This window comes from Scyliorhinus torazame, chromosome 1, assembly GCF_047496885.1.
Source record: "Scyliorhinus torazame isolate Kashiwa2021f chromosome 1, sScyTor2.1, whole genome shotgun sequence".
Lineage (NCBI taxonomy): Eukaryota > Metazoa > Chordata > Chondrichthyes > Carcharhiniformes > Scyliorhinidae > Scyliorhinus > Scyliorhinus torazame.
Window position 1 is genome coordinate 339,934,495 of NC_092707.1, and position 72,089 is coordinate 340,006,583.

A 72,089-nucleotide genomic window follows, 5' to 3' on the forward strand; every position below is an offset into this window, starting at 1 on the left:
GAAACCGGAGCACCCGGAGGAAACCCACGCACACACGGGGAGGATGTGCAGACTCCGCACAGTGACCCAAGCCGGAATCGAACCTGGGACCCTGGAGCTGTGAAGCAATTGTGCTATCCACAATGCTACCGTGCTGCCCCTCATGGCTGCCATTGGCTTTTTAAAATCGGCCTCCATTACTAGGTCCCACCCCCAGACTGCTCCCGGCATTGCTAAATTGACCACCAACCTTGACTACGGGCCAATTAACCCTTTGTATTTGAAAAAGGTGTTGTGTGGGGTTGAGACCAAGTCCTATAGTTCCAGCGTTATCAACACCTCAGAGTACCTGCCAGTGCAGCTGAGCATTGACCCACTCCTCTACTGCTAAGTACCAGGTACACAACTGTTACATCATGTTAACTATTTTGCTGTGTGCTTTAAAGCACTCAGCTTTAAAGACAGCACATACATCAGCGGAGGAATATATCAAAGTTGTCAAAATGGCACCCATTTATAATATCACCTAATAACAGGTTAGGTGGATTGGCCATGCTAAATTGCCCCTCAGTGTCCAAAAGGTTAGGTGGGGTAAAGGTTTACGGGGTTAGGGTGGAGGTGTGTGTCTAGGTAGGGTTCTCCTTTGGAGGGTCAGTGCAGACCGTGGTGATTTTATGATTCAATAATAGTTGTAGATTTTGATCCCCAAAGCACTGGTAAAAATTCCAGGTTAGCATGTGTCAAAAATAGGTTTATTCATCAGTGTGAATAAGAAACCCTGATATTACATTGTCCATTATATGAATGAACAGCCACACATTTACAAGATAGTAAAAGCTCTGACTCACAATTAACAGTGCCACAGGAGATTTGGGGTTGGATTCTCCGCACCCCGCCACCGAAATCGCATCCGGCGCCGGGGAGGAGAATCCACTTTTGCTCATGGAATTGGGGCCGGCACCGGTTCCCCGATTCTCTGGGCCCCGAAAAGTGGCGTACCCGGGAAGTAAGCCACGCCGTGTATCCCCTACCTGCGGCCATTGGTGGAGGCCCGACCGGCCAAAGTCCTGACAGCGTGGATCTAATGTGGTCCTGCCGTTCGGAATACTCGCGTGGCGGCTGAGGACTCAGTCCGCGGCCGCCATGGTCGGGGGTGTGCTGATCGGAATGCAGGGGGGGCCTCATACGGGACCGGGCTATTTTTGGGTGAGTAGTCTGGGTCAGGCGTAGGGCCGATCGGGGGCTCTATTTAGGAGGTCCAGCTCCGCGGTCCGAGTCCACCATGGAGCACTGCGCGGCCGCTGGAGGCCACCGCCGTGCGCATGCGCGGCCTCTGACCCGGAAATGCGGGGGCCCATATCATCAGCTAAAGCTGCTAGATTAACAACTGGTCCCTGCTAGCCCCCTGCAAGGCTATGAATATGGGGCCTTTTCACGCCAGTTTTTCTGGCGCTAAAGGCCACAGTTCTTACGACGGCATGGGGACATAGTCCCTGACACGGGGAATCCAGTCCCAGATAATTTTGTATAAACGAAATAATTACCTCCTGCTGGTTTTCTGTTCTCGCAGGTTTCCATCACTGGTCTAATGCACTTTAAAAGTATATATGAACCCTGTCATTCATAGACCACTGAACACCTACACCTTGAAGGCACAAAAATGATAATTGAAAAATCAATTAAAAAAAAAAATAAAGCAACCCACTTTTATAATATATTCTTGTTTCTGTGCACCCCGTCATCCTGGGGTGATCCCGTAAGACACCGGGGATCATGTACAGTCCCAGGGTAGCGGGTACACATGTGCATGATGCTGAGTCAGTGGTTGCACACGATCTGAACATGCAGGGAGTGGAGCCCCGTGTTGTAAATATAGAGTACTTCCTGTTGCCCCGGTGCTCGCAGGATGACATGCATGGACTTGGGACTTCAGTCACTTCCCTGATGCATCTATGGGCTGATGATTGTGAGATGCCGTACAGGTCTCCGCTCGACTCTGGAATGAGCTGGTGGCGTTAAAGTTTAGTGTGCAGTGACCTTCACGGCCCCCGATAGCCTCCTGCTCCTCCACTGGGTGCTGTGTCGATGAGGATGTGGTCCAGGTGCCGCACTGTCTCTCAGCTGAGATGCAGTCTTCTGCGGCACATGCTGTCTGTCAGCTCATGGAATGACGAACAACGCCTGTACACCTTGAGCCGTTATTGACTTCCTCTTCTGAGTCACTCCTCAGCCTGATGGACAACCGGGTCATCAGGGAGTGCGGAGGCTCCCTGAACATGTGCTGCCTCCAGCCTGGGTTGGCAAAGCTGCCGTCTCTAGCATCTGCCCGCCTCGGCTGCCACAGGCAATGCGAGGTCAGCCTCTGCAGGATCAACACCAGCAAACATTGTTTTATCTGGAAGGAATTAGAGAAGGATAGAGACTGATGATCAGTTAGGGCTTCCATCCCAGACCCTCATATTCGCCAAGCATCCCCCACCCTTACAATGACTGTCCCGCCTTCTCTCAGAGTGCCATCCAGCGGGCCAGTTATGCTGGCAAACCTTGCTCTGCACACTCACCCCCAGCCACATCAGGAGTCCCTAGACCCCAGACCTCTGCCAGGAACATTAGCAAGGCCATACTCAGCTGCCCTCCACTCATCCACACACTTATCCTTTGGCCACGAGAGAATTCTCAGTGGTTTAGCCCTGGCTTTTGTATATGATTGTTGGCTCCTGACTCTATGGTGCTGACGCTACTAGACTTCAGTTACACTGTTCAGGCATCAAAGTTTGCTAGACATGCAGTGCGCTAGTCATCCTCTGAGGCATGGCATATGTACCCTCGAGGAGGCACATGAGAGTTCAGGAGAGTGAAGTGCTCTCCGAACTAACAAGGCTAATTTCTTATTTGAACTATCCTTCAGTTGTGAAACTAGAGGCTGCTCACCGTCAAAGGGAGTGAAATTGACTTTCAGGAGAGAAGCTGCAGCAGGTCTCTGTCCTGGGAGTGTTTGGTAGGACAGACAGTAGCTGTAGTCGCCCCTGTTATGGGTCTCCACAATATTTTAAGATGGTTTGAAGGTCTCACAGACACAAATCCCCCCCCCCTAACACACCTCTCCCCACCCCATGGCCCAGCGACGAACCCCGGCCTGGAATGCTTCAGCCCCCCCGACCAAGCCCAACACCACTGCAGCATTCCCCACCCCCAAGCATTGGGGCAGCAGCTCTGGTGCCCTTGAGTTGCATGCTGGAAAATGGAATTGGTTACTCACTTCCCCTTGGTAGTCATTGCGCAGCTTAATGTTTTTAAAAAGGAGTACTAAACAACGCCCACGTGACTACTCGCTAGGGAATCCGGTAATTCCCGGGAGGCCGCTGCATTCGATTTCAATCTCATGAATGAGATTAAAATGAATACAAATTACTGGAACTCGCCATCGGGAACGGGCCAGGTGAATCACAAAATGGTTTGCGCCCGTCAAGAATCTTGATTTTGCCCTCTCCCGCTATTCACCTGGCATGCCCTGATCCGTGCTAGGCACAATGTGGTCACTGAATCGGCCCCTTGTCTCTGAGTAAGCAGGTTATGGGTTTAAACCCCACTCCACACACTTGAGCACATTACCTCGGCTGACATTTTAGTGCAGTCCTGAGGGAGTGCTGCGCTGTCAGGGGGTGTCTTTCAGGTGAAACAATAAACCAAGGGCCTGTCGGAGTTGTCAGGTTGAGTTCACCGTGGTGTCCTAACCATTATTTAGCCCTCAAGCAACATCATTTAAAAATAAATAGATGATCTGATCCTTATCGTGTGCTCTTTATGGAATCTTGCTGTGTGCAAACTGGCTGTCTCTTTTCCTTCACTGCAACCGTGACTCCACTTTAAAAAGTATTTCTTCGGCTGTGAAGCGGCTTGGCACATTCTGCGGTCATGCAAGGTGTTAAATAAATCCAAATCTTTCTTTCTTTCCATTAGGACTGTGCATAAGTTAATGATGCCAAAATGACATTAAGTGCATGTGCTCATGTGATGCTGCCCAATTACAATAAAAAAAAATACAAATTTAACATAAAGAGGACATCTCCTGCTCATGCAACTTTGACCTGTATATATCTGTACTGCAATCTGAGGTTTGGTCAAAGTCAAAGTATGCCCGAATTGTTTCCAGTTTAATATACATCCATATTCGGTCTTTATGTGCAGAGAGAATTTACACTTTTAGAAACGCATTCCCAATGAGACTTTAACTACACTGAGCTGATGTGTATTATTAAAATTCACACCCGCATCTGTTGTACAGACAAACATTTTGATTCGTTTGTGCTACAAACAGTTCACATGTATAGATATAGGGAGCAATCTGGAAGTCTGACTTATACTAGCTAATTTAATGTTGACCATTTATAACGAGACCCTGTAGAAAATGCTGATGTATATGTAAAAGAAAGCACCAATTATTTTTACACGTTGAAATGTAATGAAATTGCATATTTCCTGATATCTTGGCTCCAATCATTTTTATTCTTTCTTCATTTATGTAAATAGGCTAAACCGGCACTCACAAAAGTTCTTTTGTATATCCGTCTCCCATATTGTGATTTCACCTCGAGTGAAGAAATTGTGCAGGTTTATTCAGTGGCTGGGATGCTTGGGACAAAATCTCCATCAAGATATATGAAGGTTCACAGAGGAAATTTGTATGCAAAGCGAAAGCAGCTGGTTCCACCCTCCAGGTAAGAGTGGCCAAGTTTTCACCTTCACATTCACTCGCAGCTCTTCTCCCCAAATGATCAACCTAAGGAGCCGAAGAAAATAGGAGGCAGGAGCGGTGCAGTGGTGCATGCCTGCTCAGCTTATTAAAACTGGGAGAGGAGGCAATATTTCACCCCAAGAAATAAAAAAAAAAGATGGACAAGTGAGGGAAGCTAATCCATCTGATGAAATTAGCAGGCAGAGTATGTAGCTGTTTGAAATGATAAACGAGGTTGAAATAGCTACACAGGGTAACATCCACTGGGATAATTACTCCTAGCTCTCGGGCTAAAATCTGTCTTGAAGAACTTGCAGCTTTGATGACTCAATTTCAATGGGCACGCTTATGAAATACATAGTAAAAGCTATTAAAATTAAAATTGTTCTTGGGTGGTATCTGCCGCTTGCTGCTGACCTTATCAGCGCTCTCTTAATAAGGTGCAAACTATTTTGGCTCTCTCACTGGCCCATGGACTTGAGTTGCCCACCCAAATAGCTTATAGGTTTGTGGATTGTGTTACAGCTTTAGGGGATTTTGAATAGAGGTACTGAGACAAAAAAGCAAGTGAGCAGGAAAGAAAGAAATAAAAGACAGAGAGAGGGAGAGACACGCGTGCACAAAATATAATTAACTCCATTCCTGTACACTGAAATGGAAAACTTTGTACCCCCACTCACAAAGTAGCAGTGTTCCCTTGTCAATTATTGCTATAAGACAGCTTTGGTTCTGAGGCACAAACGTCAAGTGAAATGGAAACAACCTGCCTAGATTAATGTCACTAGATCATTAAGGAGCTACACGAATAGCCCAGGATTGCCAGAAAGCATTTTATTTCAGAACTGCAGGTTCTCCTAGTGCTTTGAAATTGATAATTACCCACCAGTAAGAATGAATGGGTAATAACTCTTTATCTGCCTGAGTTAGAGAACCACCAGCATCTCCTAGTTTCAAAGACACAAAAATGGCTTTATAGTTTAACCTTTATGATCCTATTTCCATTTTCTCATTATGCTTTGTACAGAAAGTTTAATTTCAGCCAGAGTATTTTAAAACTAACAGCTTTCTACCGTCATTTACTGGTGATAAACAGTCATTTGGTAAATGTCTGAGTAATAGTGCAATTTTGCAGCATTAACCCAAGTCCACATGGAACCTTTGCTTTCACTTTTAATTAATTTGTTTAAAAAAACGGCAAGGTGCACCTTATATATAAATAAAACCATTTGCTGGTGGGTACTTTTCCCCCTTAGCTATGCTGCATCTTTAATGCCCCAGTTAGAATATAGATGTTATGGTTCGGAGGAATGTAATATTTCAAAAAAACATTCAGACATAAGTGAACATTCAGACTGTGGGAATTAACCCTTAGCATGACCATTACGGTTACAGTATATTATAGTAGAATTTTTAAATTTCTGCAGGGAAAGGCAACAGCATAAGTAAAATGAGGATTAATTTTTAACATTGATTAATGATATTCCAGACTATTCAAAAGAAAGCTAAAATAAAATAGTTAAAAACGGAGGCATCAAACTCAATGGGATTATGAATGCTGTACCCTCAATTGTCTCAAAGGAACATCAATTAATTTCCCCTTGATGGGCAGCACGGTAGCACAGTGGTTAGCATTGTTGCTTCACAGCGCCAGGGACCCGGGTTCGATACCTGGCGTGGGTCACTGTGTGTGCGGAGTCTGCGCGTTCTCCCTGTGTTTGCGTGGGTTTCCTCCTGGCGCTCCAGTTTCCCCCCACAAGTCCCGAAAGATGTGCTTGTTAGGTGAATTACATATTTTGAATTCTCCCTCAAATGTACCCACACAGGCGCCGGAGTGTGGTGACTAGGGGATTTTCACAGTAACTTCATTGCAGTGTTAATGTAAGCCTACTTGTGACACTAATAAAGATTATTATTGTTATTATTTAGATCCGAGCCTTCTCAAGTTGGACAGGTTTTGGAAAAGAACGACCTCTACATTAAGATAGAGATGGAACTTTGGTGGGACTCCACATCATTAGTGTGGCTCCTATGATAACGGTTGCTAGGTAAACTTAACAGAGAGCTGGTGGCCTTTTTTTTAACCAGCAAAGCTTCCCTGAAGGAACCTCGGGCTAACGGAAGGTACGCTTCTAAATTTAGTCCCTCTATATACTCTCCCTCACCATCCAAGAAAGCAGTCTGTTTCAACTGGCTGAGGGCCAAACTGGCAGAGCAGATTTAGGTGGCTATAATCCTGAGTTTTACAATGTATATGCATTCTTGAGCACTTTTATATCGTAACTTATCCGAGGTTTTGTACAAGTTCAACAATCTCTTTGACTTTACATTCAGTATTTCTGAATACAGTTCAATTTATTTTTTACAGCCTTTTTACTATTTGTGGTCTATTGGATTATCCATATGTTCATTTCTCTTACTTGAACCTGCCATCCCATTTATCATAAACCTCCAAGTTGACACCTTACAAAATGATTAAAAAATTTAAAGCACGGAATGAGACAATTTAACCTACTGAGCCTTTGTTACATTTGTGGCCCCATACCTGTGGGCCTGCAAACTTTTAATTTTCAAGTATACATCTACATATGAAGTATATTAAATGTTTTTTGTGAAACTATATAAACCACATCCACTTCATTTCCTTTATCTACTTTTTCATTTCTTCAAAAGAATTGTAGAATGTTAGTGAAGCTTGACTTTGGAAATCCATGCTTTCTTGATCTGTTTAATTCATGTTTCTCCAACCGCTTAGAAATTTTAACCATAATTATACAGGGTGAGATCGCCCAGTCCTGCTGAAGGTGGTTCCCCCGTGGTAGGCTCCCTGGCAGCGGGAGGGACAAGCCACGCAAAATGGGATAGTCATCGATGGGACCGGAAGATCCCGTGGCGAACAATGTCGAGCTGCTTTTGCCACCGGAAAACACGCTGCAGGATGCGCTGGAAAATCTCTCCCAAAGTCTATTAGTTTACCAAAAAGAAAACTGTGACTAACTGCCCTACTTTCCTCATTCTTTTTGACAAATGGTGTTACATTTTCCATCCTCTGGGCACAACTTTAATTTCCACAGAATTTTGGAAAGTTATAGTCAAAAGAGCCCTCCATCCCTTCCCGAATTTCTCTCAGGATTTTTGAATATTGCTGATGATATCCTACTGACTTGTTCACCATAAGTTTGAGGAACTTTCTTAGCATAATTTTTCTGAGTATTAATTTTCACCAACAGTTCCCCACTTCTGTCCAAACTGAGATATCATTGTTAATCAGTATATCTATCATGCCCTCTACATTACAAGAACATTGTGCAACATTCCAGCACCCAAACAACAGCTTATACTCTTCTAGATTGAAGAAATTCTCCCCATTTTGTAGAACTACTCCAGTTTGTGCTTCTGCAGTCTCCTGTGCTTCCATAAATGATTGGGCGCAATTAAATTCATTGTAGCATTATTCAAGAGCAGCAGACACACACCTAAGGAAGAGGTAGCAAAACCTATGTGCACTAGCAGGAGGGTCTTGATAAGTCGGCAAATGGAAAGAGAATTTGTCACAAGGTGAATTACCCTGAACCTATAATCTAATCTGACCCTCTCATGCAGTACTTCACTGCTGGAGGTCCTGCCCCTTGGATAAAATGTTAAATTGAGACATTGGGTGGCATTTTCCCAAAAAGTGACTAAGTGCCATTTTGGGCAAGGTAGTCGGTGTGAATTGTGCCGGAACAGCCAGTGCAATTCCCATCACAATCTCCCCGTACTTAGTCATTTGGAAGGGAGCATGATTTTCACTGGAATTGAGAGGGGTGAGGCCTAACATACTGGCTTCTCAGAGGTCAGTAAAGGGCACCCCTATCTCAGAATAATGCTGCAGCCACCCCTTTTCTTGCCAGCATCAGGCCCTTCCCCAACAATCACCCACATCAGGCCGCACCACCCCCCCAGTCACCGGTACCAGCCCCCATTCCTCCCCCTGCCATCGTAGGTACCAGGTGATTCCCAGGTGAGCACCCTGCTATGGGGTTGCCAAGTACCCTGGCCCTCATGCCTGACCCCCTTATGCCACACCCTCTTCAGGCCCCAACCATTGGCACTGACCTTTGGCACTGCCTCCTAGCACCCTGGCACTCCTAGGTTGGCACTGCCGAGTTAGCACTGTCAGTGGGGCAGTGCCCTGCCATGTCCCTGACCACCTGGGTGTAACAATGTCCTCTGAGCCCCCCGACTGGTTCATTATGCCATTTGTGAAGAATAATTCGCACCGGCTTCATGCTGTGCTGGCAGGTGGAAGAATTGCAGGAACTGGGAGAATCTGACTCAAAAGAGATCACATGGGTGCAATTTAATGGCCTTGTCATGCCCGAATTGGTGACACAACAAATAAATTTAATCTCGCAAGAGGCCGCTCGCGAGATTTGCGATGCTCAAAACGTCTTGTGAGATTTAACAGAATCTCAGGTGACGTCGCGATCTGGGCCGGGACTCTCCGACCCCTCGCTGGGTCGGAGAATCGTCGTGGGGGGCAGCGTGCATCCCGCCCCCGCCGGCCGCCGAGTTCTCCGGCACCGGGGGTGGGAATCACGCCGCGCCGGTCAGCACGCCCCCCCCCGATGATTCTCCGGCCTGCAATGGGCCGAAGTCCCACTGCTGTAATGCCGGTCCCGCCTGTGTGAATTAAACCACCTCCCTTATCGGCGGAACCAGGCGGCACGAGTGGGCTCCGGGTTCCTGGGGGGGGCGCGGAGTGATCTGGCCCCGTGGGGGTGCCCGCACAGTGGCCTGGCCCGCGATCGGGGCCCACCAATCCGCGGGTAGGCCTGAGCCGTGGGGGCACTCTTTCCCCTCCTCGTCGGCCATAGCCTCCACAATGGCCGACCTGGAGGTGAGCCCCTCCGCGCATGCGCGGACTTCCGCCGGCCGGCGGCGTCCCTTCGGCCCCGGCTGGCGTGTCGCCAAAACCTTCCACGCCAGCCGGCGGGACGGCAACCACTCCGGAGCGTGCCTAGCCCCTAAAGGTGAGGGCTTGGCCCCGAATCCGCACCTTTGGGGTGGCCCGACGCCTGAGTGGTTCACGCCACTCCATCCTGACGGGACCCCCCGCCCCGCCGGTTGGGGAGAATCCCGCCCCTGGTTCCTGCACTCGCTGGGCAAGATCCAGATTAGCATAGTTAAGTGAGCCATAGTCTAATTTACATTTATTCTCCCAGAACTCGGGAACTAACGGCGGTGACTGGGAGATCTCTCCATGGCACCATTTAGAAACTGTTTTCCACAAATGTGGAACAGGCCAAATGGTGCCTGGGAGGGTCCACCAGGCTATTCGAGACCCCTGGATGGGGTCAAGCTCTAGGCAGGGTGGTAACCTTGCACTCCCTCTGACATCCAGGCACCTCAGCACTGCCAACCTGGCACCTGGCACCAGGTGGCACTGCCAGGCTGGCACTGCTAAGCTGCCCGGGTGGCCGGGTGACAGGTTGCCCGTGCCAGAGATTGGGCCCGGGGTGTCTTGCCGTTAAGAGATGGGGTGAGGGGGAGGAGGACTTGAGTACTCCGTAAGTGGTAAGTTGGGTGCAGTGGGGAGGGGTCCAGAGGCCTGTGGGGTGGTCCTGAGGCTGAGTTCGCCACTGCAGGAAATGATGCAAGTTCGGCCCTGACAGGGCGATCCTCGCCTCGGCCAGAAAAACAGCAAAGGGTCATTAAATATCGGTGTCTTATTAATATAGGCCGATTATGACTGCGTTGCATCTATTGCTGCGGCTGACCAGAGATGGGGCTTTGATAGTATGTAGCTCAATACCCACTGGATCATCGCATTGGACCCTCAGAGTCCTATTGGGACAATGGGATAGCAATGAACATGGAGCAGAAAAATGTTTCAGTTTGGTTTATTAGATGGGAATTGTGCCTCTGAGTAAAATGGTTTGTAGTTCAAACTACTCCAGAACCTGAGCAAATAAGCTGGGCAGAGGCATAGAGAGAGTACCACAGATGAATCATTTGGATACAACTTCAAATCAAAGCTCCACCTGCTTGCTCAATTGCACTTACTCCTCGTACCCTGGTTGACATTCTTCTCTCATCCTACACTACCCATGATGTGGAGACGCCGGCGTTGGACTGGGGTGAGCACAGTAAGAAGTCTTACAACACCAGGTTAAAGTCCAACAGGTTTGTTTCGATGTCACTAGCTTTCGGAGCGCTGCTCCTTCCTCAGGTGAATGAAGAGGTATGTTCCAGAAACATATATATAGACAGATTCAAAGATGCCAGACAATGCTTGGAATGCGAGCATTAGCAGGTGATTAAATCTTTACAGATCCAGAGATGGGGTAACCCCAGGTTAAAGAGGTGTGAATTGTGTCAAGCCAGGACAGTTGGTAGGATTTTACAGGCCAGATGGTGGGGGATGAATGTAATGCAACATGAATCCCAGGTCCCGGTTGAGGCCGCACTCATGTGTGCGGAACTTGGCTGTAAGTTTCTGCTTGGCGATTCTGCGTTGTCGCGCGTCCTAAAGGCCGCCTTGGAGAAAGCTTACCCGGAGATCAGAGGCTGAATGCCCCTGATTCAGCCTCTGATCTCCGGGTAAGCATTCTCCAAAGCGGGGCTGGTTTAGCTCACTGGGCTAAATCGCTGGCTTTTAAAGCAGACCAAGCAGGCCAGCAGCACGGTTCAATTCCCGTACCAGCCTCCCCGAACAGGCGCCGGAATGTGGCGACTAGCGGCTTTTCACAATAACTTCATTGAAGTCTACTTGTGACAATAAACGATTTTCTTTTCATTTCATTCATTCATTCATTTTGTCTGGCATCTTTGAATCTGTCTATATACATGTTTCTGGAACATATCTCTTCATTCACCTGAGGAAGGAGCAGCGCTCCGAAAGCTAGTGACATCGAAACAAACCTGTTGGACTTTAACCTGGTGTTGTAAGACTTCTTACTGTACACTACCCAGAGCAGATAAGTTGTTAATTTACTGCAGTCAAAGTCTCGCTGTGTGCAAATTGGGCGATTGCATTTAACCGTACAACACTGACCACAACATAGGCAAACTGGCGGTTTTAATTGGAATATTTTATGTTTTGATAAGATGCGATTAAATGCATTTTTTTTTTTCAGAGGATAGCAGACGTTTTAAAAACTAATCACGTAATGTCATAGAGATCCAAACTCCAAACCACTTCCTGTTTACATGCCTGTCATTTGTCCAAATTATGCCGTAACTTTTCCAGATCAAGCATCTCAAGCAGCCAAAATTAACCAGAATTAATTATGCAAACATATGCAAAGCTTTTGTCCCCTGGCTTTAGTGTGAATTGCCCTCTCATTAGTCCCTTTTGAACTTTAGCACATGAACAGTGCTATCCCTTGAATTAATCCTTTCATCCATTCTTATATCATATTATATACTTATCAGTTTAGTATCATTTCTATAACCCAGCTTAGGCAAACCTACCTCTTGAAAACACAGTTCTCTTCCTTTCCCTGCCTCTGATTTCATTAATTCAAAAAATAATGTTTGATTTGTGTACTTATTCCAAAATGCCTTAGGAAAACACATCATTTTTGTTAAAAAATGGCCTTACTTAATTTTCTCCTAAGAATCTATTTTTAAAAATGTATTCATGAATGGCTCACCTCCCAATGTTTTACAATCCCAGAGTTACCTTGCATTCCAATTCACCTACCTTGGATGGGTGAATTTTGTCAGTTCTCAGCTGGGCCAGCTCAATGAAGCATTAAGCAGAGATCGAGGATATGTCACCAAATGATGTGATGAGGATGGAGGTAAGCTGGGGGGTGGGGTGGGTGAGGGCGGGAGGAAGGAAGAAGCTGACATAAATCAGTATGACCTGATGGAATTGTGCTTCTTGCTGGCAAATGGTAATACAGTAAGAACGTTTTGAGGCCCGGAGCTCACACCTTCCTGCCTTGCCAGTGTTATTTCCAACGAACAGACAGTTAGTAGTCTAAGGTGGAACCATTACATGGGAGGTAATTGGACATATAAAAATAACAGCACAAAAAGAGTCTCAACTCAAACTCAGTTCAAAGGATTAGTTTGATTTTTACCTTCCTCAATATTATTTACTGCCTCACATATAAACCGTTCAAGAGTTTAAGCTTTAACACTGGGGCTAGACTGCAGGAACAGCATTAAAGAAATTCAAAACTATTTGGCCTTGATTAGAATTTGACCCCTGAAACTCTTACAGTTTATACATATCACATTCTCTCAACAGTAACCTCCATGTCTCTGACTACTTATGATATCTCCAAGTGTACATGATGACGGTCCTACTAAAATTTGATATAGATTCACTAATATACCTTCACTTTCATATTCTATACATCCTGCCTCAAAATTCAGTATTTCATTAGTTTATGAGCTTTTCTATTGAGGTGCTACCAGAATACCCCCTCCATCTAGCCACATCACCTAACTTTCCTCCATTAGAAGTATAACTGTCACTTTAATCCTTTTTACCCAAATCCTACGACCTCAACACTCAATTATTACCCATTCCAACATTTTAGCGACATCCCCTTAAAGCTTTTTTTAGGTCTTCAGAATGATTTCCTGTGTCTCTATTATAATATCATCAGCAAATTTGTACTCGATTCCCCCTAACACTAGTTCGCACCACCACAAGGTGGCTGCTGTCAGTGCTATACTGACCCAAGGCCATGCATCAAGGAGGGGCCCAAGCACAGGTGAATGATGGTGGGGGAGGTAGTCGCGGAGTGAGGGTTGTGAGGGAGTGGGGGTGAGAAGGGGTCAGCAGGAAGGGAAGATGTGTGGCACTCAGCTGCCCTCCACCTCCTGATGCTGGGTCCCTTGATAAGACTTTGAACGAAGGACCCTGTCCCACCACCATAAGCCCGCAAGAATACACATAAGGGTCCAAGGCCTTCCAACTCGATGCTTATTTGAGGTGAAGACGGGAAGGTGGGGGGTCCCAACACCACACCCTCACGTCCAATCAAATACCCCCCACAACCAAACTCACCACTGTGGAGGACACACGATTCTGCCCACCTGTTTCCTCTCTTGTAGCTAGTTTTTCATGCACTTTCCAAAAATTCCCCAAATTTCATTCTGCCTAATCTGTTCCAAAAGTCTCCAATGTGGCACCTTGTCAAAGACTTCTATTTACACCATGGCCGGGATTCTCCCCTACCCGGCAGGGCGGGGGTTCCCAGCGGGATGGAGTGGCATGAACCACTCCGGCGTCGGGCTGTCCCAAAGGTGCGGATTTCTCCGCACCTTTAGGGGCCAAGCCCTCACCTTGAGGGGCTAGGCCCGCGCCGGAGTGGTTGGCGCGCCGCAGGCCGGCGGGAAGGCCTTTGGCGCCACGCCAGTCGGGGTCGAAAGGACTCCGCCGGTCGGCAGAAGTCCGCACATGCGCAGGAGCGTCAGCGGCTGCTGATGTCATCCCCGCCCAAGCGCAGGGGGGGGTGTCACTTCCGCATCGGCCATCGCGGAGGCTATGGCCGAGACGGAAGGAAAAGTGACCCACGGCACAGGCCCGCCCGCGGATCGGTGGGCCCCGATCGCGGGCCAGGCCACCGTGGGGGCACCCTCCGGGGCCAGATCGCCCTGCGCTCCCCCAGAACCTCGGAGCCCGCCCGCTCCGCTAGTCCCGCCGATAAGGTAGGTGGTTTGATTCACGTCGGCGGGACTGGCATGACAGCAGCGGGACTTCGGCCCATTGCGGGAAGGAGAATCGCCGGGGGGGGGGGGCCGCTGACCGGCACGGCGAGATTCCCGCCCCCGCTGAATTTTCAGTGCCGGATAATTCGGCGGTCGGCGGGGGCGGGATTCATGCCGCCCCCCGGCGATTCTCCGACCCGGCGGAGGGTCGAAGAATCCCGCCCCATATCCATTGTATTTCCCCACAAACACATCTATGGCATTATATAAAAGTCAGCAGTTAGAAGAAGAAAGATACGAAAATAGATGAAATCTGAAGACTCCAGATTCAATCAGCAGGATGGCTTTGTGGGAGACAAATATACTGATCGGAATTCTCCAGTCGTCACGATTCACTTTTCCTGCTGGCAGCGCACCCTCGCCTGCAGGGTTCCCGTAGGCGTGAGGTGGTTATAATGGGAAATCCCACTGACATGCGGCAGGAAGATAGAACCCCACTGCCAGCGAACAGCGCGCGGCCGAGAAACACGCAACTGGGGAGCTGGAGAATCTCGACCAACTATAGCTTTTTGAGTATAGTTTTGAAAGGAACAACTGCAATTCTTTAAGGCTCTATGTTTGCAGGTGTTTCCAAACAAATACAGAAGCAGTAGAGGTGGATCAGTGGCTGCGTCCTTAGTGATTCCCCCTACATGAAACTTCTTTAAGTCAATTGCGACACAGGCAACCGCGTACAAGCTGCCCATCTGTACAGAAAGGTGGAGAGGCTCATCCTGTACCAAACAAGTGGCTGCACGTGGTTATGCCAGAACTGCAATGCGTGGAGCTGGATGTTTCCCAGCTTTGTTTAGAATTCATCGTTCGAGTGACAGTGATCAAGCTTGACCCGGAAAGTAGAAGATGTAAAAATACCTGCGACAGCTGCGGAATGTGCATCAAACGTAAAGAAAGTTCCCAGCATTCTTTGTACCAGCTCTGCCTGCACCAGTGGCATAACTAGCCCCCAACTGACACAGCAGTAACCAAGGATTCTGTGTCTGGCACCGTGTCACTTCTGCTTTGCAGCAAGGGGAAAGATGAACAAAATGGCAGTTTTATGAATTATTCATGTCTTTGTGGTTGCACGGCCCTAAGTATATATTTAAAACAAAGTATGTAAATGAAGTGAGTAAATATCTTAATTTCTTGTTTTTTCTACAAAACAAGTCTGGTTAAGTGTACCTATTTGTTGTCTAAATGATGCACACTCATCCAAGACAGAAAGAATGTTCCTTTAAATTTGACATTAATGTATTCCAGGAAAAACATTTTCTTTCCCACATTCTCATCTGTTTTGGAAGTCAGACCACAGTTTTGCAACGATTTGTAAAATAAGTAGTAATTACTCTACAGTAATACATTTTAAACCTATTAAATTTAAGTCATTTTTAGAGGCAATTAAGCGCTCGACAATTCTCAACAACCAGTGTAATTGGAATTTAAAAAGGAGGATTATTAACGAATGTGACAAGTTATAGCTTAAAACATGCATACGTTGCACTTTCCCGGAGCTGCTCACCTACATTGATGGAAGCAGAACAAAGTAAAACTTCCAAAAATATTGCTTTTCAAAGTCTAAAGCCTGAAATGAAAAGGTTGAGAATGCTGCATAATTGTAAATAAGAGTAATAGAATAAATTATGGCATTCTTTGTAATAATTTTTTGTTTTGCCTTTTTTTGTTACTTCCTATCACAAAGCGCCATTTTTTCATCAGTAGCAGAGGGGGGTTAATCTAATGAATATTAAAGAGACCCAAGGGGTTAATCTAACACTATTAATCAGTCAGCCTGCTGTCAGCTGTGAAGACTGCAAATAACTAACAGTCATGGACTATAACACTATCGTTCGCCAACAACGCATTTTTAAAAGGCTTTGCTTGCAATTAAAACCCTGGATTCTAGGATTTTATCAAAAATAACATTTAGGAGAGTTGCATTTTTATATGGAAAGCATTTTTATTTGACCTTCAGATTAATTCTGTGTCAAACAAATGTAAATGTTTGATTGAAGGTAAATCTCCTGGCTATGTTGTCTGAACGAGCGTGTTGATTCTGGGGAAATAAAAACAACACAGAGAGAAATTACAATTGTGTTAGAGCTACGCCTCCCACAGTTCATTGTGAACGGCACACCAAGGTCCTACCAAATCTGCAGCTGTGAAGTCACTCGCACATGGGCATCGTATTTAAGCTAAAGCCGTCATCTTAGCTGGATTTGTTTTTAAGCATTCTTGTTTCTCCACAGAGAACGTGAATACCCGCTTCCAAATCTAATCACATCAAACTGAGTCAAGAGGTGGGGGGGAGAAATCTGCAGTCAAAATTACCAGGAAGATATTGGAAAGAGTTGAAATGTGTTAAAATGACAGACAAGGGCACAGTCAATCAAATGGTTTAACTCCCAGTGGGAGGTAATAATAGATGGATGGAGTGAGTTACAAGTAGCCCAACCATTGAGGGAGTCTAGGTGATGTCATAAAAAGGAGAACAGCTTGACTTGCTCAGAAATATCATCTAAACCTCAAATTGTGTGAGTCTTGCTCAACTGTTGTATTTCTCTGTATGCAAGAAGTAGTTCTTATTTGATTAAATGCACTTTTGCATCAACAAATGCAAGAGGCTAAAATCTGCAGCACACAATAATCAGTCATACAGTGTATAGAGGGTAGTCTAATATAGTTTCACATCAGAATATCAGGAATTCATTCTATTTTCTATCACATAAATGTGGCACATGTGAGATACATTCAACTCAACTGACTCAAGCTCAGGCTGAGCAGAAAGGAAATTTGCCGACAGTAGGTTTAAAATGTCAGTTTAAAAATCAATACATTACTTTTTAAAGTATTAATTTCGCAGAATGTGGGCGTCGCTGGTTAGGCCAGCATTTATTGCCCATCCCTAGTTTCCAGCATTTATTGCCCATCCTGAGTTGCCCTTGAGAAGCTGGTGGTGAGCTGCCTTCTTGAACCATTGCAGTCCTTGAGGTGTAGGCAAGCCCACTATGCTGTTAGGGAAGGAGTTCCAGGATTTTGACCCAGCAACAGTAAAGGAACAGCGATATATTTCCAAGTCAGGATGGTGAGTGGCTTGAGGGGGACATCCAGCTGGTGGTGTTCCCAGGTCTCTGCTGCTCTTATCCTTGATGGTAGTGTTTGTGGGTTTGAAAGGTGCTGCATAAGGGACCATGATGTTTTGTTGCAGTGCATATTGTAGATGGTACATATGACTGCCACTGTTCGTCAGTGGTGGAGGGATTGAATGGTGTTGAGCTGCTTGAGTGTTGTTGGAGCTGCACTCATCCAGGCAAATGGAGAGTATTCCATCGCACTCTGTCTTGTGCCTAACAGGACAGAGCATTATATTTTACATCGGGCAACTGGTTAAAATCACAGAGTCACAGAATTGTTGCAGCATAGTAGGAGGCCATTTGATCCAACGTATCTGTGCTGGTTCTCTGTAGAATTAAGTTACCTGCTGCCACTCCCCTGTCTTCACCCCGCATCCCTGCACGTCTACCTTTTCAGATGACAATCTAATTCCCTCTTGAATACCTCAGTTGAACCTTCCTCCACTCTCAGATAATACATTGCTTAACCACTCACTGCATGAAATGGTTTTTCCTCATGTTGCCATTGCCTTTCTTCCTTCCATATATCTGTGCTCTCTTCAAGCACAAACTAAGTGAATGAAAACATTTTCTCTCTCCATGGGGTAGATTTTACCATTTGAAATCAGGAGCACTGTCATTAAGCTATTAAGCATGCTAACAAGGCAACAGACTTGAATTTTAAATTGCCCATGCTGTTTTACGGTAGGTGCACAGGAAAAACATTCAGAGAGTCACGTCAGGCATAAGAATGCGATGTAAAGGTGGATATAAAAGCTTAACTTGGAACTGTGGCTGCACACAGGGCTAAATCGCTGGCTTTGAAAGCAGACTAAGGCAGGCCAGCAGCACGGTTCAATTCCCGTACCAGCCTCCCCGAACAGGCGCCGGAATGTAGCGACTAGGGGTTTTTCACAGTAACTTCATTTGAAACTTACTTGTGACAATAAGCGATTTTCATTTCATTCAGGAAAAGTCTCTGATGCTTGGGCACCAGCTATTCGCAATATACATCAATGATTTGGATGACGGAACCAGAAGTAAAATTCCCAAGTTTGCCAATGGCATGAAACTTGGTGAGAATGTGAGTGGTGAGGAGGATGTTAAGAAGCTTCAAGGTGATTTAGACAAGTTGAGTGGGTGGGCAAATACATGGCAAATGCAGTAAAACGTGGATAAAATGTGAAGTTATCCACTTTGGATAGAGAAACAGAATGACAGAGTATTATTTAAATGTTATTTTTTAATATATTTAGAGTACCCAATTCTTTTTCTTCCAATTAAGGGGTAATTTAGCATGGCCAGTCCACCTACCCTGCACATTTTTGGATTGTGGGGGTGAGACCCACGCAGACATGGGGAGAATGTGCAAACTCCACATGGACAGTGACCCGGGACAGTGTTCGAACCCAGGTCCTCGGCGCTGTTGCCTTGCTAACCACTGCACCTCCGTGCCGCCCTATGGTATAAATATACAAGTTCAAATTCCATTACAGCAGTTGTGTTATTTAAATTCAGTTAACAAATTAATTGTGGAATAATGTAACAATGACCATGAAACTACAGGAATGTTCTAAAATCTCATCTGATTCTTTCGGGAAGGACTCTGCTGTTCTTAGCCGACCTGGTGCATATGTCAGTGTTAAGACTATTAATGGTTTAGACGTGGGTGCAGAGGGTGGTAGATTGAGAAATATTGATGTACAAAGGGACCTGGGTGTCACTGAAAGCAACATGCAGGTGCAGCCAAATGTTAGGAAGGTAAATGCTATGTTGGTTTTCATTGTAAAAGGACTTGAGTTCAGGAGCAAAGATGCCTCGCTGCAGCTGTACAGGGCCTTTCTGAGACCACAGCTGGAGTATTACATGCAGTTTTGATCTCCTTATCTAAGAAACGATATATCTGCCATCGAGGGTGTGCAGCGAAGGACTGAGAAGAGGAGAAACATCTTCACTCAGAGAGTGGTGAATCTGTGGAATTATAAAGCTAAGAAGGCTGTGGAGGTCCAGCCACTGAATATATTTAAGAAGCAAATAGATTTCTAGACTCTAAAGAGTATGGAGTGAGTGCGGGAGTATGATGTTGAGATAGAGAATCAGCCACGATCATATTAAATGACAGAGCAGGCTCGAAGGGCCAAATGATCCACTCCTGCTCCTATTTTCTATGTTTCTATACTGAAGATGGGAAGGTTTCACAGTGGTTTAACTATGATTTATCATAATTTTGAGCCTGCACGAAAACTATTACTCAGGGAAGGGGGCAACAGAAAACGTTACAATCAGGTTTGTGCTTTCCAACATTGGATCTTTAGATCACCGTCCACCATGGGAAATGTGCATTTTGTGGAAGGCACCTTCTCCAGTAAGGAGGAGAGGACGAGATGGAAAGGACAAAGGCAGCTGGCCAGGGACATGTGTGCCCTGTGACCCAGCAAGCTTTGCAACCTGCTACTGCTGTACAAGGGCTGTAGAGGACAGATAGTAACTGCAAGTAGGCAGAGGTAGATGGTGGCACTACCCTGGGAACCATGCCTACAGGGTGGGGATCACATGCCTCCAGATGTCTGAATTGCAGTGCCTTAAAAGATTGGATCTCTCAAGGAAGTCAGTCACTTCCCTGTGTGACATGCTGTGTGGGGCAATTGTTCCAATTGTGTTGGTGATCCAATGCCTGTGGTGTTGAAAGTAACTGTGGCCTGGAATTAATTTGTTTCTGGGTCATTCCAGGTATCATATGGAGACCTTAGTGGAATTGGGGAACCTGCAGCCCATCGCTGTATAAAGGTTTTTAATGAAGCCATATTCAGGCATGAGTTTGTGTCATTTACCACTGACAATGCCAGGCAAGCAGTCAGAGCTAGAAACTTTGTTTGCCATGACTGGGTTTCTGAAGGTGCAAGGGGTCATCGATTGCACACATGTGGCATTAAAAGCTCCATTTGGACAGCCAGGGACATTTGCCAATAGAAAAGGATACTAGTCATCAACGTGCAGATTGTGTGTGACAATATACAATGGATAATGTGTACAGCATCAGGGAGCAGTCACGACTCATACATACTTAGGCAGTCCCAGGTGCCAAGGATATCTATTGGCCTGGAACATTTGGAAGACTGGCCTCTAAAAAATAAAGGTTACTCTCTAAAGAGGTGGCTAATGGCCCCAAGTGAGAAAACCACGCACTGAAACTGAGAGGAATTATAACGGTAGGCATGCACCCACCAGGGTCAAGGTGAGATTTAGAAGTTTGGACTGATTGGGTGAAACTCTGCAGTATTCTCTTGCTCAAGTATCACTGACAGTAGTGGCTTGCCGTGCCTTGCACAACCTGGCACTCCAGAGAGGGGAAGCCCCAGCAGAAGAAGGCCTGCTGGAGAGAACCGCATTCTCTGAAGAGGATGAGCCATGCCTGCAGCTGTGCAATCCAGTGTGTAGAATGCTTTGGATGCCAGAGAGAGGTGAGATCTCTACTACTGCAAAGAGTTCGCTAGCAATGTATCATTTATTTAACAAGTACATATTGGACAGACTGACGTTTTCTTGATACCTATCGCACATCAGCACCAGGTTCGCTTGTGCATGTACAAATGAGGCCAAATCAGAGGGACCCACAAGAACACAAACTCCCAGAACAGCATGCAGACAAATAAAAATCAGATCACACACATGAAACACCAATTCAGTGAGAGAAAGTGAAAAGAACAATAATGCAATAACAAAATGAATCAACGATTTTAATCAATCTTAAAACTAAACAATCTTCCATGTGAGCCTGTATGTGACTAACGTGGGGCAAAATTCTCCCCCAACGGCAGGATGCCCGCCGACTGGCGCCAAAGATGGTGCCAATCAGACGGGCATCGCGCCGGCCCAAAGGTGCGGAATGCTCCGCATCTTTGGCGGCCTAGCCCCAACATTGAGGGGCTAGGCCGACGCCGGAGGGATTTCCGCCCCGCCAGCTGGCGGAAATGGCGTTTGTTGCCCCGCCAGCTGGCGCGGAAATGCGGCGCATGCGCGGGAGCGTCAGGGGCCGCTGTCAGTTTCCCAGCGCATGCGCGGGAGCGTCAGCGGCCGCTGTCAGTTTCCCGCGCATGCGCAGTGGGGAGAGTCTCTTCCGCCTCCGCCATGGTGGAGGCCGTAGCGGAGGCGGAAGGGAAAGAGTGCCCCCACGGCACAGGCCCGCCCGTGGATCGGTGGGCCCCGATCGTGGGCCAGGCCACCGTGGGGGCGCCCCCCGGGGTCAGATCGCCCCGCGCCCCCCCCCCAGGACCCCGGAGCCCGCCCACGCCGCCTGGTCCCGCCGGTAAATACCAGGTTTGATTTACGTCGGCGGGACAGGCAATTCCTGGTTGGGACTTCGGCCCATCCGGGCCGGAGAATCCAACGGGATGTCCCGCCAACCGGCGCGGCCGGATTCCCGCCCAATCTCCGGGAGCGGAGACTTCGGCGGGGGCGGGGGCGGGATTCACGGCGGCCAACGGCCATTCTCCGACCCGGCGGGGGGTCGGAGAATGACGCCCGTGGTGTTTTCTTACACCATTTCCAGGTACTAAGGTATGCTTCCCACCCTTCTCTGCCAGCTGCACTGCAGACACCTGCTGACATTGATGCCCCTTTGCCTGGGATGACTTTGGCAGGTGTCCGCTGGTCGCCTGAGGATGCGATGGCCCTGGCATAGTGGGAGTCTCCTGCGCAATGGCAGGTGGCTCAAGTGTGGCCATGGCACTGAAGCATTTGTGTCAATGACAGAGAGAATGGAGGAGAGGCTGTCACCGACAACAGCACCCTGAGAACTGCCCCCTGATGATGGCAGCAGTTGCTCAGCAGCCACCATGAGGGCCTCACTGCTTTCCGAAGAGGAACCAGGACCTCATGTGACTCCAGACACCTAGTTTCCCCTCTTGCCCTACCTTTAGGTACTGGGGTTCAGAGATGAGGCAATGGAATGCAGGCCAGAATACATACCCAGTGTCCCATCTGTGAGTTGCTGGGTCTGGCCCTCCACGCCAGTCACCAGTCCTCTGATGGGGGAAACCACACATTCTGAAGAGCAGATGATCACAGCGCTCATGCCCTGGATGGACTCCTGCGCTGGCCGTGCCAGAGCGCTCAACCCCTTTGGGATCTTTACCACATCGCCACATATCTTGCGTTGTAAATCCAGCCTCTGTCACCTGATGGAAAAGTCCAAAGCTCATCATCACCCTGGGGCTCAACATCTAGGTCATCTCCAGCACTTCTCTGCTTATCAGAGGTCTGCTCCATCTCAGTTTCTGACAACTAGTCTTGCTCGCACTAGTGTGTCAATCCTTTAGAGCTGGCTTGTACATACCCACCAAGGGTATGCACCTACGTGGATGCTAGGTGCAGAGCAAGACGTGACAATGCATTCCTCCTTAGAGGTTAATGTTGGTCGCTCAGGGCTTATGAGGGGAACAAACAAAGAAAATTAAGGGCACCATCATCAGTTGAGGTGACTTCAGAGACACACTTCTTAAAAACATGCACCCACAACATTCGTTCAAAAGTCTTCCCAGACTTCCTACCTCAATTCCTACCTGAATTCAATAAACACCTGGAATTAGAAGTCTAAAGATAACCGAGAAAACATTGTTGATTGCCATAAAAACCCATCTGGTTTACTTATGTCCTTTAGGGAGGGAAATCTGTCGTCCTTACCTGGTCTGGCCTACATGTGACTTCAGGCCCACAGTGATGCGGTTGACTCTTAAATTTAATTCAATTTTTAAAATTTTAATTACCCTCAGTGATGAGCAATAAATGCTGGCCCAGCCAGTGACGCCCACATCCCATAAATGAATTAACAACCTCCACCCCATTCTATCAGTTTTCAGTAGAGAGCTATGCGCTCATGGAATCGCACCACCCCAGGATCACCCTCCAACTTTGCCTCACTCAATGGTGTGCCTCCGCTGCTTTGCTGCCAGTTCCAGCACTTCCTCTACTAGAGGGGTGAAAATGACCAAGTTGACTTGACCGCCTTCGGTCCTGGCCCTCTCTCTTGCATTATGCGTCCTCTTCTCTATAAATAAAAAGGACATTGTGATGAAATGAATGAAAATCGCTTATTGTCACAAGTAGGCTTCAAATGAAGTTACTGTGAAAAGCCCCTAGTCACCACATTCCAGCGTCTGTTCGGGGAGGTTGGTACAGGAATTGAACCATGCTGCTGGCCTGCTTTGGTCGGCTTTAAAAGCCAGCGATTTAGCCCAGTGTGCTAAACCAGCCCCTGAATACATTGCGCTAAAATAAAGCTTTCACATGTGTGGCTAACACGTTCTATGTTGATGATCAGCATTACCCAATGCCCCTTTGTTAACTAACAGGTGTCGCTGTTCATAAGCCCTGCCCAGAATCCCTCCATGCAATGCAGAGTGACATGTCTGTTTCATGCCACCTTGTGCACGTGCACTTGGCCAAGACACAGGGCACTCCCACAATTGACACACCCTTCACCTCCAAAATGGTTACACACTCACCCTGGCAGATTATGAGAGGCCGTTGGGCCTTTTATGGCACTGCCGCCATGTCCTGTGGATGACCCCACATCTGTTTTCATCATTGGCAAGGCCAACATTTGTTGCCCATCCTTAATTGCTCTTGCGCCAAATGGCTTGCGAGGCTATTTCAGAGGGCCGTTAAGATTCAACCACAGTTATAAGTCAACCGCCTGCTTCTGCAACCTCTGCCCAGGCTGCTTCAGTCTTTCTGTAGCTCTCCTCTCCCATCAGTTGGCATGAGGACCTCCCACAGATCATTCACAGCCTGGAGAAACATTTACAGGAAGTCATCATCAAACTGTGGGGTGGGCCTTGGACTGGGCACCTCAACAGTTAGTCACTCCATTCTCTCAGTCTCTGTGGAGAGACAGGGTGAGTTAGATAGAATTTGAGTCTTTTTCTAAACATTTACTATTCAGAGGGGGAATGGGATAGGTGTGCTCAAATGTTCTTTCCTCCTTGACAAGGGGTCAGATTAATACACTGCTGACACAATAGTCACCAAAACGTTTTTAAAAGCTCTTACCTGCTGCTGTTCCAATGGTTCAAAGGATTTCACACCCTTCTAGTTCAGATCTTCTGCCTGTAAACCATTAATTATGGTGCAGCTACCAGAAACCCATGCCAGGGCCATGCCTTTAAATGGGTGGCACTGACCGACTTCAAGTTCACAACCTGGCTCCCCCTCTTCCCAAAAGTTCCCTCCAGGAGCCTTGATTGGATGCATTGCCTACCCTCCTTTCATGAATTGGCTGTTTCCCGCCAGGCCACCGCCAATTACCCGCAGTTCGCTTTACCCAGCAACTTTTAAAAAGCGGGGGCAGGAATTAACGAATCACATACTTCCAGCTCAGGCTCCTGTTCCCCGCCGAGAAGCATAAACCTCACCATCGTATATCTTAGAGGCCCTTTTTGAATTAAGTGTAGCTAAAAATTCACTAAAGACATAGAAATCAAAAACAGGCTATGTTCCATGAATCTATGTCTAATTTTGGAACATGCTATTTAAAGGGACATCGACTTCAATGATGCTTTTGACAAAACCTTTCTTATTGTTCATAACTTGGAATGTTATGATGCGATTCATATCAAAATGAATGAATATATAGGGTAAATCTTCCAGTCCTGCTGCCTCAGGAATTGGCGAGGTCGGAGAGGATAATCTGACGGACCATTTCATGGTCCTTTGACATCGGGCGTGAATCTCTGGCCTCAGAGCGGGCACGACCGTAAAACCCCAACTATAATTTGTATGTGACATCATTATGCTGAAAGTAACATCCAACTCCTTTGTTTGGCATCACCAAACAAAATGCAAAGAAAAGATTTACTAAACAACTGGGCCCTTTAATGCTAAAAATTAACAGAATGCATTTATTGCACATTGCTAATATAAATCTGCATAGGGTATATGGGTAATTCTGAAACAAAAACAGCTCCTCTCCACCTAGCTGATGTTCCCTGCCGATTTACTTCCAACTGTGAGCAATTCTTTTGTTTTAACTTATCATGTTGGTTTAGGTACAACCCGACAAAACACCCAGCCTAGACAGTTTGATCAGATCCCTGTTAGTTTAATTCTCTATTCCAAATATTCCATGATCTGAACGTCACAAAGCTGGAAACAAACACTGGCAGAATTTAATAAGCCCTATCCCAACCCCTCAGAAGCAAGCACAGAGGTGATCAGGCGTGAAGGTGTGGGCCGGCTGTAGTGTGAACTCTTGGTTCAACACAAACTCAAGACGAAACACCCGTTCATCTGAGCCATGTTGTAACTGCAGGTCTTTGCCCAGTTGGTAGATCTTTCCAGTTTCTATAACACCAGTGATTACTGTCACCCTGTATACTAGCTTCCCATAGCTGTTGTGATCTTTGTCGTTTTCACGACATCTCGCAATTAAGTTCCAGGCAAGAAGTGTGAACGGCAGCCAGAGGCCACTTGAGGCCTTTAAATAGCCACTTAAGAATCACTTAAGGACCTCATCTCACTGTCGCTGCTATTCAACCAGTATTTTCCTATAGCCAACACTCAGGATAGAACTGCTTCTATTTTGCCACACTAATATGCCTCAACCACAAACTTTGAAGAATACCTACTGCACCAAAGTGTGATTTCTGATCATCATGTTGGTGTATCTAACTAATTCTGCATTTCTAATAGGAGTGGTTGAGTGAACATCTCCCATTTCATTCAACTAAGGCATTTATAGTTAACAGGTATCATCCCTTCAGTCTGGGATGGGTTTGAACCCAGCTCTGAGGCCCCAGTATCATGACTCCAAGATACAATTGAGGTTTTGAAAAACGTAAGCAAAATTGTAAAAAAAAAAAGACAACCCAACAGTGTTATTCAAATGGAATTTTTAGATCAGATAAGTGAACCAAATGATATAAAATGTGCCATTCTGAGTTTAAAGCAGCTCACTTTTCAAAAGCAATAGGGCTTATTTTAATTTACTGTAGGCACATACAACCTGGAAATTATCTGAGTGGTTGTTAATTTTATCTTATGATTTAGATATAGCTTTAGAAAATGCCAGAAGCAAGTTCTCTGACAATGATTATGAGGATGACATTTATATCCCATAATGCCAGAGGCAAAGTATGATACATAGTTTGCCTCTGAAGGTTAAACTCAGATAACCTGCCTGTGGCATTTAATTAGATACTTATTAAATACTCTTTTAGTAATAAAATGATTAAAAATTTTATTACTCCACAAATGAGGCTATTTTAAATGGATTTAATGACTCGGTTACTTTGCTAGCTGGAATCACAGCTCAGGTTGTATTAAAGTGCGATTGAAACATTACTGACAAAACATAGCCAGAAAATGATGGTTTCGGAAGGTATAAGGGTTTAACTATATATGTGTAATTAATTACCTTTTTCTGAAAAATGGCAATGCCTGATTTCAATGGGAATTTTAATACCATTTCAATTAATATTACAGTTAACTGAGATAAAATAAAACGTACGGACCTGTCTAAAATGCCTTATTGCTTATTGATCCATATATTAAATTGTAATTATATGTGTGTGAGTCTCACCAAATTATGTGATTATGATTTCAAATGAAGACACAGCATTCATCTTCCAGCTGAAGTACTTTCTTTGAACAATTTGTCTTCATGTTGAAAGTCTAAAAAAAGCAGAAGAGAGTTAAAATTGCAAGCAAGAAGCAGTGTTAACACACTCCATGCCATGAATTATTTTCAGATGTTTATAATCAATAGGTTACATGACCAGAACAATACCATACCAAATATCTATAAAATGGCATTAATCATTTGCAAGACTCTTCCACCTCCCTATGGCAAAAAGGAAATAACATTGCATTAATCTCACATCCCTCTACAAGACAATTTTTCATTCCTGTATCAATTTAGCTCAGTTTGCAGAACTGGTAATTCTGAGCCACAAGGTTATGTATTTAAGCGCCACTCTTGAAATTAATATATCATCTCAGCTGATATCTCAGTGTAATACTGAGAGGTACTATTTTTGGAATGAGAAGCTCAACAAAAGGCTGAGCTATCTGTTCTCGTAGGTGTAAAAGATTCCGTGTAAAAGATTTGATGATGAAAGAGTAACGTTCTTGGTGTCCTGGTCAATATTCTTCTCTCAGCCAACAATAGTTTAACTTAACAACGCTTCGCTTTTCTGGGATCGTACTGTGAGCAGCTGGACTATCACATCTGTAAATACAGCAATGTTCACTGGACTTTCAAAATTAGTTTGCTTTGAGATAAATGTGGAAAAGTGGTACGTAAATGCAAATTCTTTCTTCTCCTGTGTGACTGCCTAAAGTATTCAATAAGCATGGCAAACTCCAATTGTGACTTCCTGCATACTCCTCCCTCTCTTTACTGTACCATTGTTGGCTAATCCTTTGGTAACAATGTCCCTAGCCTTGGAGGCCTCTCTCTAAACCATTCCATGTCAGCATTTTGCCACTTCTTTCAGATGCGTCATAGAGACCTAATTCTTCCATTGTGTTTTAGGAACTCACCAGCACCTTTTCAAGGGCAGTTAGGGTTGGGTAATGAATTTAGGCTTAGCCAGCAATGCCCACATACTATGAACGATTAAATTTTTTAAAACCTGTAACCCCACCCCATCCTCTATCCCCCATCTCTCTCATTTCACCATTGCCTCTTTCTCTTCATTGTTAAGCCTTTGAGATGTTATTTTTGCATTTAATACCTCCCCTCATGTCAGCAAAACATTTGAATTTTGCTAGTTCAAAGTTGTGCGCCCTTATTCTACTTTTGGAATATCCTGGATTTCCCTTTCCCTTATCCTTATCTATATTGTATAGCTCTGCAAGATCTCGTCAGGGGCTGACGTTTTTCTTTATAATTTAGACCTCTAACATGTAGACCAGCCCCCCCCCCCCCCCCCCCCCCCCCATGTTTCTTCTCTGCATTTCCTTCAGTGCTTGAATGCTGCCTGTATTTCTTGGTGACCAGAACTGATCCCGGTACCGGCTCAAGGTGCAGGCTGATGACAGCATTCCCTGCTCTGATTCGTACCTTCCATCTTTGTAAATTGCTGCTCTGCTTTAGTCCCACATTCGATCTATTAACACTTTTAAATCTCTTTCGGTTTTATCCTTTGATATTTCAACACTGTTCAGAGAGCACATGTTGCTCATTTTTCTTTCCTGTCTTTCTCCATATACTGTACCTTGTCTGCATTAAATGTCATCTACGACTGATCTACCAAGATAATTATTCTGTCTTACTGACTGCAAATTTTGGGACTTGAGATGTTATTTCCTGAAAGAATTTGAGAAGTCCTCAGGCAGAATCTTCGCTAAGTTGTTTATACACATATTTGAGTTTATATTCCATTATTTTACAACTGATGGATGTGAGACTAATAGGGGACGCGATCCAGTGGCCTCATCACACCCGACGGTGTCCCAAGGGCGTTGAACCTCGCGAGAGGCCTGGATCGAGATTCGCGATGCTCAAAACCTCTCGTGCGATTCAACAGAAACTCGTGCTGCGTTGTGATCTGGGTCTCACTTTCGCTGGGTAAGATCCAGGCACGCATGCTTAAATGATGTGCTCTTGCCCAATTCACCCAGGGCCTCAACCGGGCGCCATTTGGTACTGGTTTACAAAGTCATGAACCAGTTGCGATGGCACCTCAGGGGGTCTCGCTAGGGAGTTGAGGGTCCGGGTGGTCGGGGGTAGAGTGATACCTTTGCACATGTTGCTGGCTTGCACTGCTAAGTTGGCACTGCCATGTTGGCACAACTAGGTTGGCACTGCCAGGGGGTGGGGTCTGAAGAGGCAGGGCCCAACAGAGATGGGGCCTGAAGGGGCGGTGCATATAGGGCCACTTATTGTGAGAACCTGATGCTCTGCTGCTGGTGAGCTACATTTGGTGGGGAGGGGAGTACATGCCATCAATGATGAGGGGGGTCCAAATGGCTGTGGTGGGGGTGGGGGGGGGCGACGTGTCTGTAATTTCACTTTGAATTTCACATGAAAAACAACTCTGTGAAGTCAGGCTAGCCAGCGTACTTAGGCCCTGCCCCTCACAATAACAGCTGAAAACATACCCTCCCCCTTCAAAAAAATGACAACGTGTGGAATGATTGCATCAGGAAACTTGCCCCTTCTGACTGAACCCGACACTTTGTCATTTTAGGGGGAAATTCCATCCGTTATCTCTCTTTGGAAAGGCCAACTTATACATCTTCGTTTGGAGGATGTTACCTTTCAAAATGTTTTGGAAAGTAAATAAATTGTATTGAAACACTACTTCCTGTCACTTGCACATCACAGTACCTTGAAGAAAGTAACACAATTCATTCTTACACCAAGTATAAAAGGTTTATGAAGCTCTTTCATGATTTTTGTTTTTAACTTGACACTGTCTCTGCAAAGTAGTTTCTAGGAAGCCACATTTGAAGTCAGGTCAAACCTTGCCATTGATCAAAATAGAACAAAATTCAGTATAACAACAACTTATATTTATATAATGCCTTTAACATAATGAAACATCCCAAGGCGCTTCATAAGAACATTACGAAACAAATTTGGTTGAGGTATGTTTCAGGAAACGTCTTCAGGGAGGAAAGTGAGGTTGCGAGGCAGAGAGGTGAACGGAGGGAATTTCAGAGCTTGGCGCCGAGACCACTGAAGGCACAGCCACCAATGGCGGAGCAACTACAATTGGGAATGCATGAGATGTCAAAATTAGAGGAAGGCAGATATCTCAGAGGATTGTGGAGGTACAGAAGATTATAGCCATGGTGAAGGGCAAAGCCATGGAAGAACCTAAAAGTAAGGATGAGAATTTTAAAACCAAGATGGTGCTTAACCATGAGGCAAGTAGATCAGCGCGCACAGTGGGGATAGGGGAATAGGAGCTGGTGTGAATTAAGACACCGGCAGCAGAGATTTAGATGACCCAAAGTTTATGAAAGGAAGAATGTGGATGAGCAGCCAGGAGGACATTAGAATAGTCAAGGTAAAAGAGACATAGATGATGGCTTCAGCAGTAGATGAGCGAATAAACAAACATGAGTTGACTGAATACATATCTTTAAATCAATCGGACCATACTGATAATCAACAGGAAAGTAGAGCTTAGATATTACCTGCTGCACATTATGTGCAGTTCAAAAACTGAAAAGGAAATTCAAAATTCAATGATTTAATCCCAACAATTTTGTTTCTTGGGTATTGTCATTTTTATTCTGTTTCATCTTACAAGCAGTGCAAATGAATTCAGACGGGAGACTTACTTATTTGAAGATATTTAACCAATGTAGCCCAATGAGATTGCACATCTCATTTACATTGAGCCCTGGGGTGAGCAGTCATTTGAACTCAACTTGGAAGGATTTTCTGGCGAGAATATTGACCAGAACAAAGATGCAGCCTGCGCTTTGTAATTAGAGCCAGGGGATCTTTATCATTCAACCAGGACAGACAGAACCTTGGTTTAAAATCTTATCTGAAGCAGAGTGCCTACAGCAGTGCAGTGTCCTCTTTACACAACACCGATGAATCAGTCTTAGGTGTGAGCTTGAATCCCTTATACAAGCTCGAATCCATAACCCTACAGTTCAGAGACAAGAGCATTATCTCCACTACCTCTGTCTCCTCTGCTACATTGATATATGGCACATCAATTGTTAACAAAAATAGACAAACGGTATTGAAACCAGCAGCACCATACTTCAACTAAGACGGAAAGTACAATCGGGATCAGTGTCAGCTCAGAGAGACATAGTTGTGGAGAAGTTAAGGTCTAAGTTATCGATCCTTTCAACGGAAGTTTGGAAATGTGGCTATGTAGGGTCAATTAATGCCCAAAAGTCGGGCATACAAATATGACAGTCTAATTAATGAAACAATGCTTGTGTCATGTTGCTTTCTGCCATATTTTCCTTCATAAGAATTTGGGCGTGGTAGTTACCAAGAACGTGATATTTTAGCCAGGTCTGATTAGGAGTTAATCATGGCTGGTCATTCTTTAAGCATTTCACATTATCTCATCTCTACGAAAAAAATATTCCTCCATAACACAGTTGATTCCAAAAAACTATTACCTTACCAAAAATAATTCCAGACCAAACATGAACCTTCAAACCACATCACTTTATTTTTCTTTACCGAGAACTTTATGCTGCCCCCATGTAAATTTTCCATTCCCTATGTCGGCCAACAGAATTGCCTTTTTGAGAGAGAGTGGAAATTAATTTCAATTAGTATGAAATTGTGTGCAATTTTGAGATGCAAATTTACACCCACAAGACACTGGATTGAAATGGTCCAAAATTTTCAACTCAAAACTCAGCTTTTATTTGATATTATTCACAAATCTTAGTTAAAAAAAAGGTTGGATACAGCATAAAAATGATTGCAGGGTGTGGGAGGTCAAATCTGACAATATGGAGGTGATGGCACGGGAAACTAAATAGGGATTTATTTGGGCCAATGGGTGAAAAGAGGTGTTAAATGGGTGTAGTGCTAATAAGGCTTACCTGTTTGAAAGACTTCAGTTTTACTCAGGATCCTAAATGCCACACTTGGTTAAATACTGCTTTGATGTCAAGGGCAGTCACACTGGAATTTAGCTTTTTAGTCCCGTTTTTAGACAAGGCTGTAATGAGGCCTCGAGCCCTGCAGAACCCAAATTGGGCTTCAGTAAGCAGATTATTGCTGAGTAAGTGCTGTTTATTAGTACTGTCAGTTAGCCCTGTGATGCACATTGCATCATTTTGCTGATAATGGGAAGTAGACTGATGGAGTGCTAATTAGTCAGATTGGATTTGCCCTGCTTTTTGTGGTACAATTGGCGGGATTCTCCGGCCCGAATGGGCCGAGCGGCCGTAAGAAAAGAACCGAGTCCCGCCGGCGGCGTTCTAACCTGCTCTGAGCCGGTGGGACCTCGACGTTGAAGGGTCGGGTGGCAGCCTGTGGGGGGGGGCGAGGGGTGGTCCGTCCCCAGGGGGGCCTCCGATGTGGCCTGGCCCGCGATCGGGGCACACCGATCGGCGGGCCGGACTCTCTAGCTGGGGGCCTCCTTTCCTACGCGCCGGCCCCTGTAGCCCTGCGCCATGTTGCGTCGGGGCCGGCGCGTTGAAGGAGGCCACTGCGCATGCGCGCACTGGCGCCGGCACCACTGCGCATGCGTGGATCCCACGGCGCACAGTTCGCGCTGGGATCGGCAGCTGGAGCGGCGCGAACCTCTCCAGCACTGTGCTGGCCCCCCTATAGGAGCCAGAATTACTCCTGGCAGCGGCCCGTTCACGCCGGCGTAAAATGCGACGGCGTTTACGACGGGGTGGACACTCTGCCGCGGGATGGGAGAATCCCGCCCAATATTTTCCATATTTCCAGGCAAATGCCAATGGTGTAACTGTACTGGAATATCTTAGCTAGGAGCATTGCTAGCTCTGGAGCATAAGTCTCCAGCAATAAAGCTGGGATGTTGTCAGACCTTTGCTATTGTAGAACATTCAGCCATTTCCTTATATAATATCACACAGATTTGATCAGATTGGCTAAAGACAGGCTGGGCGCGATTCTCCGCTCCCGCGACTAAGTGCCCACGCCGTCGTGAACGCCGTCGAGTTTCACGACGGTGCGAAATGGCCCCGATCTCGACCGATTCAGGGCCCGAAAATGGGCTAGGATCGGGGCCGCGAGAAACTCGGGGGCGTGTCCCGAAAGCAGCGTCGTCAGCGCGCACCGGGCATTGGCGCCGCATAAAAGCGGCGCCGCGTCATCCGCCGCATAACTGCCGTCACCCGCGCATGCGTGGTTGCCGTCCTCCCCAGATGTCGGATGGATCTTGCGGGGCGCGGAGGAAAGGAGGTCCTCCTTCAGAGAGGCCGGCCCGCCGATCGGTGGGCACCGATCACGGGCCAGACCCCTTTTGACTCCTACCCCGGTGAAAGAACCCCCCTCGCCCCCCCACAGGCCGCCCCCCCCAGCGTTCCCGCGCTTTTCCCGCCGGCAGCGACCAGGTGTAGATGGCGCTGGCAGGAAGCCATCGTTTTGGGCAGGCCGCTCGGCCCATCCGGGCTGGAGAATAGCGGGTGTAGCGGAGAATCGCCATTTTGGGTGTCCCGGGCGATTCTCTGGCCTGTGCTGCGCAGAACTCGACGGGGCCGTTCTCACCGCTTGGGTGAATCGCGGGAGGGCGTCGGACCGGCGTCGCGGGGAAAAATGGCGCGCCAGGCGAGTCTCCCAACCGGCGCGGGAGCGGAGAATCGCGCCCAGGCTTCTGTGATATTGGATATCTAAGGAGAGGGCCGAGATAGGAGCATCCACTTGGCACTTTCGATTGAAGATCATTGTAAACACTTCAATTTTGACTTTCGTACTCACCTGTGAGGTTTCACTTCGTGGAACCTCCTCCTCTGGTTAATTGTTTAATTGTCCATCACCATTTACACCTGGATGTGTCAGGATGGTGGAGCTTTGAACTGATCCGTTGTTTGTTGCATTGCTTGCGCTGTCTATCCATAAGCCCATAAGACATAGGTGCAAAATTAGGCCATTCGGTCCATCGAGTCTGCTCTGCCATTCAATCATGGCTGATATATTTATCATCCCCATTCTCCTGCCTTCTCCCCATAACCCTGATCCCCTTATTAATCAAAAACTTATCTATCTCTATCTTAAAGACACTCAGTGTCCACAGCCTTCTGCGGCAAGGTGTTCCGCAGATTCACCACCCTCTGGCTGAAGAAATTCCTCCTCATCTCTGTTTTAAAGAAATGTCCCTTCAGTTTGAGGGCATGCCCTCGGGTTCTAGTCTCTCCGACTAGTGGAAACATCCTCTCCACATTCAATCTATCTAGGTCTCTCAGTATCCTGTAAATTTCAATGCGATCCCATCTCATCCTTCTAAACGCCATCAAGTACAGACCCAGAGTCCTCAACTGCTGCTCATATGACAAGTCTTTTATTCCAGGAATCATTCTTGTGATCCTCCTTTGGACCCTCTCCAAGTCCAGCACATCCTTCCTTAGATAAGGGGCCCAAAACTACTCACAATATTCCAACTGGGGTCTGACCAGAGCCTTATGCTGTCTCAACAGTACATCCCTGGTCTTGTATTCTAGCCCTCTCGACATGAATGCTAACATTGCATTTGCCTTCCTAACTGCACTGAATCTGCATGCTAAGCTTAAGAGAATCCCGAACTCCTAAGGACTCCTAAGTCCCTTTGTGCTTCTGATTTCCAAAGCCTTTTCCCATTTAGAAAATAGTCTGCCTCTATCTTCATACCCAAGTACATAACCTCACACTTTGTCTTCCACTGTGAAGACCGATCCTTTCTACTTCGACTGTTAACCGTACATGTACTCCTGTGTTATACCTTCATCAGGCTGGCATCTCATGTTTAGGTATGCCTATTGTAGCTCCTGGCACACTATTCTATGCTGCACCGTGTCATCGCATGGACACTCTTCTCGATCTTTCACTGGAGTGGAGCTAAATTACAGATCAAATGAGAATCTGTTCAACCTCCGTCCCCTGCAGGCCAGTTCCAAGGTCATTGGATTCCATCCGCCGTCATTAAACAGAAGTATGAAGATGATGCTTGCGTCTTTGCACACTCGGAGCCTGAGCTCTAAGCCATCATCAAAACCTTCACTGAGTTACCCCATCCCAGTTACCTAAATTCACAACGAGACCTTGGACAACGCAGACCACTTTTCATACCATGGGAGTCTCCTGTCAACAAGAGGAGATTGACGATGAGGTTTCACAGTGCCCTCAGTGTGTCAGTGCCGCCTTCGGTCACCAAAGGAAGACAGTGTTTGAAGATCAAGTCCTCAGAACTGGCACCAAGCTCATGGTCTACCGACCAGTGGTGATACCTGCCCTCCTGTATGGCTGTGAGACATGGACAATGTACAGCAGGCACCTCAAAAACATGGAGAAGTACCTCCAGCGCTGCCTCCGCAAGATTCTGCAAAGTCATTGGCAGGAGAGGCGCACCAACGTCAGTGTTCTCACTCAGGCCAACATCCCCAGTATCAAAGCATTGACCACGTTTAGTTAGCTCAACTGGGTAGACCACATTGTCCTCATGCCTGATATGATATTCCTGAAACAAGTGCCCTACTCAGAGCTTCAACATGGCAAATGAGCCTCAGGAGCACAGGGGAAGCACTTCATGGACACCCTCAATGCCTCCTTGAAAAAGTGCAACATCCTCACCAATACCTAGGAACCCATGCCCCAAGATCACCCAAAGTGGAGGAAAATATCCAGGAACGAGCTGAACACCTCAAGTTACATTGCCAAGAGCAAGCTGAAGTTAAGTGTCGACAGCGGAAGGAATGTGTGGCAGCCCGGGTACCCCACCCACCCACTCCTCCAAACACCATCTGTCCTACCAGTGACAGAGACTGCAGGTCACGCATTGGACTCCTCAGTCACCTGAGAACTCATTTTTATTACAGAAACAACAGACTCTGAGGGAATACCATAGAAGAAGAGGAGACGTATTGACCCAGGCTTGTTCCCCTGGTTTGATGGTAATGGTAGATTGAAAGATACATTGGGCCATGAGGTTACAGATTGTAGTTTAATACAATTCTGCTGGTGGCCCATAGCACCTTTTGAGTTGCTCTATTTGTCTGAATCTATCCTATTTCGCATGGTAATAGTGTAGCAGCACAGTAGAGGGTTCCCTTAGCATAAATATGGCGCCTCATCTTCACAAGAACTGTGCAGTGGTCACTCCTACCAATACTGTCATGGACCTGCGACAGGTAGATTCAGGAGGGTGAGGACATGTAAGTTTGTCGCTCTTGTTGGCTGTCTCAGTATCTGTTGTAGACCCAGTCTGGCAGCTATGTACTACAGAATTTGTCCGTCTTGGTCAGTAGTGGTGCCTACTGAGTCAGTCTTGGTAAAGGGCATTGAATTACCCCAACAAGATCACATTCTGTACACGTTCTACCCTCAGTGCTGCTTCCAACTGCTGTTCAATATGGAGGGATACTGATACTTCAGTTGAGGGAGGGCAGTAGATAGGTAATTAGCAAGATGTTTCTTGCCTATATTTGACCTGATACCAAGCGCATTTCTTTCTGACTGTACACCACTGTGCCTCCACCTCAGGTGCATCTAGCCTGCAGGTGGGACAGGACAGTCTTAGGGATGGTGATGGAGGATTCTGGGAATGTTTACTGAAACAGGATTCTATGAATATGACTCCACAACCCACATTTTGGCACCAGTCCCCAGATATTAGTGAGAAGCATCTTTTAGGGTCAATTGGGTTGCATGTGCCTGTCTGGGTTGAAGCTGGGGGCCTCATTTTGTTTTATTCTTATTGGACCTTTCAAGGTACAAGTGAATGGCTCCAGAGAATCATAGAATCATCGAATTTACAGTGCAGAAGGAGGCCCTTCGGCCCATCGAGTCTGCACCTGCCCTTACAAACAGCACCCTACTGAAGCCCACGTATCTACCCTATCCCCGTAACGCAGTAACCCCCACTTAACATGTTTTTGACACTAAGGGCAATTTAGCATGGCCAATCCACCTAACCCGCACATCCTCGGACTGAGGGAGGAAACCGGAACATCCGGAGGAAACCCACGCAAACAGGGATCAAATGTGCAGACTCCGCACAGACAGAGACCCAGCCGGGAATCGAACCCGGATCCCTGGAGCTGTGAAGCAACTGTGCTAACCACTATCTACCATGCTGCCCATCGCCTTGCTAAATCATCTCAGAGGGCGGTTAAAAGTCATTCAGCCATTCAGCCCATCCTGACACACTGAAGCCATGAAGTTAGTCTCACTCCCCAGTCATTACTTTGCAGGGTTGCAATTGCTTTCTCTTCAGGTAACTATCCAATTTCCTTTTGAAAGCTGTTACTGCCCACTGGGCTAGTGTGTGGTCAATTCAGCCCCACTTGACCCGGAGTCACAACACAATTGAAATTAATAAATAATTCTTAGAAAAACACCCCACGTCTTTGGCTCTTAACTGCCCAATAACTATAGACAGCAGGTTTGTAAATTTAAACACAATTCAGTGTATTCATAACAGTAACTAGAAATAAATACAGTACGAAGTCTTACAACACCAGGTTAAAGTCCAACAGGTTTGTTTTGATGTCACTAGCTTTCGGAGCGCTGCTCCTTCCTCAGGTGAATGAAGAGGTATGTTCCAGAAACATATATATAGACAAATTCAAAGATGCCAAACAATGCTTGGAATGCGACCATTAGCATGTGATTAAATCTTTACAGATCCAGAGATGTACGCGGTACATACTCGTGCGACTCGGCCAACGTTGTCTACCTCATACGCTGCAGGAAAGGATGTCCCGAAGCGTGGTACATTGGCGAGACCATGCAGACGCTGCGACAACGAATGAACGGACATCGCGCAACAATCACCAGGCAGGAATGTTCCCTTCCAGTCGGGGAACACTTCAGCAGTCAAGGGCATTCAGCCTCTGATCTCCGGGTAAGCGTTCTCCAAGGCGGCCATCAGGACGCGCGACAACGCAGAATCGCCGAGCAGAAGCTTATAGCCAAGTTCCGCACATATGAGTGCGGCCTCAACCGGGACCTGGGATTCCTGTCGCATTACATTCATCCCCCACCATCTGGCCTGCGAAATCCTACCAACTGTCCTGGCTTGATGCAATTCACACCTCTTTAACCTGGGGTTACCCCATCTCTGGATCTGTAAAGATTTAATCACCTGCTAATGGTCGCATTCCAAGCATTGTTTGGCATCTTTGAATTTGTCTATATATGTGTTTCTGGAACATACCTCTTCATTCACCTGAGGAAGGAGCAGCGCTCCGAAAGCTAGTGACATCGAAACAAACCTGTTGGACTTTAACCTGGTGTTGTAAGACTTAGTACTGTGCTCACCCCAGTCCAACGCCGGCATCTCCACATCATGGCTACCATCGACACCGCAAACTGCTGGCTCAAAGTGGAGAGGATCTCCAGGACGATGGCGCATATATTAAGTTTCTACAAAGATGCAAGAAAGCAGACAAGATCCCGAAAGGGCTACAGATCACAAACCCACTCAAGTCGACCTACAACACAGACTACGCTGAGAGACACTGCCGTCGCACCTCTCTCACACCTCGTCCGCCAGCTCTACAGCAGACGACGCAACCTGGAAACCAAGATAGAGGCCATATTCTCAACTTGCGCTCAGGATGCAGCAGACCAGCTGCGGAACACCGCCAAACAGATGAGACACCAATACTATGCCACCTATATGCACACCAAGAACAGAAAGCTTGAGAAACTTGGCATCACCACCGGCAGCAACCAAGCCACCCCCGGTGCCACTGTAGAAAACAATACAGGGAAATCTATTGTCACCTTGTCGGACTACACCCTTCAACCAGACGAAATCGAAGTCCTCAGCAGAGGGCTCAATTTCTGCACCACCACCAAAATGGACCCCATCAGTCTTGCGGCAGACACGGAGGAATTCATCAGGCGAATGAGGCTCCGGGAATTCTTCCACAGACCCCAAGAGGCCAACAGCGAACCCAAGCAGACTATCAAAGAACCGGAACAGCAGACCGAGAGATCTGCGGTGCGGGAACCGAAGAGGAAAGAGTCGAATTGGACCCCTCCGGAAGGCCGCTGCCTTAGACTCGACATGTATGCTCAAGCCGTCAGGAGTCGTGTCAATGCCAGATTAATCAGTCGCATTCACAGGACAGCCCTGAACATTACCCAAGCACAACGCAATGCCATCCGCGCTCTCAAGACCAACCGCAGCATCGTCATCAAACCAGCAGACAAAGGAGGGGCCACTGTCATATTGAACAGAACGGACTACTGCAAAGAAGTATACCGACAACTGAACAACCAAGAACACTACAGACAGTTACCCGCAGATCCGACCAAGGAACACATCCGCCAACTTAACAGACTGATCAAGACCTTGAATCCAGATCTTCAGAGCACCCTACGTGCTCTCATCCCACGTACTCCCCGCATTGGAGATCTCTACTGCCTCCCGAAAATACATAAGGCCAACACACCAGGCCGCCCTATCGTTTCAGGCATTGGGACCCTGTGTGAGAACCTCTCTGGCTACATCGAGGGCATCTTGAAACCCATCGTACAAGGTACGCCCAGCTTCTGTCGCGACACGACGGACTTCCTACAGAAACTCAGCACCCATGGACCAGTTGAACCAGGAACATTCCTCGTCACAATGGATGTCTCAGCACTCTACACCAGCATCCCCCATGACGACGGCATTGCTGCAACAGCCTCAGTACTCAACACCGACAACTGCCAATCTCCAGACGCAATTCTGCAACTCATCCGCTTCATTCTGGATCACAACGTCTTCACCTTCGACAACAAGTTCTTCATCCAGACGCACGGAACAGCCATGGGGACCAAATTCGTACCCCAATACGCCAACATCTTCATGCACAAGTTTGAACAGGACCTACTCACCGCACAGGACCTTCAACCGACGTTACACACCAGATACATCGATGACGTTTTTTTCCTTTGGACCCATGGCGAAGAATCACTGAAACGACTACACAATGACATTAATAAGTTTCATCCAACCATCAGAGTCACCATGGACTACTCTCCAAAATCAGTTGCATTCTTGGACACACTCATCTCCATCAAGGACGGTCACCTCAGCACTTCGCTTTACCGCAAACCCACGGATAACCTCATGATGCTCCACTTCTCCAGCTTCCACCCTAAACACATTAAAGAAGCCATCCCCTATGGACAAGCGCTCCGTATACACAGGATCTGCTCTGACGAGGAGGAGCGTAACAGACATCTACAGACGTTGAAAGATGCCCTCGTACGAACGGGATAAGGCACTCGACTCATCGATCGACAGTTCCAACGCGCCACAGCGAAAAACCGCACCGACCTCCTCAGAAGACAAACATGGGACACAACCGACAGAATACCCTTCGTCGTCCAGTACTTCCCCGGAGCGGAGAAACTACGTCATCTTCTTCACAGCCTTCAACACGTCATTGATGATGATGAACATCTTGCCAAGGTCATCCCCACACCCCCACTACTTGCCTTCAAACAACCGCGCAACCTCAAACAAACCATTGTTTGCAGCAAAATACCCAGTCTTCAGAACAGTGACCACGACACCACACAACCCTGCCATGGCAATCTCTGCAAGACGTGCCAGATCATCGACATGGATACCACTATTACACATGAGAACACCACCCACCAGGTACGCGGTACATACTCGTGCGACTCGGCCAACGTTGTCTACCTCATACGCTGCAGGAAAGGATGTCCCGAAGCGTGGTACATTGGCGAGACCATGCAGATGCTGCGACAACGAATGAACGGACATCGCGCAACAATCACCAGGCAGGAATGTTCCCTTCCAGTTGGGGAACACTTCAGCAGTCAAGGGCATTCAGCCTCTGGTCTCCGGGTAAGCGTTCTCCAAGGAGGCCTTCAGGACGCGCGACAACGCAGAATCGCCGAGCAGAAACTTATAGCCAAGTTCCGCACACATGAGTGCGGCCTCAACCGGGACCTGGGATTCATGTCGCATTACATTCATCCCCCACCATCTGGCCTGCGAAATCCTACCAACTGTCCTGGCTTGATGCAATTCACACCTCTTTAACCTGGGGTCACCCCATCTCTGGATCTGTAAAGATTTGAACACCTGCTAATGGTCGCATTCCAAGCATTGTTTGGCATCATTGAATTTGTCTATATATGCGTTTCTGGAACAGACCTCTTCATTCACCTGAGGAAGGAGCAGCGCTCCGAAAGCTAGTGACATCGAAACAAACCTGTTGGACTTTAACCTGGTGTTGTAAGACTTCGTACTGTGCTCACCCCAGTCCAACGCCGCCATCTCCACATCATAGAAATAAATATGCAACAAATACAAAAAGGTTAACTATTACCTAATTCCTAAGCCCCTCCCACTTAAACTCGTCCCACCCTCTATACGCACACACAAGACAAAAAAACATAGAGAGGAGGAGAGGGGTGTAAAATAATAATAAATGTAAAAAGATAAGTCTTTGTTTCAGATGGTTGTTTCTAGCACCTTTCTTCATCTAGGCTTTCAGTTAGTTTGAGGTTTTCTGTTTCCAGTCTGCAATGGTTTTCACTGTAGATTGGCTCAGGCCTCTGCAGTTTCAGAAATACAGCAGCCTTTCTGGAGAGAGAGGGAAAAGAGAGCAGCTCCTTTCCTTTATGCATCTAGGACTCCAACTGTGCGTCCCTGGTTCTCTGAAAATCCACCAGCCAACCAATCAAACCGTGTCCCACTCATCTCTCCGGTGCCAAAAATTCTGAGTTCTGCTGTCCAAAGGCTAGCATAGTGTTCTGTTTTGTAACGTTTGAATTCCTCACTTTCCCTGTTCGACTTAAAGATATATGTCCATTAAGCATCCATAGATCAAAATGATAACAGCAAAAATAATGAAAGTGGAAATAAGGTAATCAACAGGAAGGGCCCTTACAAAGCCACAATTGAATCTACCTCCACCACAATCTCAGGCAGTGCACTGCTGATCCTAACCATTTGCTGCAGATTGACGGTTTTTCCTCATGTCGCTTTCGGTTCTTTCGCCTTTCACCTTAAATTGGTGTCCCTGGTTCTCCACCCTTCCACCAATAGAAGGTCTCACCCTAACTATTCTGTCCAGGCCCCTCATGATATCGAACATCTTTATCAAATCTCCTCGTACTGTTGCTTCACAATGCCAGGGTCCCAGGTTCGATTCCCGGCTTGGGTCACTGTTTGTGCGGAGTCTGCACGTTCTTCCCATGACTGTGTGGGTTTCCTCCGGTTTCTCCGGTTTCCTCCCAAAGTCACGAAAGACATGCTGTTAGGTGAATTGGACATTCTGAATTCTCACTCCGTGTACCTGAACAATTTTCACAGCAACTTCATTGCAGTGTTAATGTAAGCCTACTTTTGACAATAATAAAGCTTATTATTATCTTCTCTACGGAGAATAACCCCAGCTTCTATCCACCGAACTGAAGTCCCATATTCCTGGAACCATCCTCATAATCTTTTCCAAACCCTCTCTGAAGTCTTCACACCCTTCCTAAAGTATCCCGTCCTGAACTGAACACAATCCTCCAATTGAGGTTGAACCAGTGTTTTAACTTCCTTGCTGGTACTCAATACTCTTTATAAAGCCCATTTCCCATTACACTTTTCAAACTCTTTCTCTACCTTCACTGCGACCTTTAACAATTTGTACACATGCACCCCTAGGTCTCTCATTCTTCCCACCAAATTATATTGCTCTGCACTTCTCTTGAATTTCATCTGCTATGTGTCCACCCAATCTATCAGCTTGTTTATATCCTCTTGAGGTCCATCACAATTCTCCTCATATTCACTGTACTTCCAAGTTTTGTGTTACTTGAATATTTTGAAATCGTGCCCTCTGCACCCACGTCTAAGCCATTAACAGTCTCATCACTGACATATATGGCACGTCGGGTAAGAAAAGCAGAGTCCTTCCCTAAAGAACCAGATGGGTTTTTAGAACATTCCTGTAGTTTCATGGTCATTATTACTGATACTAACTTATTATTCCACCATTAATTCATTAACAGAACTTAAATAACACAACTGCCGTAATGGAATTTGAACTCATGTATTTATATCGTAGAGTGGCACAGCGGCGCATTGGTTAGCACTGCTGCCTCACGGCGCCCAGGACACGGCTTCGATCCCGGCCCCGGATCACTGTCCATGTGAAGTTTGCACATTCTTCCCGTGTCTGCGTGAGTCTCACCCCCACAACCTAAAGGGGCAGCACGGTAGCACAAGTGGCTAGCACTGTGGCTTCACAGCGCCAGTGTCCCAGGTTCAATTCCCCACTGGGTCACTGTCTGTGTGGAGTCTGCACGTTCTCCCCGTGTCTGCGTGGGTTTCCTCCGGGTGCTCCGGTTTCCTCCCACAGTCCAAAGACGTGCAGGTTAGGTGGATTGGCCATCATAAATTGCCCATAGTGACCAAAAAAAAAGGTTAGGAGGGGTTATTGGGTTACAGGGATAGGGTGGAAGTGAGGGCTTAAGTGGGTCGGTGCAGACTCGGTGGGCCGAATGGCCTCCTTCTGCACTGTATGTTCTATGTTCTATGATATGCAGGATAGGTGGATTGACCATTCTAAATTGCCCTTTAATTGGAAAATTTTTAAATTATATATATATATTTATATCATTATTCCAGGTTTCTGGATTATCACTCCAGCAACATAACCATGATGCTGATCAATGTCACTTTAAAGGTTCTGGTGAAGAACGTCCAGAGGAGATAGGATTTCTTGTGCACTCAAGGGGGAGGACATCACTTTATTCTCTTGACTCTTTCTTACATAGAAGTTGGTGTTGCTCGGCCTGGCCTCAAGTGCTCATCCCATTCCTCGTCCAGTACAAAGGGAACCCCTAGCAAGACACCCACGACAATAACGTTTCCTCCTGGTGAATCTGAAATTGTGCCCAATACTGTGGAGTAGCTGTGGAGAAACAGTACTCTGTTTCACAGAATCACAGCACGGTTACAGCACATAGGAGCCCATTTGGCTCATTGTATCTCTGCTAAAGGAGCAATTCGCCTGGCGCCCTTCCCAGTCTTTTCCTCGTAGCCCTACAAATTGTTCCTTTTCATAGTATGATCCAATTCCATTTTGAATGCCTCAATTCACCCTGCCTCCATCACACGCTCAGGCAGTGCTTTCCAGCTCCTAACCATTCACTGCATTAAAACGTCTTCCCTCATGTCGCTATTGCTTCTATTGCCAGTTACCCCAAATCTGTGACCTCCAGTTCTTGATCCTTCCACCAATGGGAATAGATTCTCCCTATCTATTCGACAGACCCTGGGCACGATTCTCCGACCGCCCAACGGAGTGGACTTCGGGGGAGTGCCGTGGACAGGGGGGTGAGTGCCGGGGATGGTGGTGGTGCGTGCCGGGGAGGGGGACGAGGGGATGAGTGCCGGCAAGGGGAATGGGGGGGGTGAGTGCCGGGGACGGTGGGGATGCGTGCCGGGGATGGTGGGGGTGCGCGCCGGGGACGGTGGGGGTGCGTGGCGGGGAGGTGGACAGGGGGATGAGTGCCGGTGAGGGGGGGTGAGTACCGGGGACGGTGGGGGTGCGTGCCGGGGAGGGGGACGGGGGGATGAGTGCCGGCGAGGGGGACAGGGGGGTGAGTGCCGGAGACGGTGGGGCTGCGTGCTGGGGAGGGGGAGGAGGGGATGAGTGGCGGCGAGAGGAACGGGTGGGTGAGTGCTGGGGACGGTGGGGGTGCGTGCCGGGGACAGTGGGGGTGCATGCCGGGGAGGGGGATGGGGGGGATGAGTACCGGCGATGGGGACGGGGGATGGGGGGGGTGAGTGCCGGGGACGGTGGGGGTGCGTGCCGGGGAGGGGGACGGAGGGATGAGTGCCGGCGAGGGGGACGTGGGGGTGAGTGCCGGAGACGGTGGAGCTGCATGCCGGGGAGGGGAACGGGGGGTGAGTGCCGGGGACGGTGGGGATTCGTGCCGGGGACGGTGGGTGTGCGTGCCGGGGACGGTGGGGGTGCGTGCCGGGGAGGGGGACGGAGGGATGAGTGCCGGGGAGGGGGACGTGGGGGTGAGTGCCGGAGACGGTGGAGCTGCATGCCGGGGAGGGGAACGGGGGGTGAGTGCCGGGGACGGTGGGGATTCGTGCCGGGGACGGTGGGTGTGCGTGCCGGGGACGGTGGGGGTGCGTGCCGGGGAGGGGGACGGAGGGATGAGTGCCGGGGAGGGGAACGGGGGGTGAGTGCCGGGGACGGTGGGGATTTGTGCCGGGGACGGTGGGTGTGCGTGCCGGGGACGGTGGGGGTGCGTGCCAGGGAGGGGGACGGAGGGATGAGTGCCGGCGAGGGGGACGTGGGGGTGAGTGCCGGAGACGGTGGAGCTGCATGCCGGGGAGGGGAACGGGGGGTGAGTGCCGGGGACGGTGGGGATTCGTGCCGGGGACGGTGGGTGTGCGTGCCGGGGACGGTGGGGGTGCGTGCCGGGTATGGTGGGGGTGCGTGCCGGGGACGGTGGGGGTGCGTGCCAGGGAGGGGGACGGGGGGATGAGTGCCGGCAAGGGGGACGGAGGTTTGAGTGCTGGTGAAGAGGATGAGGGGGGTGAGTGCCGGCGAGGGGGGGTGAGTGTCGGGGACGGGGAGTGCGAGGGCAAGGGAGTTTGTCCACCTGGCCAGGTGCCGTGCTCCAACAGTCGCGCCAATGCGGTCCATGCCACCTGGCTGGGGAGAGGAGGGGTACGGACAATGATGACATGTCGTCCCCCCCCCCCCCCCCGGCAGGTCGTCATGTTTTCTGATCAGCCAGCAATGTTGGCCGCCATGGCGGCAGCCGCTATTATCCATGTTGCCCTGGAGGAGGAGGAGGAGGAGGAGGAGCATGCCAGAGAGGTGGCGCAGGCTGCCACAGAGGAGCATGCTGCAGAGGGGCAGGCGGCAGCCGCCCAGGCTGGAGGGACACCCGCCCGGCTGGTCGAGGAGGAGAAGGAGCACGTAGTGGAGGAGGAACACGAGGAGGGCGAGGAGGACGTCGGGGTGCCACGGCAACAGAGGCACCCGAGGAGGCCGCCTGTGTATCGGCCCCGGCAGTCGTACCAGGACCTCATAGACCGGGAATGCAGGAGGAGACTCCGGATGAGCCGGGAAACCGTGTCACACATCTGCCACCTGCTGGCACACCTGGCACCGCGTGGCACTGGGGGGTGACACCCTCTCCCCGTGTCCGTCAAGGTTATGGTGGCCCTGAACCTTTATGCCACGGGGTCATTCCAGGCGCCAGGTGGGGACCTGTCCGGCATCTCACAGCCATCGGTGCACCGGTGCATCCGGGCAGTGACAGCCGCCCTATATGCCATTGCGGATCGCTACATCTGCTTTCCCGTGGCCGGGTTTCCCATGGTGCAGGGCGTGATCGATGGGATGCACGTCGCCGTGCGGCCACCTGCAGATAACAGGGCCGTGTTCACCAATAGGAAGGAGACCTATTCCATGAACATCCAGGTGGTCTGCAATCATCGCATGATTATCCTGCACATCTGCGCCCGGTACCCGGGAAGTGTACATGACTCATACATGTTGTCGCGGTCTTACATCCCCGGCATGTACGAGGGAAGCCACCCCTCCATTGCCGATCCACCTGCGGCACAACAGGCCGGGCTCACACAGTCACCGGTGGAAGCGTGTCTATTGCAGGCCATGGAGGATGATGACAACCCGCTCTGCGATGAGCTCCTGACTCCACATCGTTGGACGATGTCTGACCCATGGCCACAGTACCACCATCCACCCGGACCATCCCTGCATGCGGCTGTGACACTGCAGCGCACGGTCCCGTCCTCTGCCCAGGGGATGGTGAGGGAGGCCCAGGAGGAATACTCACCTGAGGCTGGCGTAAGACCACCCCTCACACACACACTGGCGCTCAACGTACATGACAACCCCGCACGCTTCGGACAGAGCACAAAGGCAGCTTCTGTAGGTGTAAAATTGATTTTAATAACAAAAACAGTGCATACACGTGCCCTGGCCCCTAAAACTCATCTGTGCCCTGCACCCGTGCCAACTTACTCAGTGTCTAATTGTATGGCCTTACGGGCCTTTTGACTATGCCTAGGTGGTTCCCCAGACAGTACAGCAGAACTGGAGGTGGACTCCTGCGATTCCTGCCCTCTGACTCGGGATCCCTTTGGCGGCCCGTTGCCCACCCGATACACCTGGGGCGGAAGGGGGGGAGTCCGAGGTGTTGCGGTGTTCCGGGACCTCCCCTACAGGGGGACCCGGGACGGGCCCCAGCACCTCCTCCTCCCTCGGGGTGTCCGATGGCCCCCAGGCCTCTACATGGGTCGGGGATGCGAACGGACTGGCCATCCGACGCCCCTCCGACACCTGACGCTGCCAGTCTTGAAGGCCTGTGATGGTATCGACAAGGGTCTGCACGTTTGCAGCCATGGAGCTTAGGGAGTTGGCCATCCTTGTCTGTGACTGTGCGACGCTGGCTAGCACATGGGCAATGGCGCCGATGCCCTCAGCGATGGCCTGCTGAGATTGGGCCATGGCCTGCTGAGACAGGGCCACGGCGTTGAGTGCCTCTGCCATCTGCTGCTGGGTCTGGCTCATGGCTTCCTGTGAGAGGGCAGCCATGTCCTGGGCCACACACGCCGCCTTCACGGAAAGCCCCAGGCCTTACAAACTGCTCCCTATGTCTGACTCCGTCGCACCTATTACCTCCACCGCGGACGCCACCCGTGCGGTGTCGGCCTGGGTGGCACGCATGACCGGCACCACTCCCAGCTCCTGGACGCGGGTGCACTCCTCCACCTGCGACTGCAGCCGCTGCAAGCCGGCCGTCACCCTCTTCGCTCGTCCCAGGTTCGGTTGTTGCATCGGGTGGGTGTGGTAACTCCAGGAACCCGGGATCCATCTGGGCGGCAGATGTTCGCTTGCGCCGGGCTGCCCTCCGACCGCCCGGCCCCTCTGCTGCTCCTACCTCCACCTGCTGTACCGGGACGGCTGCGTTGTGCGCACCAGTGAGTGTACCAGACGCCTCATCACTAAAGTGCCCAACCGAGGTGAGTGTCTCTGCGATGGTGGATGGTCTTGGTGACAGCAGTGGCGTTGTGTCGTGCGCATCGTCCGACTCTGAGTCCATGGTACTTTGGGGTGGCGGTTCGTCTCCACCCATCCACTCTATGTCACTGTCCGGTATTTCGATTTCCTGGGTAGTAGTGTCCTGGCTAGGGGTGTCCTGGGTAGGGGTGTCCTGGGTAGGGTTGTCGTGGGTAGGGCTGTCCTGGGTAGTGGTGTCCTGGGTAGTGGTGTCCTGGGTAGTGGTTTCGTGGCTCGGCTGCGACGGGGGCCTGTGGCTGCCCCCCTTGTCGCTGGGTGGCACACGCCTGCGTCGCCGCACCCACACAAGATGGGGGCGCCGTCTCCCTGTTGCTCCAGGTCTCTCCGTCTCCCGTGGTCGCCGAGGGGCATCCTGCGGGCGGTCGGCATCTGCGGGGATGGATGCCTCGACATTTGCTCCTACGATACACAATAAAGTATGCATGGTTAGACACGCAGGCGGTGATCAGGTGATATGAGGGAGGAGGGGATATGGGGGAGGAGGGGATATGGGGGAGGGGGGATATGGGGGAGGGGGGATATGGGGGATATGGGGGATTAGGGGGAGGGGGATATAGGGGAAGGGGATATGGGGGAGGAGGGATATGGGGGATATGGGGGATTAGGGGGAGGGGGATATGGGGGAAGGGGATATGGGGAGGAGGGATATGGGGGCTATGGGGAGGGGGATATGGGGGAGGGGGGATATGGGGACAGGCTGTCGGTGGCTCACTTGCTGGTGGGCCCCTGACCTCTGCATCGGCAACCTCCCGGTCCTCAGGTCAGCCAGCCAGTTCCAGGGCACTTTCCTCATGAATGGTGAGTAGCCTCTCATCACTGGGCCCCCTCCAGTCCTCTCATGCTCCCCATTGTTGTGTGCGCGCTTCTTCTGTGGGAGGGGGGGGTGGTGGCAGGGGTAAAAGTCAACACTGTTAGGCAGGTATATGAATGCATGCCATCGGTTGCGCGTATATTGCAGAGGTTAGGGTTAGGGTTGGTTTCACCTGGGGGATATGGGGGATATGGGGAGGGGGGATATGGGGAGGGGGGATATGGGGGAGGGGGGATATGGGGAGGGGGGATATGGGGGAGATGGGGGGATATGGGGGGATATGGGGATATGGGGAGGGGGATATGGGGAGGGGGATATGGGGGAGGGGGGATATGGGGAGGGGGATATGGGGGAGGGGGGATATGGGGAGGGGAGATATGGGGAGGGGGGATATGGGGGAGGGGGGATATGAGGAGGGGGGATTTGGGGGATATGGGGAGGGGGATATGGGGGAGGGGGATATGGGGGATATGGGGAGCGGGGATATGGGGGACATGGATATCGGGCAGGGAGGGGGGGACTCACCCTGGCTGTCCTGATGAGATTGTTCACCTTATTGTGGCACTGGGTGCCTGTCCGTGGTGTCAGAGCCACAGCGCTGACGGTCTCTGCCACCTCCCTGCACAGTGGCGTGGGGCGACCCTACGGCCGTGTCCGGGGTACAGGGCCTCCCTCTTCTGCTCTACTGCATCCAGGAGTGCCTCGATGTCGCGGTCCTGGAACCTCGGGGCTGCGCGGCGGGTGGCCATCCAGTCGGGTCTTCTGGTCAGGTGGGGGGAGCTGCGCGTCTTTTGAGCCGTCACGCCGTGGGGCGTGAGTGACGCCATACGCCGTGACCGTCACATCGGGTGAGCCATCGCGAATGTCGTCATGCCGCTGCTAGCCCATTTTGGCGCCGGGTAGCGGACATCGCGCCAGTTTGCTGAGAATCCTGCTCCCCATCTCTAGTGCTAGTTATTATATTTTTTTCTTTCCCCCAACTTTGCCCCTTGATTATTTAATCGTTTTGGAATGTTATTAATGTCTTCTACCATGAAGACAGATGCAAAGTATTTATTTAACTCCTCTGCCATTTCCTGATTCCCCATTATTAGTTCCCCAGTCTCATTCTCTAAGTGTCCCAACACCGATCCATGGGGATCTCAATTACACACTTCCCTTCCCTCAAAAAAACAACTATTTGCCACCACTCTTTGTTTCCTGCCACTCACTTTTCATATCCATGTTACTAATATCCCTTTTATTCTATAAGCTCTAACTTTGTTCATAAGTCTGTTGTGTGGAACTTTTTCAAATATCTTCTGAAATATATGTACACCACATCAATAGCATGACCTTCATTACCCTTTTCTGTTACTTGAACAAAAATCTCAAGCAAGTTAGATAATCACAATTTACTGTCAACAAATCTGTGCAGGATTTTCCTAATTAATCTGTATTTTTTGCCCAAGCGACCATTAAACTTGTCTCACATTATCATATCTAAAAGCTTCCCTGGAATGAAGAACTTGTCGTATGAGGAATGTTTGAGGACTCTGGGTCTGTACTCGTTGGAGTTTAGAAGGATGAGAGGGGATCTTATTGAAACTTACAAGATACTGCGAGGCCTGGATAGAGTGGACGTGGAGAGGATGTTTCCACTTGTAGGAAAAACTAGAACCAGAGGACACAATCTCAGACTAAAGGGACGATGCTTTAAAACAGAGATGAGGAGGAATTTCTTCAGCCAGAGGGTGGTGAATCTGTGGAACTCTTTGCCGCAAAAGGCTGTGGAGGCCAATTCACTGAGTGTCTTTAAGACAGAGATAGATAGGTTCTTGATTAATAAGGGGATCAGGGGTTATGGGGAGAAGGCAGGAGAATGGGGTTGAGAAAAATATCAGCCATGATTGAATGGCGGAGCAGACTCGATGGGCTGAGTGGCCTAATTCTGCTCCTATGTCTTATGGTCTTATGGTCTTCCCCGCCACTAAGGTTAAACTGACTGGCCAGTAGTTTACCTTTACACCCTTTTTTTGAATAAGGGTGTAACATTTGCAATTCGCCAGTCTTATAGCACAACAGAGTCTAAGGAAGATTAGAAAATTATAGCCTCGACAATGTCCATTCTGCTTCCTTGAATGTATCTCACCCTGTCCTAGTGCCTTATCAAATTTTAATTCGGACAGCCGATCCAGCACCTCCTCCTTATCACTTTTAAACTCTCAGGTGTCTAAACTATCTCATCTTTCATCAAGATCTAGATAGCACCCTCTTCCTTGGTAAAGACAGATGCAAAATATTAATTTATTACATGAGCCATGGCCTCTGCCTCCGTACCTAAATCCCCTTTATGGTCCCTAATAGGGGACTTTCCTCCTTTTACCACCATTTACTATTTATGTGCCTCGAAAAGACTTTGGGATTCCATTTTATATTAGCTGCCAGTTTCTTCTGATACTCTCTCTTTGCCTCTTTTATTTGCTTTTTCGAGTTCTCTCTGAGTCTTCTATATTCAGCCTGGTTCTCAATTGTATTATTCATCTGACATCTGTCATATACACACTTTTTCTTCATTAGCTTACTCTTCTCTTTCCTCATCCAGGTTGCTCTGGCTTTGTTTGCCCTGTCTTTCCGATTCATGGGAACACACCTTGATTATACTTGAACTGCCTCTTCTTGAAAGGCAGCCAATTTATCAGTTACAGTTTGCCTGTTAATCGTTGATTCCAATTTATCTGGACCAAATCCATTCCTGTCCCATTGAAGTTGGTTTTCCCCCAGTTAATTATTCTACTCTGGATTGCTCCTTGTCCTGTTGCCAATCTCTACCATATGAAACGATGATACCTGATCCCTAGATGTTCCCCTACTGACACAATCCATTTGGCCTTTCTCATTCCCAAGAACCAGCTCCAGCAATGCTACATGTCTTGTTGGACTGGAAATATACTGCTATAGAAGATTCTCCTGAACACCCGCTGGCAACTCATACTCTTCTCTGCCTTTGCATGGCTGCTATACTGGCCATATTCGGGTAAATAAAGTCCTCATTACTCTATAATTCTTGCACTTCTTAATTTCCTTACAAATTTGATCCTCTACATCTTTCCCACTATAGTAGTGGGAATGTACCCTACAGATACACTGAGCAATGAAGTTGCACCTTTGTTGTTCTTCAGCTCTAACCAAATAAACGTATAGGGCGTATAGGGCCTCCGTGATGGCACGGGTGCACCTGTGCACCGAACTCTGTGATATCCCAGACAGGTCCCCACTCGGCATCTGGGAGGATCCCTTGGCGTAAAAGCTCAGGCTACCGTCACCTTGACGGCCACTCAGAGCGGGTGTCCTCCCCCATTTCCTGGTGCCAGGAGTGCCATGATTTGGCAGATAGGTCGCATTGTCACCCTGCTCAGCAGGAGTCTTCGACGGCATACCCGGTCCGGCAGATCCGCGAATGCCAGGCGCTGCCGGATGATGCGAGGCTTCATGCAGCGCCTCTTTTTAGGTGGTCGGCTCTCCATCCTCAGCGGCTGCCTCCTGTTCCGCTGCTGCCCACTGCACTGCTGCAGCTTCCTCCTCCTAAAGCCATTCCTGCTCATACAGCTGCAGTGCATCCCCCAGAGCTGCAGCAACTAGGAGGAAGGCCACCATTGCTGTTAGAATTCCAATATCCATTGTCTCCAGGGGTGAAAGGCTGACATCTTAGCATGGTGCATACCTTCGTGCCCAACCAGGTCCACCGGGCTACAGGGTGCCCCCGGCTGACTCTGCCCCTGCATGTCCCTCCCCTCCATCCCCTCACATTTGACCCTGTCAGTGCCCGGCACCGTGGGGGCCTCTTGCCCTGGCACCTGTCCCTGCTGCCAGGGGTACTGTCGGCTGGCACTGCCCATGCCAGTGGTATGCTCTGCGGCCCCCATCTGGCACCCCCCTTTAGGGGCAACTCTGGGCGTTGCCCTTGAATGGGCCGCGTGAGGCCCGACGGTGAATGGCGGCCAGTTGAGGGAGGGTGTGGTGGGGAGTTGGTGGATTGGAGGGTGGGGGAGGGGTGCGGGGTTAGTGGGGTGGAGGGTGGGGCCTGGATGCGGGGGTGGTGGGGTGGGGGCACCCATACAAATGGTGGCATGCTGCAGAACCAGGGGTCAAGGTGGATGATCAGAGGGGTGCGCAGCAAGATGGCTGCCTTGCAGTTCGCGGCAATGGAGGTTCGTGCCTGGACAATGCCCCAGTCCTGTGGAGTGGTCATCCCGGCCTCATGGCCCATCACCTCTCACCACCACCCACCCCTCCCCCTCCCCACCAGCCCTGGAAGGCGCCCGCCTCCCGCCTCACCCCAGCCAGACCGGCCAGTGTCAGGACCAGCAGCCCACAATTGCACCTCTCCGTGTCCAACCTCCTCTCTCTCCCCCATCTGCCACGGCGCCTGTTTCCCGATTTTTAAAAGCACAAGTGAACCTCGCCATCAGGAATTCCCCCCGGTGGAGGTGGAGAATCGCGGAGGTCCCGGAGAATACCGGGTCAGGCCTGAAGTGTTGGGTACTCTGCTACACAGATGAACCAACACGGTTGCGAATGGTACAACTCAGTTTTATTTCAAACACCTATTTACAGTTGTATACTGTTCACTGGGGTTCGATCATAACCCTTGAATCTGTGAACCTATTCCTAATTCTATCTTGTAGTGGCACTCAGCACATGGTGGATGTCTGAGTGGCCTGCAATGAGCTCTGTGCCCTGAGCTGTCTCGTCCTCGAGTGCCCAGGAAGTGTTGTGTTCCCTGTTTTGTACTGTGTATGCTCTTGCCTGTGATTGGCTGTCGTGTTGTGTGTGTGTTGATTGGTCCGTTGATCTGTCCATCAGTATGTATGTATGTAGGTGCTATGATGTTTACCTGTATATCATGACATCCCCCCTATTTTTTACAAGAACATGTGCCTATGTGGTCATAAATAGAGATGTGTACTGAGTGTAGCTAAATGTGTGTGTGCGCAAAATCTACAGCATGTACATGGGGCTAACTATATACAAGGGGCGATGTCGGGTGCGACATAACAACGAGGTTGTACCATAAACAAAGAACGGGGAAATGTATAACAACAAAACGAATTCCTGTAACGATAAGAACAGAAACATATTAACACAGTGGTAGTATGAGTTCAATGTACAAACAGTCTCATAAGTCCAGTCTTGTAGGTGGGCGACGAATTCGGGTTGACCGCCTCCAGTGTGGGTCTGGAACCACCGGCTGAGGAATGGGCCTGGCCACGGGCGACGACGGAAGGGGCATGGTGGCAGGCAGCTCCATGAAGTGGATGTCAGCAACAACAGGAGGGCGCGGTGTCGGTGTAAGTTCCCGTAGCGAGCGTGGAAGTAGGCGAAGAGCCCGGCGATTACGCCTACGAATGGATCCATCAGGCATGCGAACCAGGAACGAACGGGGAGCCACGCGTCAGAGAACTTCGGCAGGTGCTGACCAGCCACGTTCTGGTAGGTGGATGCGGACTTCATCTCCAGGGGCCAGGGCGGGAAGATCAGTTGCCCGTGTGTCATATGCCCTCTTCTGGCGAACGCGCTGCTGTTGCATTCTGTGTAGTACCAGACATGGTTGGTTGTGGGTACCAGAATGGAAGGCACAGTGGTCCTGAGGGCGCGACCCATCAATAGCTGGTAGGTGGGAGGCCAGTGGCTAGTGGGGCCGAGCGATAGGCCAGCAGGGCTAGGCAGAAATCCGATCTGGCAGCAGCAGCCTTGCAGAGGAGCCGCTTGACAATGTGAACGCCCTTCTCCGCCTTTCCATTGGACTGGGGATGCAGGGGGCTAGACGTCACGTGTGTGAAGCCATGCGAGGCAGCAAAGGATGACCATTCCTGGCTGGCGAAACAGGGCCCATTGTCCGACATGACAGTCATCGGAATGCCGTGGTGAGCGAAGGTGTCTTTGCAGGCCCTTATGACAGCGGACGGCGTCAAATCGTTCAGGCGTATGACCTCTGGATAGTTGGAAAAGTAGTCAATGACGATTACATAGTCCCTGCCGAGCGCGTGAAAGAGGTCCACACCCACCTTCGCCCAGGGGGACGTCACCAGCTCATGGGGCAGAAGCGTTTCAGGAGGTTGCGCTGGTTGAAACCTTTGGCAGGTGGGGCAGTTGAGCACCATATTGGCAATGTCATCACTGATGCCCGGCCAGTACACCACCTCTCGGGCCCTCTGTCTGCACTTCTTGACCCCCAGATGGCCTTGGTGTAGTTGGTCGAGAACCAGCTTGTGCATGCTGTGCCGAATCACAATCCGGTCCAGCTTCAAAAGGACACCATCAATGACGGCCAAGTCGTCTCGGACATTGTAGAACTGCAGGCACTGCCCTTTGAGCCACCCTCCCGTCATGTGGCGCATCACCCGTTGTAGAAGGGGGTCAGCCGCAGTCTCCCGGCGAATACGGGCCAGACTGGAGTCGTCAGCTGGCAGATGTGCCGATGTGAAAGCCACCTGCGCCTCGACCTGACAGACGAACCCCTCCGAATCTGGCGGTGTGCTCACTGCTCTAGATAGGGCATCCGCAATGATAAGGTCCTTACCCGGGGGGTAGACCAGTTGGATGTCATACCTCCTAAGTTTAAGTAGGATGCACTGGAGGCGAGGGGTCATCTAGTTCAGATCCTTATTTATGATGCTGACCAGGGGGCGGTGGTCAGTCTCAACGGGAAACCGGGGGAGACCATACACGTAATCATGGAACTTGTCTATCCCGGTTAGCAAGCCCAGGCACTCCTTTACGATCTGCGCGTAGCGCTGTTCTGTGGGGGTCATGGCCCGCGAGGCATAGGCGACCGGGGCCCATGACGTAGTGTCATCCCGCTGTAGGAGCACCGCCCCAATGCCGGACTGGCTGGCATCAGTCAAAATTTTGGTGTCACGAGATGTGTCGAAAAACGCCAATACCGGTGCTGTGGTGAGCTTAAGTTTGAGCTCCTCCCATTCCTGCTGGTGTGTGTGGAGCCACTGGAACTCCGTGGACTTCTTGACGAGGTGGTGCAGAGCCGTCGTGTGGGAGGCAAGGTTGGGAATGAACTTCCCCAGGAAGCTGACCATGCCTAGGAAGCGTAGCACTGCTTTCTTGTCTGCCGGCTGCGGCATGGCTGTAATGGCGCTCACCTTGTCTGCATCCGGACGGACCCCTGACCGGGAAATCTGGTCCCCCAGGAACTTCAGCTCGGTTTGGCCGAAAGAACACGTGGCTCGGTTGAGGCGCAGGCGGTTTTCATGTATGCGCGCAAAGACACGCTGGAGACGATAGATGTGCTCCTGTGGTGTGGTGGACCAGATGATGACGTCGTTCACGTAGACGCGCACCCCTTCGATGCCTTCCATCATCTGCTCCATGATCCTATGAAAGACCTCTGATGCCGAGATGATGCCAAATGCCATTCTGTTATAGCAGAACCTGCCGAAAGGGGTGTTGAAGGTGCACAGCTTTCGGCTGGACTGATCCAGTTGGATCTGCCAAAAACCCTTCGAGGCATCCAGTTTTGTGAAGATTTTAGCCCGGGCCATTTCGCTCGTGATCTCTTCCCGTTTGGGTGTGGGGTAGTGTTCCCTCATTATGTTGTTGTTGAGGTCTTTTGGATCAATGCAGATCCGGAGCTCGCCGGAGGGCTTCTTAACACACACACCATGGAGCTGACCCATGGCGTGGGCTCCATGACCCGGGATAGCACCCCTTGGTCCTGGAGATCCTGCAGCTGCTGCTTGAGGCGGTCTTTGAGTGGCGCTGGGACCCTGCGAGGTGCGTGAATGACCGGGGTGGCGTCCGGTTTGAGCCGAATTCTGTAGGTGTAGGGCAGTGTTCCCATGCCCTCGAATGCCTCCTGGTTGTGGGCGAGGAGCGATTGGAGCTGTGCCCTGAACTCTGCATCCAGGAAGTCGGATGTGCCTTCTGGAGACAGAGCGTGGACTCTTTGCACGAGGTGGAGAGCCTTGCATGCCTGTGCGCCTAGCAGGGAGTCCTTCGATGATCCGACTATCTCGAATGAGAGTGTGGCCGTATGTATGTTGTGTGTCACCTGGAACTGGCAGGAACCCATAGCCGGGATAACGTTCCTGTTGTAGTCGACCATCTTGCAACGGGACGGCTGAATTGGTGGTCTGACCTTCATGGCGTAGAAGGCTGACCATGCTATGAGGTTGGCGGAGGCGCCAGTGTCCAGACGGAATGTTATCGGTGATCGGTTGACCATTAGGGTGGCACACCATTCATCACCGGATTGACAGTGTTAACTTGCATCGGCTGGTGGGTCCTGGCTGGAGACATTCGGTTCCCATCAATGACCGCAACACGGAAGGCGTCCCGGTCGTCTGTGTCACTGGTCTGGATATCATCTGGGCACGACTCGTAATAAGGAGGCTGAATGGTCCGCACATCCCTGCGAGGTTGTCGGAATTGTGGAACATTGGCAGGTTGAGCTGCTCGACAGCAGGCAGCGTAGTGGCCCATCTTGCCACAGCGGAGGCATTGTCGGGTTCTTGCGGGATATTGCTGCTTTAAATGTGCAGATCCACAGTTGCGGCACGTCGTGACGTCATGGCATTCGTTGCGCCACAGCACATGCGCAGTTCGGTCTTGCGTCGAGCGCACCTGTGCATCACGCTCCTCAGTGTTGCCGTCGTTTTTGGCGCGCACAGGCGCGGGAGGCCTCAAAAAGCATGCAAAATGGCTGCCCTCGTCCGGGCATCGGGCCAGGAGGAACTCGATCGCCTGGACCCGTTCGGCCGTGTAGGACCCCTGCCGCGCCGATTCGGCCGCCTGAAATTGGGTATAGCGGCTAGTCGCGTTTTCGTGCAGGACACAGGCTTAGATTGCGGAGGTTAAGGTGAGGCCTTTTATTTTTAAGAGCTGCTGGCGTAGGGTGCCCGAGGTGACCCCAAAAACGATCTGGTCCCGTAACATGGAATCGGACGTGGTGTCGTAACCGCAGGATGCGCGAGGATACGGAGATGCGTAAGGAATGACTGAAAGGGCTCATCCTTACCTTGCAGGCGCTGCTGGAAGAGATACCTCTCGAAGCTCTCGTTGACCTCGACATTGAAGTGTTGGTCGAGCTTGAGAAGGACCCTCTTGTATTTGGTCTTGTCTTCATCTTCCGCGAACACCAGGGAGTTGTAGACATGGATGGCGTGTTGACCTGCCGTGGTGAGGAGGATTGCGATCTTTCTGGTTGGCTTCCAGAAAGAGCTGGAAGCGCTGTTTGAACAGCTTCCAATTAACGCTGAGGTTTCCAGCGATGTGCAGCGGCTGCGGTGTGTTGATGGTGTCCATGGCGCAGGATGGCAGATTCCGGAGGATTTGTAGGTAGGTACCACAGTTACTCCTGGTACTATGAAGTGTTGGGTACTCTGCTACACAGACGAACCAACGCGGTTGCGAATGGTACACCTCAGTTTTATTTCAAACATCTATTTACAGTTGTATACTGTTTACTGAGGTTCGATCATAACCCTTGAATCTGTGAACCTACTCCTAATTCTATCTTGTAGTGGCACTCAGCACATGGTGGATGTCTGAGTGGCTTGCTATGAGCTCTGTGCCCTGAGCTGTCTCGTCCTCGAGTGCCCAGGAAGTGTCGTGTTCCCTGTTTTGTACTGTGTATGCTCTTGCCTGTGATTGGCTGTCGTGTTGTGTGTGTGTTGATTGTTCCGTTGATCTGTCCATCAGTATGTATATATGTATGTGCTATGATGTTTACCTGTACATCATGACAAGGCCCACTAACAATATTGTTGCTAACTTTTGCCTTAGTTTAATTGCTCTGTTTTATCACCTTTGATCTTGAGTCGCCAGGTATCTTCATGATACCGCCACGTGGTTCAAGTCCGAGTAATGATCAATAATCCAATACACTGCTTAGTAAGATTTAAATCAAAGCACATTTATTATACACAGTAATCACTACTCATGTACAAATTCTACATCTAAGCTACTTCTACAGCTAACAGGCCAATACTTAACTTGGAACTGGCCCACCAGGTCAGCGAAACGAATGGCCTTTCGTTCGGGTTCTGAGCCTGCGGGATTCGAAGTTGATACAGATTGGTAACTAGGAGCGCCTATCTCGTAGCGAGCGTTGAAGTAAGACTTACTGGATATTGGCGGCAGCTGAACCGGTCACTGTCAAGGGTTGGTTCGTGTTGCTGAGTGACCCGGTCAAGAAGAACGATTTGAACTTGGGCTTAATTCTTATAGTCCTCAGGGGCTTCCCGCCTTTCATGGCAGACCATGTACCTGGTTCCAAGTGATTGGACTTTGTCCCAATCACTTGGTTCGATTTTCTTCAATGCTGGAGCGGTTCTCTGATCGATGGGCAGTCCTGAGGTGGTCGTTCACCTCTCTTTGTGTAAGCTTCTGCTGGCGCCGAAGAGTCTGGTTTTGCTTTATGTGTCTAAATGTTGCTCATTGTTCCCGGGGATTGCTCATTAATATGCAGATGGCTGGTGTTTTGTTATGCTGATGGTTGCTGGTATCGACCTTGTCTGGCCTTTCCAGAGGTAAATACACACTCAACCTGCAGCTGTTCATTTGTGTCCTGTTGGCTGACTTTCCCATCAGCCTTTGCCGTTCGCCATTTTAAATCGGGAGTTAGCCATTTTAACTGGCTACGACCCTCCTTGTGATCCTAACACGAAGCATGAAGGATCACATAACTATGTTGCTTTCCATTCCCTGACCTGGGCGGGGGGCGGGGGGGGGCACTTCCTTCATGGCCTCTGCACTGACCATAGCTATGCAAAAAAAGTTTTAACTAACAATTCTAAGTGCGCTATGTCAAACAGGGACATGCATTACAAAACAATAAACTGGGAACCTCTAACTATTCTTAATACACTACACTCACTTAAACATTTCATCATCCTAACTTCCTCAACCATACAAATAAAATCATAGCATTTTATACATCAGTCTTCCTGGCTTGGCAGTCAAGCTCAGGATCGTACAATTTGCTCATGAACAGTTCTTTACATTTCTTTATTTACAATAAACGCAAGTGAATGCTCTTTATTATAGATCGCGGGGGTCGGGGGTCTGGTCGTATCCGAACATAGGGGATCTGATCCTCTCTACCGGGGTTCGAGCGCGGTAGTCTCGCCTTCTCCATTTCCGTAGATGCATAGTCTGCACTATGCAGCAGAGTATCGCTAAGACAGTAATGTTTCTATTACATATGACAGAGAGTACCAGGTTATAAACCTGGCACACCAAGATGGTGTGGTGTCGCTGGTGACTGGGCTCTGGGTACTGCGGGGAAGTGAAACATTAACGGCTGGGGGGCTTGAAATCATGGGGTTCGCGTTCACTCGCAACCAAATGTCCATAAATATGATGCTGATCCATGTGAAGGAAGTCCTCATGGCTCTTCCCTTTCCTTTTCTTTCTTCTCTTCTCCGGTCCTGGAGCTGCTGGAGTTCTGTGGAAACAAGCATAGTGTCTGTAACTATCTTTGTTTAATATCTCGTACGACAGTGTGTCTGTCCTGTAGTGCCAATTACTCCCTTTATAATTGGTCACTATGTGTGACTCCCTCATTTTTTTTCAAAAATCTAATTTTAGGACAAGACACACTTCCCAATAATGAACCAGAGCGAGCCGTCTCGCAGACTGCGCAATTTACCATCCAAATGTTTCAGGATGTAAATAGCATGTGGGTGGCAACCTAAAGGTCACCTAAACAAAACAAAACTTTTTGAACGAAAATTACCAAAATGAGGTGCGTATGGGCCGCGACGGGTAAGAGTTGGATGGAGTCCACGGGTAGGACGGCTACCAATGCCGTGTCTCTCCTACCCGAGCATAGTTGACCAGAGGGGGGGTTCCCAGGCCTGGGCGGGTCCCAAGCCGTTTCTCCACTGCCTGAGCAACCGACAAGAACGGGCAAGAAATGTAGTCATCGTGGTGGGGCTGCCGTAGTGGTTCTTCCTTCGAACCAGAAGGGCAGTTATGAACGGGCGTCTGGTACCTTAACCAGTCTCTGCAGCCAAGTTAATTCCACTGAACTAGTGTCTGGCAATAGTGAATCTCTGTAGGCAAGTCCTCAGAGGTTTTGGCCGAATATGCGTGGGGCAGTGAAACATTTTTTTCCTGTCGGACATACAATATTTAACAAACTTACAAACAACATAAAACATTCTGCAGGTTCCATCAGAAAGGACAACACTTCTCCCAAGCGGTTCCTTTTAAAACATCACCTGGACACCTCAGTTCTCTGTTGCGAACAGGGTCGCAAAGGGGTTCTCGGTTTGGGATTCAGACGCAAGGTCGTCCTCTTCTCCCGGGTGCCACACTCTTGAGTGTATCAGGGCTGAAAGGGCTGCATGGTGTGAGGTGGGGTTGCTCTCGTCGTTGCGGACGAGTCGGAATGAGTTATCTCGGTGCCAGTAATTGGTGTCTAGCTGTGTGGGGACAAAATCGGGGACGTCAGTGTGGTTCGGTGGTCGGTGGTGGGGTTTGTTTAGGAAAGTGATCATGAAGGGATCACTCGGATCGTAGTCGGAATCGCTGGGTGTGGGTCCTGTTGCATGGGGATAGTAGGGAGGCGTGCTGTGGCTATCGTCCGAGTCACAGTCGCTGTCTCTGCTGCTGCAGTCTGTGGGCGTTCCGGGAGGAGTGTATATTTCGGGGGTGGAGTCGAGGTCGAGTTCGTGGCTGGGCTGGACGTGTTGGGGGATGGTAGGGTTACGTTGGCTGTGGGCGGGGCGTGGTGTGCTGCGTCGAGCATGACGTGGTGTGTGTGGTTCGACTGTGTTCCATATGCCTTCAGCTGGTTTATATGGAACCACGCAGTCTTACCGTTGGGGTACTTTATTTTATACACGGAAGGGCTTACTTTGTCCGCAATGGAATACGGACCCAAGTATTTTGGTGACAGGAATGGGCTGGGGTTATATACAGAGAGCATAACGTGCTGTCCTACACTGTACTCAGTCGCATGCGCTGTCTTGTCGAAACAAGCCTTGCTCTGTTTCTTCCTGGTGCCCAATTTTACTGCGGCTGCTAGCTGAGCCGTTTTAACATTTTCCACTAATTGTTCTACTGCTTTCTCGTGTGTGAGGGTGGTCACTTCGGGGCTGGTCAAGTCCAAACCTAACAAAAATTCTGTGCCTTTCATGGGGCGTCCGGTCATGAGAGTGTGTGGGGTGTAACCTGTGGAAGTAGAAATTGTGTTACGCAAAAACATCAGCGCAAAAGGGAGGACTGAGTCCCAAGTGGTGTTGTTCTGCTGGACCATTTTTCTGAGGGTGGATTTTAGGGTCCGATTCATGCGCTCCATGATACAACTCGACTGTGGGTGGTATGCTATGTGGAATTTCTGGGTGATGCCAAATATCGTGAGGACGCTCTGCATGACACGTCCCGTAAAATGGGAACCTTGGTCTGATTCAATGCTGCGGGGGAGTCCCCCATCTTGTAAAGACGTGGTGGGTCAAAATCTTGGCTGTGGTTTTTGCAGTGTTTGTGCGGGCTGGGAATGCTTCCACCCATTTTGTAAATGTGTCAATTACCACAAGTACATATTTATAGCCATTCCTGCAAGGAGGGCAATGGTCCTATAAAATCAATCTGGAGGTTAGTCCAGGGGCCATTAACGGGTCGGGTGTGGCTGAGGTGAGCCTTTTTGGCATATCTGTCCGGATTATTCTGGGCACAGATAAGACAATTCTCGATGTAATGGTTTACATCTTCCTTTAAATTCGGCCACCAACAAAGCTGCTTGAGATGGGCTGTAGTGGGATCGATTCCCTGATGTCCATGACCGTCATGGAACAAACAAATCAGTTGATTCCTGTCCTGTTCAGGAACCACATAAAGGGTGTCTTTTAACACCACGCCGTCATGTGTGGTCAGTGCATTTCTAAATCTCTCATAGGGAGCTGGATATTGTCCTTTTACAATCTCCCTGAGGTTTCTTTCCTGCTTCTGGGCCTCCACTAGATCCTCGATCTTTGTCTGTGAGACCTGAACTGCACTCACTGGTGCGGTTTTGGGGGGTGTCCAAAGGTATCCATGCCTGGAACCTGCTTTAGCCAGTTCGTCGGCTTTCACATTTCCAAGGGGGGAGGAGCGATGGTGACTGCGGACTTTGATTATCCCAAAAGTCCTGTTCTGTGCTCGCTCTAAAATGTGATGGATCAATGGGGCTGAGGGGAGAGGTTTTCCGTCTGCGGAAACAAATCCTCTTGCTTTCCACAGGGGCAGAAATTCCGTGAGGCTGTTACAGACATAGAGGCTGTCCGAGCATATGTCTGCTGGGCTGGGGAAGAAATCTGAGTGTTCCACTATATACGCGATGGCCGCGAGCTCTGCTGCCTGCGTGCCTAAATGTCCTGGAAGTTTTAACGATATTTCCTCAAGAGAGCGTCCCTGCGCGTCCTCGACATAGATACCGCAACCTGTTATGCACTTCCCATCCAAGACTGTGGAAGATCCATCCACATAGATCTTTATGGGCTCACACGTGTCCGTGTGCTGGGGGCTCTGGGTTGAACTATCTATCTTTCTGGGGGGTGTTTTAGCGATAAAGGGGCCTGTGTTGTGGTGTGGAGAGATAATTTCGCATTCTTGGGGGTTCCGGGGTACTGTAAGCTGTCGGCTAAATAGGTGTGTGTCTTTGTCCGTTTAACAGTAATGTCCCATCCCTGCAAGAGAAGGGTCCACACCTGGCTGCTCTTATTTGACTGACTAGCGTCCTTGAGTCGTCCGTCCAGTAAACGTTGGGTGGGGGTGTGTTCGGTGAGAATTGTGATGAGTTTCAGTCTGGTAATATATGAAAAATACTGCACTGCCCAAAATACTGCGAGCAGGTGCCTCTCACAGGCTGAAAATCCCTGCTCCACAGCATCTAAAACTCTGGAGGCGTAAGCTACCGGCCTTAACTGGTCGTGTCATTCCTGGAGGAGGACAGCTGAAAGGGTGCGGTCTGTGGTTGCTACCTCTATGGCGTAAGGGGAAAGCGGGTCTGGAACTTGTAGTGCGGGGGCTGCTATGAGTGCCTGTTTTTAAAGAGTCCACAGTATCTGTATGCTGCGGAAGCCATTCCCAGGGGACTCCTTTCTTTAGGAGGTCTGAGAGGGGTGCTGCCTTGCTGGCAAAACCGTCAATGTGGTTTCGGCAGTAGCCAACCAGTCCTAAAAACGACCGGAGGGCTGAAACGTTCTGGGGAAGGGACAATTTCACAATCGAGTCAATCCTTTTATGCTCGATCTCGCGTTTACCGTGCGTGATAATTGTTCCCAAATATATCACCTTTTCTTCCAAAATCTGGGCCTTTTTGGGGTTGACTTTACATCTGATTGAGTGTAATAGTTCCAGGAGTTCGGACAGAAGCTCAATGTGCTCTTCCTTGGTGTCTGCTGCAGTAGTAGGTCGCCTACGTACTGACCCAGACATTCGGGGCGAGAGAATTTGGCTAAACCATTTGCCAGCTGGCGTTGTAAAATGGAGGGGGAGTTGTGGAATCCTTGTGGCAGGCATGTCCACGTGTACTGCTGTGCTTTAAAGGTGAAGGCAAATTTGTACTGGCACGCTTTTGCCAATGGAATGGACCAGAATCCATTACTGACGTCCAAAACCGTGAAGTATCGGGAATTGAGTCCCTGCTTGAGCATGGTCTCGGGACTTGTGGCTACTGTGGGGGCTGCTGCGGGGGTGACTTTGTTGAGTTCCCGGTAATCGATGGTCAGTCACTATGATCCATCGGGCTTTCTCACTGGCCAAATCGGGGCATTATTAGTGGAGGCTACTGATCTAAGTACGCCCTGCTCTAATAAGCTTTCTATTACCTTGGAGATTTCTCCCTCTGCCTCTTGGGGAAATCCGTACTGTTTTTGGGGTTTAGGGTCAGGTCCGTCCACAGTCGTGCTTGTGGGTCGCGAATGCTGCCCTGTTCTTTTGCAGAACTGCCCGAACCTGCTTGTCCGTACTAAGCATGGCCGGGTTGAACCAAAATTTGCCTACCGCGCTAATTTTGTTCATGTACTCTCCTATGTTGAGCGTTGCGGGGGCTCTTGCGGATTTTGCCATCTTCCAGACACACTGGTTGACTGGATTGAATGAAAGATTATGGGAATTCATGAAATCGATTCCCAGAATGTGTTCTGCTGTGTGGGGCAGGTCACCTAAAACCACGGGGTGCTTGGTGGTGATGTTACCGATTTGAATGGGTACAGGGGCAGTGGTGTGTCCCTGCTGTGAGTGGCCTGTAAAGCCGCTGAGGATGATGGTGGCTGTAGTGGGCCACGTGTCTTTTTGAAACAGGGTGGAGGAATTTATTGTGGTGTGGGACCCTCCTGTGTCCCAGAGAAATTCGATGGGCTGTCCCCAAATTTCCTCTGCAACTACCGGTCGTCCGGATCTATCCCAAAGGGTGTCGCAGACCCAACTGGGGGAGCCCGTACACTGTCAGTCCGTTCCGGTCAAGTACGTCTGAGCTGAACGGGCGCTAACGCTATGAATGGGCTCTGTCTTTTTCTTACTCAGAGTGCCCGTCTGCTGGGCTCTCTGTGGCTTTTTAGGGGCATTGCACTCTCTTGCGAAGTGTCCCAACTGTCCGCAGTTGTAACACTCCTGTGACTTGGGTCGGAGGCTGTTCTTGCCCTCATTCACCCATGCAGGGTTCTGGTGTGTTTTTACTGCCTGCAAATCTGCGCCGGCCTGCTTTTCCTCGGTATTCTTAACAGCGGGTTTGCTCTGTATAGATTGCTCCCAAGCGCGGGACAATCTTTTCACTACCCACTTCTCGTTACGGGCCTCCTCTGAGGGATCATAACTCGCGCAAGCTTTCTGTCCTGTTTCTGTGGCATGGGAGATAAGGGTGCGGGCCCATTTGGCCATTGAGGTACCCTCAATAATAACGCTTAGAGATTAATCTGCAAAGAAGGCTTTATTAGACTAATAACTATACTACAGCTAGAGACGAGAGCTGACTGTTACACAGGCCATGAGGCAGCCCTTTATGAATGGCTCCCAGATGGGCGGAGCCAGAGGCAGAGTCCCCAGGGTTCCAAGTCCGGTCTTAAAGGGGACATCAACTTACATGATGATAAGGCAGTAACCGTTCATCACATTCACCCCCTGTTTAAAAAGGAGTCTGGCGGGGGGTGAAGTACCATCATAGGTCCATCCGTCTCGGTGGCCGGATCGTCCTCCTCGACCTCCTCAATTCGGGCGGTGGTGCGGCGGGCACGGACGTCCCGGTTGAGGGCACATCCGGGAGCACAGCGGTCAGAGCTTCGGTCCGGGTCGGGGCAGAGGAACTAGGCAGGGCCGGGGGTAGCGGAGCCGGCGCCGGCGGGGTGTGTAAAGGGGGAGCTCACCAATGGGTGGTAGGGCCGGAAGGGGGTGTGTTGTAGGGGGCGACAGGTCCTGCAGGGGTGCGGCACAGGAAGGGGCGTCTGTGGTGGAGGATCCAGCGGGTGCCAGATCCCGGAGGGAAACCGTATCTTGCCTGCCGTCGGAGTACTCCACGTAGGCGTAACTGGGGTTGGCGTGGAGCAGTCGGACCTTTTCAACTAGGGGGTCCGTTTTATGGCTCCTCGCGTGCCTCCGGAGAAGAACAGGTCCCGGAGCCATCAGCCAAGGTGGAAGCGAGACCCCGGAGGTAGATTTCCTGGGGAAGAGAAACAATCGGTCGTGAGGGGTCTCATTCGTGGCCGTGCAGAGGAGTGACCTAATGGAGTGTAGGGCATCGGGTAGGACCTCCTGCCAGCGGGTGGTTGGGAGATGTCTCGACCGCAGGGCCAGAAGGACAGCCTTCCACATGGTCGCGTTCTCCCTCTCCACCTGCCCGTTTCCCCGTGGGTTATAACTGGTCGTTCTGCTCGAGGCGATGCCTTTGCTGAGCAGATACTGACGCAGTTCATCGCTCATGAACGATGTACCCCGGTCGCTGTGGATATAAGCAGGGAAACCGAACAGGGTGAAGGTGCTGTGCAGTGCCTTAATCACCGTGGCTGAGGTCATGTCGGTGCAGGGAATGGCGAATGGGAAACGGGAGAACTCATCGATCACGGTGAGGAAATAGGCATAACGGTTGGTGGATGGGATGGGCCCCTTGAAGTCCACGCTCAGTCGCTCAAAGGGGCCCGAGGCCTTCACGAGCCGAACCATGTCTGGCCGATAGAAGTGCGGTTTGCACTCCGCACAGACTTGGCAGGTCCTGACCATGGCCTTGACCTCCTTGGTTGAGTAAGGTAGGTTGCGGGACTTGATGAAATGGACGAGCCGGGTAACCCCCGGGTGGCAGAGGTCATTGTGGATGGCTTGCAGGCAGTCCTCCTGCGCGTTGGCGCATGTGCCGCGGGACAGGGCATCTGGGGGCTCGTTGAGCTCCCCTGGACGATACTTGATATCGTACGAGTAGGTGGAGAGTTCGATCCTCCACCTCAAAATTTTATCATTTTTTATTTTGCCCCGTTGCGTGTTATCGAACATATAGGCGACCGACCGTTGGTCGGTGATGAGGGTGAACCTCCTACCGGCTAGGTAGTGTCTCCAGCACCGCACAGCCTCCACAATGGCTTGTGCCTCCTTTTCGACTGCAGAGTGTCGAACCTCGGAGGCGGTGAGGGTTCGGGAGAAGAACGCTACTGGTCTGCCTCCTTGATTGAGGGTAGCAGCCAGGGCGATGTCTGATGCATCGCTCTCTACCTGGAAAGGGATGGTTTCGTCCACCGCATGCATGGCGGCCTTGATGATGTCGGCCTTGATGCGGTTGAAGGCCAATTGAGCCTCAGCTGAGAGGGGAAAAGTGGTGGTCTTTAGGAGTGGGCGGGCTTTGTCCGCATACTTGGGGACCCACTGGGCGTAATAGGAGAAAAGCCCCAAGCACCGTTTGAGGGCCTTGAGCCTGCGGGGGAGAGGGAGTTCCTTAAGGGGGCGCATGCGGTCGGGGTCGGGACCTAGGACCCCGTCTTCCACGACATAGCCGAGGATGGCCAGCCGGGTGGTGTGGAAAACGCATTTGCCCTCGTTATAGGTCAGGTTAAGGGCTCGGGCGGTCTGGAGGAACTTTTTGAGGTTAGCGTCATGGTCCTGCTGATCATGGCCGCAGATGGTGACATTGTCCAAGTACGGGTATGTAGCCCGCAAACCGTACTGGTCCATTTGGTCCATCGCCCTTTGGAAGACGGAGACCCCATTTGTGACACCAAAGGGGACCCTGAGGAAGTGGAAGAGCCAGCCGGCTGCTTCGAAGGCAGTATAGGGGCGGTCTTTTGGTCGGGTGGGGAGCTGGTGGTAGGCAGATTTGAGGTCGACCGTGGAAAAGACTCGGTATTGGGCGATCCGATTTACCATTTCCGCGATGCGAGGAAGGGGGTACGCATCAAGCTGCGTGAATCGGTTTATGGTCTGGCTATAATCCACGACCATGCGTTTCTTCTCCCCGGACCGGACTACCACCACATGCGCTCTCCAAGGGCTGTTGCTAGCCTCGATGACCCCCTCTCCCAGTAAACGCTGGACCTCTGACTTGATAAAAGCCATATCTTGGGCACTGTAGCGCTGGCTCCTGGTGGCGACGGGCTTACAGTCAGGAGTGAGGTTAGCGAATAGCGAGGGGGGTGCGACTTTCAGTGTCGCAAGGCAGCACACCGTGAAGGGGGGCAAGGGTCCGCCGAGCTTCAGTGTCAGGCTTCGGTGGCTGCACTGGAAATCCAGTCCGAGCAGCAGGGGGGCACAGAGGTGAGGGAGGATATTAAATTTGAAACGGGTGTATTTGGCACCCTGGATCGAGAGATCCGCAATACAGTACCCCTTGATTTGTACCAAGTGGAACCCAGATGCGAGGGCTATGGTTTGGGATGCAGGATGGGTGCGTAGGGAGCAGCGCCTTACCGTTTCAGGGTGGATAAAGCTCTCCGTGCTCCCGGAGTCGAAGAGGCATGCAGTGTCGTGCCCGTTGACCTGGACCTGCATCATAGAGTTCTGCAGGTGTTTTGGCCGAGTTTGATCGAGGGTGATCGCACCCAGTCGCGGGTAATCGGAGGCGTCAGCCGAATCGGACTCGTAAAATGGCCGCCGCCGCTGGCTGCGCGTGTCGGGTCGAAAAGATGGCCGCCGACAAGATGGCCGCTCCCATGATTCGCACGAGGCTGATGACGCGTCAGAAGAGGGCGTGTTGGGTCGGTGCGCAGCAGCATTGCGAGGCCTGCGGGCCTGAGAGCCTGATTTTCGGGCCGGCTGTTCTTTGTTTTTCTGGCCCCTGGGTCTGGCCAGGCAGACCCTCGCAAAGTGCCCTTTCTTCCCGCAGTCGCTGCAGATCGCGGAGCGGGCTGGGCAGCGTGGGCGTGGGTGCTGGCCCTGCCCGCAGAAGTAGCATGGTGTGCCCCCATGGTGAGCGGGTCGCCGTGTGGCGCAGGCCTGTAATACGGTTGAGTCTGAGGAAGTCTGGGGGGGGGGCTGGCAGAGTCCGCGGGGTACGTACCCAAGTTATGGCGGGCCACCTCCAGCGAGGAGGCGAGCGTTAGCGTCTCCTGGAGGTCTTTTGCCCCGTTTTCGAGCAGCTGCTGCCGGATGTAGGTCGAGCAGATGCCGGACACGAAAGCATCTCTGGTATGCAGGTTCATATGGACGTCCCCTGTCACATCCTGATGGTCACAGTCCCTGGCAAGCGCGGTGACTTTTTCAACAAACTCGTTGAGCGATTCCCCCGAGCGCTGCCGGCAGGTAGAGAGCAGATGCCGGGCGTGCACCTCATTGACGGGTTTGACAAACCGCTTGCGGAGCAACTCAATCGCTTCCTCATAAGTCGTAACCTTTTCGAGCGTGGGGGAGATTCTGTGACTCACCCGGGCGTGGAGTAGACGCAGCTTGCGTGGCCCTAGGATGGGAATCTCTGCGGAGTCCAGGTAGGCCTCGAAGCACCGCAGCCAGTATTTAAAATTTTCCTTTGCCTCCGGCGTTCGTGCTTCCAGATTGAGCTTCTCTGGTTTTAGGCCTGTGTCCATCCTGAATCTAGTTTAGTCTAATAAATTGAAGTACCCCCAATAATGACGCTTAGAGATTAAACTGTAAAGAAGGCTTTATTAGACTAATAACTATACTACAGCTAGAGACGAGAGCTGACTGTTACACAGACCATGAGGCAGCCCTTTATGTATGGCTCCCAGATGGGCGGAGCCAGAGGCGGAGTCCCCAGGGTTCCAAGCCCGGTCTTAAAGGGGACATCACCGTACATGATGATAAGGCAGTAACCGTTCATCACAGCCATGTTGTCTGGGGACAAATGGGCGCGGTCTAAGTCTCCAAAGACTGCAGCAAAGTGAATCCACAGGCGTCCAGCAAACGCTGTGGGGTGCTCGGCTTTTTTTTGCCTACATTTGTTGAGGCCATCTACGGGGTCACCCCGGTTATACCCGATCGCATCCAGGATCGCGGTATGCATTTCTGCAAGGGTGCCTCCTCTTACATTCTGTGGGTCAGGAAGGGCTGCTGCTACTGACGGGTCTAAACTTAAAACGGTGAGCTTTACATGCTCTCGCTCATCCAGGCCGTACATGGTCGCCTGATGTTTAACTGTGGCAAAGAAATGGTGGGGGTCTGAGGTGGGGAGGAACGGTGTGATCTTATCGCACGCGTCCCGTAATTAGGTCACTGTTAAGGGGGTGGAATATAGAAATTCCGCATCGTCTGATGTGGCTGTGCGGTGGGTGGTTACTGGGTTCATTGGAGCCTGAACTATCTGCTGTGTGGGGGGTTGGGGCGCTTTTCTCTTTTGTGGCTTTCCCTGCGCGCATGTTCCCTGAACATATCTCTGTGCCGTTTCATTCGACTCTTCCCAATCAGGGCCGATATCCTGATCTAATCTTTCTCCAAAGGTTTCCTGAAAACCTTTTTGAACAGAAAGCAGTGATTGCAGCTCTGCAATCTGCTTCCGGCACTCTGCGTGGTCTAATGTGCTCTGTCTTTGTTCTGTGGTGGCAGCATGGAGTGCCCTTAATGCTGCCTTGAGGTCACTACACTGTTTTTGTAATGCCTCTACCTGTTTTTCAGTTTCTTCTCGTACCAGGACTGCACGTTGCGTGTCCTGATAGGCCTTTTCGTATTGAGACTAGAAGCTGCCAGGCAAGACTGGTGAGCCCTTTTGGCATCCTCCACCTCTACATCTTTTGCTGCCAACTTCCTTCTCAATTCCAAATTCTCCTTTTCTACCTCGCTTACATCGACCTTACTCATCCGATGTATGCCCTCTACTTCTTTCTGGAGCGTCCTAACGACCTCCTCTGTGCCTCGCAATTGTGCCAAGGAGGACACGATTGCCATCGGTTTGCGAGCTTTCCCTAAGCTCTTTTTGTGGATCTCGCTCAGGTTCTCCCACCAAGTATGTCCTATACTCCCGGGGCCTGATTCCTCGTTATCACAGAATTCATTCCAAAGGGGCCATCCTTTCCCTTTGAGATATTTCCTGATCTCTTCCTCCCAAATGGGACATTGTCCCACTCTACTGCTGCTGGTCGCTGCGACCGCAAATACCTCGGGGTTCATTAGGCGCTGCATTGCCTGCATTGCCATCTTTACTATCCAAATGCTTTTTTAAATTTGGAACAGGGGAGCTAAGGCGGTGCTGTAAATACGGGTATGGCTTTTGCTACTTTCCGATATACAAACTTCCGACAGTTTTGACGCAACAAAAAATCTATCAGTTTTACCTTATCGCCCTGTTAGTTACGCATGCATACACACACTTCCGAATTATGAGTATTGATCAGAACTGCTTGAACGCTTGTGGTTTTCTGTTTCCAATTGGATCTCTAATTCAAATTCTTGGGTTCTCCCGGAGTGGTTTTCCACTTCTCGATCGGGTCCCGGCGGAGTCGCCAAATAATGTTGCTAACTTTTGCCTTAGTTTAATTGCTCTGTTTTATCACCTTTGATCTTGAGTCGCCAGGTATCTTCATGATACCGCCACGTGGGTCAAGTCCGAGTAATGATCAATAATCCAATACACTGCTTAGTAAGATTTAAATCAAAGCACATTTACTATACACAGTAATCACTACTCATGTACAAATTCTACGTC